We start from the raw sequence: 72,089 nt of genomic DNA, 5'->3' as shown, positions 1-72,089 counted from the left end.
ATGTGACTGGGAAACCCTCCGTGCCTTGACCTGAAAATCCATGGCAGTGTGACCAACAGGGGATGTGGGAAAGTTAGCGCAATGAATCCTGTTTGATATGGTTGGTCTGAACTTTACAATACAGGTACATTTTTCACCTGGTATTGTTGTTTATCTGTGAAAGGGCTCATCGTAATACTGCAATTAATCCCTTGAGTGCTGCATTGAGACTATATATCCCTTCCCTTTGTTGCCAGCTCTCTCTCTCTCCCACCACCCCTGAGGCCTGGGCCTAAACAAGTGTTGCGGTGCCGCCGCTCGCCACTGGTAACGCCAAGTGTTTATCGCACTGCGCAATGTGCAGGTGACAGTAATTATCAGCAGATGACAGTGGCAGTCCCCAATGTGGACCAGATGGCGATACAAGGCATCATGCGTGTTACAGCTGTGGGGGGGTGAGGACAAGGAGAGGGAGGGGGGGTAGAAGAGACCGAGATAAAGGCGAGAGGGAAGGAGAAAGTAAAAGACACGTTAGGGACAAAGAATGCTCCCTGTGTCGCGGCGTAAAACCACAAAATTGAAGCCTCATTTTGAAACAGCAAGAAGTCAAAAGGGACGAGAAACTAACAGGTGATGCTCGGAGAAGCGTGATTGAGATCCCACTGGTTGCTCTTGAGAGAGTTTGCTGTTGTAAATCTGGCAGCATCCTGTGCCCTATTGAGGACATGTGCCCCTACTCTGGGGGTAAATGCTTGCATATATACAATCGCATATACAAAGCACAGCAGTGACAGTCACGGCCACTCAGGCAGATATGTGATCAAAATCACACAAAGTGGCAATCGCTGTTTGAAGTCAATGGAGTGTGTATGCCAGCGTAAGGAACATTAACAGTTGCTGATATTATGCTGAAGTCACAGATAACAGGATGTTGATTTGCTTTGCTTTTCTGTGTGGAGTTTGTGTGTTTGCCTTTAGCTCTCAAGGGCTTCCTCTACAGCCAGGTTGACTCTACATTTCCATAAATATGAACTTGAGTGTTTGGTCTACGTTTGTTGGCCCTGTGACAGACAGGGTGTCCCATTGGGTTTCCACCTAATACACGCTGGGATGGATTTACTGGATATATTAATACAGTACAATTCCTTTATTTATTACAGATAAAGGAATTAAATGAAAGGTCACCTATCATGCAAACATGTTCATGTCCTTGCAACATTTATATGGGTCCCTGGTAAGAGACCCCCAAAGTATGAGAACAAAAAAATCCTTTTTACTCCACCTCTACCATTCTGAAAACAAATATTGTGAATGTACATGACACACACTGAAACTGCATGTATGCCATTGCCGTGCATGAAAGAGTACAGCGAATAAAACACGTGACACAGTGACTGTTCTTTCCATGGGATTAGGTGTCTTGTTAAAGGCCATTGGAAAAGCCCTATTAGTTCATCTCCCTCTTGGTTAATTAACATCTGCTGCTGACCTTTCCGATGGATAGGGGCAACTTTATCTTGAAAGTCAAGGTAATGTACCTATGTTACAAAGCAGATTGATGACTGAGAGAGGCTTTGGCTAACTTCTCTGACTCCATAAACCCAGGCAAGGGGCAGCGGAATACGCTAAAGCTATGGGTGGTGGTGTGATGTGCCCTTTGGAGATTCACAAGAAGATCAGGACATTGACAGGGTAGATATAAACTCATGGCTAGAAGAAGTTACTAGGATCGTTGAAGGTGTTCAGAGTCCGATCTGAGTAGGAGTAGATGATATTAGTTGAAATAGCTAACTTAATAAGCCTAACTTAGTTGGTTAGGCTTATTTTTGACCTCCCCATGAGAACTCATCTGGAATCTTCCCACTTTGAGAGGTTGGGTTGGTTGAAAGTTGTTGATCGGGTATCTCAGATTAAACTGTGTATGGTACATACGATTTTAAATGGGGATGTTCCCAAATATTTTAGAAACTATTTTAATCGTGTAAGTGAAGTTCACACACATGCCACTATGGGTAGCACCACTGATTTTGTACCACCCAGGGTGAGGACCAACATGGGAAAGGATTCCTTTTTTTATACGGGTGCTGCACTGTGGAACAGGTTACCGAGAGCACTCAAGGTGGTCGGGAGTTTGGGCAATTTTAAAAAGGCCCTAAAAAATGGCTTAGGCATAATTAGGCTTGCCTTAGTGGGGGTCATTGTTGTGTGTGTGATTTTTATGTATATTTTGTGTATGTTTTGTGTACAGGGACCACAATGGAAATAAGCCGTCGGGCTTTTTTGTGTCTATCCCTGGCTATTTTATGTATTTTAATGTGTGACAGAGTGCTGTTCATGTTTTTATATCAAAATGGTCAAATAAAATTTCATTCATTCATTCATTCATATCTGTTTTCAATGATGATTTTTATGAAGTCAACAGTAATCAATGCACACTTCTGCCATGAAGAAGAAGTCAGCACCGACAGGGGAGTAGAGGGTCCAATGGGTCAAGAGATGAGAGAGTCATTGCTTCCCTTTGCGGACAGTACAGTTGGTACAGTCAGCTGGAAGTCAGGGTGGCTCCAGGGTAGAGATCGATGGCTCAATCATAGTGGCATAGGGAGACAGCATGAGTGCACAAACAGAGCTGAACACATCGCTCAACTCGTAATAGACGCTGGATACAGAAGAAATGGCTGTGACCGTGACACATTTTAGTAAAGTCTAAGCATAATGATGGTACAACTTAACTTTATTTAACACAAGCTCTTATACAATATACACAGAATACAATTTAAACTACATTCATATTATTTTCCTCATATGAAAAGCTTCCCAAAAGTAAAGTTATACACCAAATTATTCATTCTTGCAAATATTTAGCACATTTCAATAATTTCACAGTGTAGGCCTTAGTATATAATGGTATTATCATCAAGGAAAATGGGCACATCATCGGAGAACACTGGTTGCACCCTTGGGTGCTCTTGGTCCTGTTGAATGGACTTGTACTTCTCTGCCATTATACGGCCATTATGATGCAGAGGAGCACTCATCAGACCTAATGAACACAGTAGATCATTAGATTACATATCCTCTTCCATGCTAAACAGTTAGAGACAGAAAGGTTGAGAGTGTACTGTCTGGAGAGGCTTAGTAGATTGTGTTGTAACCGTTTTAAGATTTTGCAGTTTTCCCAATCAAATGTAATGAACAACATTGTGGATTAGCTTTGTAAATTGTTTAAAGAAGCAGTCCACTGATTTTATACACTAAAAACCAGTTAACTTGCCACATCCTGTGTCTCAAACCAGGCATATAAACCTGGTGTGTACCACATGATCATTCTGGCTTTGCTGCTTGCAGTTTCAATCAAAACAAAATAACTGAATGTACATCATAAGATGTAATGCATTATGGGAAACGTAGGACAAACTGACATACGTACTGGCAATTAAATATCACCATTTCTAATTCTTTGCTGCACTGATTTTGACCATTTAATATTACATCTTTATTTCGCAAAAGTCCTTACTTTATTGAACTGCATTCATAAATAGCTAGATTAAATCTTAATTATTGTTTTGTAAACTTTAATACGTTTAAAGGTGAGATGTACCTTTTTAGCATTAGGCTTTATATGGCCAATGTTGTGGCTGCTTTTCTGATTGTGATCAGTGGAGAAATGTTGCTCACTTGCTATAGTGGAAATTATGTTTTTACTTCAAATGTACCTATTCATCATTTGATGTTTCTGTTATTTTGTCCAGCCCATACGTTGAAAAAGCATCACAGCTCTTTGCCCCCCCTCTCTCTCTCTCTGACCTGGAATAGCCCTCCCCTCCACACACTCACAATAAGAATAAACAGTGATGTATGAAGCACGTCGTGGCTCCATCATCCATACAAGTCGCTTTGAAAGCAGGACTCTGATCCCTATTCATTACGTCAAAGTGTGTAAGAGACGTTTCTATTACCACACCAGATGTCCAAATCAGCCATGTTGTTTCAGCGCTTACTGTGCCCAGCCTCCCCGGTCCCACCGTTTATTTACGTAGGGGAGCTCTGGCGGCCGGGGGGAGTCCTGGCTAATTGTGAGCAGCTGTAATATCACAGGGCCATCATTAAGAGGGCAACGGCTTTGCACACATATTCATAATCCAGCCTGAAATGGAATAGCAGCAAAGTCCGCCAAGCGCTACTGAATTACCAGATTGTTAGTGTGGCCTAATTTTTACACTTTGTTTATGAAAGACTAAACCGCTCAACATGATTAGCACCCACAACAGTGTGATATTTCTCCAGAGAGGTGGTCCTGGGCAGAGTAGGAGGGGAGGCCCAGACTTTACCATCAGAGGGATGCTCAAGCTACGGACTCTAGGGGTGTAGCAGAATGAGTAGTTGTGATGGAGCCTCCAACAGGTGGTTGGAAGCTCAACATCCAGAGCACTGCTGTGAAGCTTTAGTCAATTTAAATCTGATCATTTATCGTACAACAACATCATAAATAGAGCAGGACCAAAAACTTGTAACATTCAATTGATTAGATCGTTATATCAAACTAAATGGTCAAATGATTAGATATCCAGAGCTGGATATGAACTCTGCAGGAACGCAAACAACCTGAATAACCCCACCTTGGTTTACTCACTGGAATGTCCAGCTGTTTATAGAACAAATGTGAAAATAGAATGATGAAACATAGACAAATAATGTCACAATATCCTTCAATTTCATTTACTAATGCTGTTTACACGAACATTGGCAAGAGTGCTCCGGGTGCCCTTTTTGTCATATCTCCTTGTTGATATTTGAATTTGTCAGTGCATGTCGAGACTCCACAATGTTTTCATAATCTGGTTTTATTATAAGCAACACTGGTCAATGTTGAAAAATGAAGTCAAAAAGACAACAACGCGGCCACCGCGGCCATCCGCTCTGCAGACCGGACCCAAGTGGACCACACACAGTGTCTCAGCAAAGCTTTGCATAAAGGAGATATTAGAATACAAGCAAACTGCAAACAAGTCCCCTCCAGCCACTCAGCGTGCTTTCTGTGTGCGTGTTTCCATTTTTTATAAACAACGCCATCGTTGCAATAGCGTGATTGTAAATGCCTCTTTTAAATATGGGCCTTTTTGTATTGCATGTGGACAAAAACAAACTTTGGTCAGTAGAACATCAGGATACACATCCTGCATTTCAAAGTGTGTTTTGTGAATGCTGTATGTGTTTGTGTGTGAGTGAGTGAGTGAGTGAAGAAATAAGGGCAAAGTGAAGCAGAGACGTACAAAAAGGTTTCAATTTCACATAAATATTTTGAGAGACCAATTTAAGATGTATTTATTTTATCTGTAACTGATAAATACTGCCACAGCATGTGCCTACTCCGATGCCTTCACTTTGAATTCATGATAATTCAGTTTCTGGTATTGTTTCTTGTATATAATTAAGGCACAGCAAAATAACACCCCCATTCAGCGTTGTATTGAGGAATCACCTCACTTTTCCAGCCACACTTAAGATATCTGCCTCTTGTCTGTTTATGCTGAAGGCTTATGCACACTGACGAATAGGGTTATTTTAAGAGGGCCGTTCTCCATTTTCATGAGAGAGCATATGCAGATTATCATCTCTATCAGCTTCCTGATCTCAAATCAGCCCCCCTCATTACCGGAGCTTAGCAAAGAAGACATACCATCAATATTAGATGACAATGATGGGAAGAGGTGGAGGGCCACTCATAAGCTTATAGGCCCTACCTTCCACATGGCACATTGTTCCCGGCAGGGCCAATAGATCAACGCAACACGAGAAGGTGTGAGTCATGACATATGACCTGTACTATCATGGAAAAGTAGCAGGTACTTTAATCACCTACAATCCAAGCATTGAATGAAAGCATGATGGCATGTTTGGACTCAATGGTTATCTCTAAAGTAAGTAGCTTATAGCTGACAACATGTGACATGCAGAAACAGCATCGGGAGAAGGAAATTAGTATCATATCAACCCATTACTTGGAAAATAAGGGCTGCATTCATTTATTTGATTTGAATATAGATTTTGTATCATCTGTGTGGTTATTTGCCATGTACATTATCTGCTGTAGGTCAGAGCATAACTTCATTGCATAAGCAATAGCAGAACACCTTACTGTTTATTGGGAGGAAATCTGGGACTGATCTTCAGCATGACTTTGAAAAATAATTTGGCCATCTTCTCTTTTCCTTCCATCTGAGCAGCTATGCTTCTGACTGTTTGTGTATACTCTAAATGCCTCTACAAAGTGCTGGGTTCTCCAGAGGCAGATCAAGGTCAGGCCAGGAGTTGCAGGGGCAGTGGGACAGTACTGTGTGTTTGTCTGTGTGACAGTGTGTGTGTTGAGTCTGGGGCTGGGGGAGGTAGACGGTGAGAGGGGACGCCTCAGGACCCTGTGACGGCTCCGGTTGCCTGAGCCACGACCGCCAGGGTTGGTGGAGGCTAGCCGCAGATCGATGGTGGCGGAGCTTGGATCCCTGCGATATGGGGGGTGGCGATTGGATGCGGCGCGCTGGGACCGAATGACATAAGCTCCAGACGTCTAAGTGTCCCATTAGCAAGACAGCCGCCCATGTCCTGGTGCTTTCCTATCCCCCCCCTGCCCCCCCCCCCCCCACACACACACACACACACTCTTCGCCGATTCTAGCATCATATGGAAAACGGCTCAGGTGTTCCCCTCAATTGCTCGAGGACAAACTGCATCGCATCACAGAGGGCAGCAGCTGACACTCACACCGCTACAACTCCATGCATGTGGCACTTCTGATCCTCCATATGCAACCAAAGCAATTATATCTTTATGGCCTTCGTAAATCAATCGAGGATGCAGCAACAAAAAAAAAAAAATGCAGAGTGCAGTGCCTATGCCTGTTTACATACAGCTTGTGTGTATATTCGTATTTGTGCATTTTGCATTATGTTTACAGCTAGACAGAGCAAAGGGCACCCGGGCCACGTGTGCACTTTCTTTCCAGACTACACTACACTCGCACGACGACCCGCTGTGGTCAGATTGTTGCAGACGATTTCCTAAACACATAAGAAATGATGACAAAACAAGGAAGGCCACACACAGAGAGGCTGCTGCTGTGACACTCTGCCTGCTGGGTCCAAACACAGAGAGGCAGAGCCAAGCTGATAGGCCCCGCCATGTTTTATTACTCTTCCATCCACTCTGCAAATGAGCTTCATTTACATGTCCTCAAAATGAGCTTCAGGCCTGGGTCGTCCTGCCCACATGTGCCTAACCAAACTCTTCGGCATCCCCTGATTATAACACACTGCCCAAGATTGCGTCAATCAGGGGATTGGTAACTACTAATGTAACCTGTCAAAAACATAGAAATATGTCGGTCTGAATTCAGCTAGGATCTTTAGATGAGGAGCCTGTCAGGATGAGTCCAGATAGTAAGTTTAAAAGTGCAACAAGTGAAGAAAATGGAGTCAATAGTTGAGAAGATCTGTGTATGGATGTTTTGGAGCCATCTTATCTTAGTAGTACAATATGTTGGGTCTAAGGATCAGCCCCTTTGAGGAGGTCAAGATGATAATAAATCTGCTAACACTTTTTAACATCAAGTTGTATATGACTTAATATATCCCTTTCCTGTAAAAACCTCTCTTTTATTGCTTTTGCAAACGAATGGTGTAATACCAAAAAAGGCCAACCTAACCACTGAGTCCTAGGGTCCCCCACTGGGTTCTTTGTCACCTCCAAGTTTATATTAAGTACAGTGCAAATAGCAGACCACACATTCTATCTTTATACGTGCCCACAGATCAACCAGTACTTCTGCTACCCAGGGTTTCCGTGTCAGTTGTATTTGGTCATTTGATGAACAACTTTAGGCCTTGGAGAGGATAGGTTTTTCAGTGAACGTACACATACACACACACACCTGTTTGAGGATAACCACTGGGAGCTGGGATGTTGCTTTAAATATTTTTAATAAAAATCTAAATCAGGGCCGTGCAGACAGCTGAGGTTTTATTTTTGTTATGTTCTAAGGTACTGTGCACATTTGTACAACTCTGAGTTTATTTATTTGATGACCAAAACCTAATGACATGAAGTACACATCTGTCATGTGATCCCATCAGCTGACTGCTGATCAATCTTGATGATTGTTACTGGTATCTAGTAGCAGCACGTGTCATTCTCCTTTAACTTTATGCTTTTATGGTGGCCTGCTGGGGATTCATACAGCAACTGGTGAGATTTCAATAAAAAAAGGATATGGTGCTTATCTTGCAACATGAGAATGTCAGGGGGAAAATAATGCAAGCATGCAGTCAGGGACCTATTTGATTCGTTTTGTTAACAGAGATGTAAGTTAGACAAATTATGGAGTGCAGAATGAATCAGTACAGGAAATGCTCTCTTGGTAAGCCCTGCGTGTGGCCAAGAGAGACGGCCATAAACAAAGCTCCTCTTTGTGACTCCTCTTCACTCTCTAGTGCTTTCTCTCTCTTTCTCTCCCTCTCTAGTGGTCTCTCCATCTCCCCAGTTGGTCCGATTCTTAAGAAGTCAGACCAACTCGCATATCTTTAAAAGTCTCGATATGTTTAATGAACTCGATTAAAATCTCTTCTCCCATTTTTCTCACTGTGTGTCATCAAGTGGTTGCACTGAAGGGGGGGACCACGTGCACGGAGAAAAATGTGGAACATTTGAAGGGAACAAAAGAGAAAAATAAATACTGTCTGCATCTGAATTATGTAAATAATAAATATGCCACGGAGCATGAACTCCAAACCTCCGAGCAACTGCAAACACCAAAATAGTCTCAGGGAGCTCTGATCTTGGGAGCAGATGTTCAGGAAGTTGCTCTTTTAGTCTTTTGGAGGTCCGCGGATGACTGTGAAGACGAATGGTTTTTGGAAGGCTGCCATGAATATAGCTGGGCTCGAGCTTACTGTATGGAATTAGAGATGCATTAATGTTAGGGCAAGATGAGTTAGTTCTGTGTCAAACTCTCTGGAACAAAATCTAACTTACCAATTATTTTGTTATGCAGTTGACGGTTATGAAAACAGGGCCACTAAAAAACAGATTTTTCTTTTTTATTATTTTGAATATTTTATCAAAAAAAATCACAAAATCACAAATATACATATTTTTAAATGAAAATTAGAGGCATTTCTGAAGTTAACTTTCCAACATTTTTTGCGGTGAACATTAACCCAATGTTGAGGACATTCTATTCCCATTTGAATTATTTGCACACAAAAAACATATAAACAACGAAGGAAGTCCTAGGTTGATGTTGGCGCTCCTTTAAAATCCAGTCATGAGAGAGACAAGAGATTCTATTGCCTTGATTCTCATTCCACTGCTCTGGCCTAATGCATTCTCCCGCTCACTCACTGTAATTGCAATGCAGTGATGTCAGCATGACAGGTGAGACCGAACGCGAGACAGCGTTGAATAAGCTGCCGCCACAGTATCAAGAGCACAAAAACCTATCTGAGGCACTCTATGGGGTGTCAATTTAATCATGCTTAAACCAGGTATCACCTTCCGTCCATGATTCCACCATTGACAAAGAATCCTGCATACTGCGTTGCACTGAGCAGATCTACGGCCTCCTGCTTGATAAAGTATCTGTGACTGACACGCACGTATGCACACACACACACACACACACACACACACACACACACACACACACACACACACACACACACACACAGCAGACATCAGAGAGAATCCAGATTTATCATAACAGTAAAAGGAAGATTAAAATACTTCTATACAAAGTGAGTTACTGCTATGATCACAGAGGCAATCTACCACCTGTAAAGTCAAACTGAGTCATATCATTGACACACACACACATACACACCCTCCCACCCATCACTGGGCCCCCGGCCCCCATAGACAGTCTGCGGTGCAAACAAGAAATAATTCATACGGCTTCCCACACAGGAGTGGGTGTCCTGTATCAGCCTGTGCGCTCCACTGCCTGTCTGTTATCACCTGCAATTGAGGTAATCCACGGGACTATTATACTGCAGGTTATTGTACAGGAGAATATAGAGCTGCCTGCTGTAAGAGCACCACCTCCACCATAACAGCCCCCACCTCCCCACTTTGACACAGCTGAATCATACCTCTGAAAAACTGACACATTTCACACCAACAAACTCTAACATGTGTGCATGTAAGAGTTTACAACCAGCTGTGACAACCAGAAGACTGTTATATTTAAATATAACATAGCAGTGGTGGAAGACCGATAGCCACCTTTTGCTTGAGTACAAGCAGCATAACACAATACAAGTTACATTTACAAGTTAATTTGCAAGTACAATTATTTTGTAAAAAAAATGGAGGAGTGCAAGTTATACAAGTATTATGTACGCATCATTGTGTTGGTGGAGCTGGTTGGGGGGAAATAAATGTGTTGTGCAATCTACAACTACTTTATGTTTGTAAAATCTTCACAGTGGCTGTACAGAAAGCTGTCACAAATGAAATGCAGTAAAAAGTACAATATCTTAGAAATATAATTACTTCACACAAACATGTATGATTCATTATTTTAAATGAAGAGAAACATTTGAAATGTGTTCAATAGTAGTGATGAGATAGCAAGTTATCTTCTCTCCAGTTCCATTATTTATTGTAATTATTCTTATTTATGGACAGTTGCCATAACTGCAAGTGCATGAACATAAAGAAAAAGAAGGATACAAAGTCTTAGATAAAAAATAAATAGACTCATGCAGCAGTTTTTATTAATTGATTTGCTTTCTTCTTGGGTCAAAGTGTTTGATGGCATTGCACCGGGAATCCACTTTGAATCAAACATGTCTTCAGTGTGTATCCAATTTTCACCTGATAGTAATATAATATGTTCTGTGTCTGTAAACACACTTAAGACTGGAGAGAGAATAAAAAAATGGAAATGCTCTTACTCTGCAATAAAACAGCATTTGGAGGGGTGTTAATAATTCAACATACAAAGTTGCAAACTCACACAAAAAAAATCCATGCTCCCACAGCCCTCTCATGTTGCCACGGGGCCAGAGATTGCACTGCACGGGGAATTGTCAACATTCCCATGATGAGCCTGAAGGCCCCGCGGTCCGAGGAGGTGTCGAGATGAGGTGGGGACCAAAATTGATTGTAAACGCTGAATTATTCAACCCGGCCCCTCCGCCATTTGAGTGAGTTTCTTCGGTTACGTTGAGAAGAGCTTTCATAGCAAAACAGGAGAAGATTATCTTCCACAGGCCCCCGTGGAGGCCCTGAACGCCTCTCATTAACCAGACAAAGCATCTACAGCCCAGACACACAGATACAGACACGCCGACACACACACACACACACACACACACACACACACACACACACACACACACACGCACACAGAAATTCTGATACACAGACATGAAGACAAGCATGCAAAGTGCCGCGGACATTGATATCTCATAGCTGTACACATGCGCTGGCCAGCTTCCAATGCATGATTCAATTCAAAAAGCTTTATTGGCATGACTATTGTAGAAAAGCAGCATTGCTCACTGCACAGGATTAAAATACATAAATGAGCATGACTGCTTAATTATCCAATTTTTTTGGAGTTGTTTTCTGAGCATTACAAGTCTCTTTACGCTAATCCCTTGAAAAAAAAAAGCATACAAGTGTTGCTACTTTGATATGCTCCATTCATTCAAGTGTAACTGAGAAGCCCCTCCGCACACTTGAACGACAGATACATTTTCAAAGAACAAAAAGGAAAAAAAGAGCCAGCGAGAGATGCCAGCTAATCCTTGGCCTTAAGCTGTTGAAATATCCTGAAAAATATGTCCTTGTAGTGTACGCGTGTGCGTGTATTTACATATTTACAAGATTCCCGGAGCGCACTCTCTCTGGATCTTTATTAATAGAAAAGACATAAAAAGAGATATCATGAACCCAAGCCGTCAGTTCAAGGGCAACATTTGTTCTTCTTATTTAAATACCTTTCGAATCTGCCCTCAATCAAAGCACATGCTTCATTAGGAATAAAATGAGCATGGGGGCTCAATAAAAGTAATTAACTGTAAATGCTCGTGCTTTACAGTGTCGTGGACCTGTTAATACAATTCAGCCCTGACTCCAATTACAGAAAATCCCAATGACCTCATGGCCCATAATAAATCTATGTGATCACATTAAAACAGGGTAAGGGAGTGAGCGGGGCATTGAGGAAGGGCTGTAATGTACTCAGCAGGAGCCAGAAACAGAGGGGAGGGGATGCCAGAGATATGACTGTAGAACCACAGGAAACCCTATAGCTTTGCATTGCAGGCCCTTTGGCCCCAGCTATCATTAAATGACACACTGAAATTTTAATTCTCTGATCACATTAAGTGCTCGGGGAGGACAACAAACTCTGCGGTGCACATCTTGGCAGTGTCATCTCTTCGTAAAGGTCCTTAGGATGCGCGTTTCTTTTTTTCAGTGCTGGTGTCTTATGAAGGCTTATGTTACACCTTTGCATGAGATGATGTGTGTGTGTGTGTGTGTGTGTGTGTGTGTGTGTGTGTGTGTGTGTGTGTGTGTGTGTGTGTGTGTGTGTGTGTGTGTGTGTGTGTGTGTGTGACAGCTCGTTTCACCACCCGGACATCCTCACACTCTGTCCCGCACATCTCTTGGCGGCCTGAAATCAAACAGGTGGCATTTCACCACATGCATGGGAGATGCACGCTGGAGTGTATCACTTCACTGTACATCTGAGGACCATGGTTACATTTGTTCCTTTACATTGACCCCTCGGAACTACATTACATTTCGAAAAACATATGATACAGTTGCTATATTCATAAAGTAACACCAAACCCAAGGATTTAACTTTACCCTAATGTTCTTATGTTCTAATGTCCGTTCCTGCCGATTGGTGAATGATCAGGGGGCCTCATTGTTTTTCATAATTTGTTGTCTTTGGTTGTTGAATTTGATGTATATTTTAGCAGTGCTTTAGACAGACTTGTCACTAAAAGTAATCAATCATCCAACCCAAGACCTAATTGATATGTTTTCAGTTTTCAACCCCAACAGTTTTCCACAACAGGCAGCCAATTTCAGAAAAAAAAGCTCAGATAAATTCACTGTACAGCATCTGCCCAGAACCACATGGAGACAGACAAAGTTAGCAACTAGCTAAAAATAGCGGAGCATTTAGTTGCTACAAAGCCAGATATCTCCCTCAGGAGTTGGTGGACACCAAAATAGAGCTTAACGGAGCTTGAATATTCATAACAATAAAACTCGCTGTAGCCTTAAATTACATTAACGTTCCAAAGCTAAAATAGCTTCTTGAAACAGACAGAAATAATTGTTTTCTCATCGTTATAGGCCTGTACACATATACTGTATATACAAAACACACACACAGACACACATTTGCTGGGGGAAAAAAACAACATTAATATGCAAAAGTAAGAATCATGTTGGAGGCAGCCACATCAAATATAATACAATATATATGGCACCACTTAAACTGATCAAATCAAATTTCGAACAAGAAATCAAACACCCTCTTTTATTCACGCTCTAATATCCAATACACTGTATTACTAGTCCAGGTCATGCCGATACACAGCCACTGTGACCTCATCAGTAATTACAGGTCATGCATTATGGAAATTGGTTTTGTGTGCGTTTGACAGGGTCAATTTCCCATCAATATTTTTGATGTTTTAACCATTCAAGGTCTTGCTGTAAAGTCTCCATTATGCATATCATGAAAAGGAAGCTGAAGTCACTGCAACAAGCTAGTGTTAATAAAGACGGACGGTAATCTCCTTATTGTCCCCATATGCAGCTGACACCAAATGATGCTTGGCAACGGCTGCCAAATCAAACATAAGCAAAGTAGAGACCTTTTCCCCCCTCTGGCAACCCAATGAAAGCAAACCCTACTAAGGGGCCTGTAGTTTTGGATTCAGCATTTGTATTAAGAGTTTTTTCTTGGCCTAATTGATACTAGTTTTATCCTGTCTCAACCCCTCAGGGAAGCCAAAGGTGATATTTTCACAAGAGGATCATGTAAATAAAGGCTACGCAAGGAGAGGACCCCTACCAGCAGAGCATCATGGGAAGGGGGCTACAGGCAGAGCCCACACAAGTTGCTGATTATGACACAAAAAGCTTATACATGGACATTTTGCTTGTTCTGGATTTCCCTCTGACCCTTATGACTACAGTCTGCTTAGAGAAAGTATGTTTAACAAATGTGCCCTGTGGGTTTCTTAAAATAACATAGGCCTACTAACAACAGTGCCATGGCTTTTGAGGGGACGTAAATGATAACAATGGTTATAACTGGAAAACAGATACTGGTTTGGACTGATTCACAGGACAGTCCAGGAGTTGTGTTAGGCTGTACTTAGCTCAATGATAACTACAGCTCAATGCTAAGTATGCTAACAAGCTTGTTGTTGTACCATGGTCAGTGGGCCTATCTTAGTTTAGCGGGACAGCATGCTAACATTTGCTAATTAGCACTGAACTCAAAGCCTTCTGAATACAAATGATGACCTGATGCTAGCCCATAAGAACCCAGACACATTTCTACTTATAGGAAAAACAGGGGGGACCACATACACATTTCTGATGATTTCTAATTTTTTTTTTATTATCCAAACTTTTTCTTTGGACCCAAACATTAAAATGTGTTGTCATTCATTTTTGTTTAAATTTGTTCAAATGTACTTTGAATTTAGCAAAATAACATAGATTAATTCAAAATAAATTAAACACTAAAATTAATTGATTAGCTTATTATTACCATTGTTGTTATTGTTACAAATACGTCACTCCGGATTTCTATGACTATTTTGAGGCTAACGGCCCGATGTGACGTCACAGCGATACGTCATGCGATACGTCATGCGATACGTCACAGCGATATTTACCTAACTTGTTCTATATACATTTGTTTGTGAAATATGGTCAGACTAGGTGAAATGTAATACAGGACACCCTATTAAAGCATTAGAATTGTTAAATGGGTTTTAACTCACCTTTAGTCTTCTTCTTCTTCTTTTAATTTTCAGCAGCCGTATGCCTTTGCGGCACATTGCTGCCACCCACAGCACAAAAAAGTAAATAAACAAACAAACAAACAAAAAAATCTATATATATAGATATTATTTAAAACGTGATCAGTCCATCCTATTTCCATAGAAATAATCCAGGACAGTGTTTATAGTCCCAGGCTGATTCTCAATGGGATTTAGAAGGCTCTTTAGTGTAACCGGTGTAGTGCCCAGGCTTTCCACTGCTGCATACAGATGTTCCCTCTGTCGAGTGAGTCCAGTACATTCCATCAGGATATGTTTTAACTCACCTTTAGTAACAAAAAACAAGCTTTTAAAATGTGCTAATTTCTCCAATTGTGTCCACCTGTCACACTGCAATCTTTGGGAAGTCACTTCCGGTCACAGTCACATGGCTGTCACATGACAACCACACCAGGATGTTGAGTATATGCCACTAAGGGACTTAATGAGTAAAAATCTAGTATAAACCTGTATGAGGAACATTGTAGGACATTCAAAGTGTGTGTGACGTGGATGTCACCGTGGGTCCTGATGGGCTAGACAAGTGATGGATTTATCAAAGTTGGTTAAATATCACATCAAGTTAGATGTTGTGGACCAAAATACAGTTCAACATTGCCATCCAAGGAGCCATGCTGCTGTGAGTAAAATATGCATGTTCCAATATTTGGTTACCATAAATAATAATACAGCAACTGTGTAGCTTATAAAGAATAGCTCTTGTCAAAGTTACAACATAGTTTTTAAAGGTGGCTTTTTTTGTGCCTATACAGCTGGGCACAGACACTTTCTGAAACAGGTCTTTTGGTTGTTTTTGTAAAAGGTGACAGAAATCTGAAGCTAAAGCTTGCAGTGCTTTTGACCTCTCAGTGGTATTATCTGATTACACTGCTGGCAGCCAAACAATACTACAGCACAGAGGAGCCAGGACAGAAGCTAGACATACACTGTACACACATTCACTAAGCTCAGCTGGTGAATGCCTTTCTTCTCCAAGTGAAATGCAGCATGTGCACTGAAACACACTAACTGAAAATGAACATGAAAGTACTGTATAGTACTAAAGAAAAATACTAAACTAGGACTCATGAGGGGTGAAATGGAAACAACACAAAGTCAATCCAGATTTGTTTCTCAATGATGCAGAGGAGACCATTGTCAGGTAAACTAGAATGATGTCAGAATAACTACACTATGTACCAATAATGAATCCTTTCAAAAAGCTCCTATATTTTAATAATCAAAAAAATACTCATTTCAATCGGAATAACGGACTATATGAAATTGTGCTGACGGGAGCTTGGTCTGAATTTGTTGGTAAATGTACTAATATATTACATTGTTGGAAGATATGGGTGGGAGGGTTTGGGAGTTTCCGTCGGGGAGGGTCCAAAGAAAATATTAATATCGCAGGGGAGGGTCTTGCTTTTTTTCAAAACTTGACACATAAGGTTAAGCACAGCGCCAAACCCTCAATTCTTTTTCATCATACTTCATTTTGCTTGCTTGCTCTTAAAACTACAGTGGCCTCAGAGTGATTTCATTACCTAAATGATGCGTTGCACTGTGGTAAGATATATGAGGATATTTCAAGCAAAGCAAACTTAAATGATTGCCTTCCTTGAAATATTAATAGTTGTGTCTTATGGTTATTATTAACTGAAGGTTTAACCACATTGTAGGCTAGTGTCCCTCTACATGAACTGTCACAGCTCCGTAATAAAGAGATGACAAATCCCTGTATTTGTTTAGCATTTTAAGAATGGGCTAATCGTCATAAAGCTGGCAGCTGAATGGAGCTATGTGAGTTTTAATCTGACCACAATGACATGTTTGATTGGTCAGAGCTGGGGCGGGAGGGTGAGTGGGTGGTTGGTGTGTGTGTGTGTGGGTGGGGAGGGTATAGCCTTCTCCTGTGGCAGTGGAGAACAAACATAAATCTTCTTCAACAATCTATTTTCCATCATACTTATTCACAGGGGACATCTCAAAGTGGTCTTTACCCTTTCTGTCAATGGCTGCCCTCATCCATCAATTTCATAGAGAATTATACCCCCAGATCGATGTAGTTCACGACCGCTGAGCATTTGTCGAGGGGTGGTGGATGTGGAGGTGGGTGGGGGCTTCATGCACGGGATGTATGCGTCTTTGCATGTTCTCTAAGGGTCTTGATAGCTACTCTTGGTTGGCCACCCGCTCATGCCAAGATAATTTACACCATGCAGTGCATACAAAACAAGCAATGCAAAGAGGTCAAATAAACACAGAAAGACTCACAAATAAACGGAATGATTAATTCAATGAATTAATGGAGCCTTTCTCGTAAAAGAAAAAGAAACATCTAATTTTGCTCTGGTTCCATGCGTGCAGGAATTGAAATTGTTGTTGGATTAAAACATGTTGGTCGCCATTATTGCACTATGAGCAAATTAAAACACTATGCGTAATGCATCGCTGGAATTATGCACTCTCGCTACAACCCCACTCACCAGCAGGCAGAGGCCACATCAAAAGAGGCTTTTATTTTGGCAAATGGCATATTTGTTCTTCACATGAAACAAAAGATCAGAAAAAAACATAAAAGTATTTGAGTGCATAGCGTGGCTCCGCACAGCCTCTTAAACTTCCGTCATGTCCTTGTTATCTGCTGTTGTCGAAAGCTATTATTCAAAAAAATTAAAAAAGTTCAATTTAAGGAGAAGGGCACGCTAATAGTGGGTGTGGGGGACAAGGCCCCGTCTAGCCATTATGGCATATGTAGCAGTACCATTACACACCCTCTGACAAAGATATTCCGGCAGGCTAATGGAGCTATGAAGAGCTGTGGCACAATGCATAATTGCTCCTTCTGAAACATTGATGAATGAAATTAGGGGCTAGGTGGGATCAAATTCATAAATCAAATTACAGTACCTTTTGCTTATGCGTGCTTAAACAAGCGAAGGCTCTTTAGGACGTCGCTTTTTAAATTGCAGGAGGGCTAAAGTAAATGAAGTAGGCATAATTATGTGTATCTTCTCACTGCGGCATTGTCTTGGATGAATTTTTTACAAAGGCGACCATTAGCTACAAACTAATACCGGTTAAGCCTCAGCAAAACTGAATTATTAAATCTGTCGGCCAATATCCTATTACCGCCTACTTATGAATAGTTGATTTTATTTTGTATAATTGACAAGGCTTATCGTACAGTGAGGCTCCCCGGGGCAGCTTGGGTTTTTGAGATGCGGCGATATGTATAGGCCTGTGGTTACAAAAGGCCAGCTCGCGTCAGGTTCATTCAGGGAATCGGTTGGTTGGCTTGGTCACAGTGTGGAATCTTATACCACACTGTCATAACCACCTCATGCTGCGGTGGAATATCAGACAGCGTGAGGTGGCATGCCTATATACCTGCTGACAATGGCTAACTGCATGAAAGACTACTTTAGCATAATCTATGTATGAAAACTAAAAACAATGCATGCGTGAAGCAGAGCTTTCATTTTAAAATATCTCAGTTGTAATTTTATTCATTTGATGTACTGTAGATTCATGTATATTTGCTTATTTTATTTATTTACTTTAATTCCTTGTTTTGTTTTGTTTTTCTATTTACATCTTGAATATGATTATTGATTATTTATACAGTCAAACTTTTGACTTCAATTCAAAAATAAAGTTATTTTTTATTTTATGCATATTTCCGTTCAATCTTGTATCGTAGACTCTCAAATTAACTTTTGACAGGAAATATTTCTGATGAAATGATAATGATAAAATAAAGTAGGTACATTTGCGCAGATATAATCCTTTTTTCTCCCTCTCTTCCCCCTTAAAACATGCAAATCCCTTCCCCTATGCACACACTCACACATACACACACACTTAAGACATTAAGTCCTCAACCTGGGCCCGGGCTTGTGAGGGATATTGGCATGTACACGAGATTGATGAAAATGACTTCCAGAGCATTTATTTCTTCTAATACCACTGAAAGAAGAGTGTGCACTCAGGAGATATTTGATCTGAATTAGGGAAACTGATGAAGCAATTGATTAATTGGAATTTAAGCCATCAGTCACCGGAGCCATCAGCAGCATCATTTACATTCCAAACAATCAGCTGATGGCCCAATAGGACACTGAGTATTAATACGCAGGAGAGTCAATGCGAGTCACTGTCACACGCTGCCACCAGCCCTTATTGACAAGCACAATGACACTTTTAATCCCCACCTGATCAAATTGCATATATTTTGGGATTTCCTACACCAATTCAATATACCTTATGCATTTTTAATCTGGTAGGAGGAGCAGGGAGGTTTAAGCGATAAGAGATTTACCTTTTTCTGTCTTTAAGTTGAAACACACTGAATACACTATCTTTCATGCTTTTTTTCTTGTTTCCACATAGAGTAGTGACTGATATTGTTTGAGTTTTAAACTGGATGTTATATTAATGTTATGACATTATTGTTTACAGTTGTATATAAAGCAATTTATTGTCGATACAACTAATCTTATAAGGGTGGTTTTGTGATGAGTTGAAGGATGCCGTTTGAAAACCGGAACATGTATCTATGACTTTTATCTAACAGTTTCAACTCTTTTATACTATAAGTTAACAGTTGTGATTCAATACATTTCACTGTTTTCAACTTATCCGTTACTTTTAGGGAAAAAAGTGTTTAGCCGTTTACAAAGCTTGTAGCTTCAATAACAATTAAATTATAGTTAGCCGTGTATTACTTTTGGATATGTATTCCAGTGTTGGGAAAGTTCTTTTTCTACGTGAACTAGTTCAAAGTTCAGTTCACACCCTTTAAAATGAACTAGTTCAGTTCTTAGTTCATAATTCAAAATTCTGAACTAAGTTCACAGTTCAAAAATGAACTAGTTCATAGTTCTTTTTTTTCAATATGTTGCTACAGGCTATTATTTTTCTAAATAATTGCCACATTCCATATAGAACCACAGACAGCAATTATTTCAATAACATTCAGTCCACACTAGAAGCCAGCTGCAGCTTTTACCCCTACAGTATATTCTCAAAAACATGAGGAAAAAGTTGCTGTTTGATGGTCTTTTTAATGAGGAATTATTCAAACAAAAACTTGAGGTGCAAAAGTGGTTCCATTTTTATAATTTTCCAAACCTGGAAACAATTCACATGAAATTTCATTCAAAGAAAGCAATACTGAAAAATATACCAGGCAGGTTCTACTGTACAAACAAATTAGCCTACAACTTAAAATAGTAAAACCCTCAAGGAGACCATTCTAAACTGCAGTATAGGGCCTACTGTTAACAACAAAGTCCAGAAGATGTGTTGACATACTTATTAACACAAACACAATCTGAGGTAGGTAACAATCATACGAAGAAGAGGTAGAACCTGAGGCTAGGTCCATGGTCTGAGTCATGGGTCTGAGTAAGCGCTGCTGCATTCATTTTTTTTTTCCCCGTGGTGTTTCGCATTTTGATGACGCAGCGGCGGTGCGACGCTGTGGTGGCATGCGTTGCCAGATTGGGTGTTTTTCAGCTACATATTAAGGGCTGTTTACGACGTCTTTTAGCGGGGTTTTCTATGGAAATCTGGCACTCGATGAACGATTGAACGACTGTAAGAGCGCCGTTCACAAACGCCAGAATGAGCGCGTTCGCAAAAACTTTCATGACGCAGAAATACATACGTTCAGTTCACGTTTGCCCCCAATATGAACGAGTTCATGAACGATCGTTCATTGAACGCGTTCAGGCACAACACTGATTCCAACAATTTGTATATTACTTAAGCCTCTATCTAAAACTTGTTTAGCCAATTATTCAATTGAACAGTGAACACATTTTTTAAAACTACTTTGCGCTTGCTATCTAGCTTTCATACAATCTCAATCGCATTAATCAGTGTTCATTTGTATTTTTGTATCTGTTCTTGTTGTTCTGTACATTATGTCCACGTAGCGCCCAATAGAGCTGTTAAGCGGAAGTGGCAGAATTACGGGGCATGGGGCCTATCGGCTGAAAAAAAATGAATGGGTGTCTATGGAGAGTAATCTACTATTTTCTGGTCCCAGTCATTAAATGCCTTGGATTACATATATGTTTTGTATGGGTCTAAATGATCATTTTTCATGTGAAGAGTTTGACGGTATGTTGTATGATTATTCGTCTAACGGCTTTTGAAAAAATGTTACGAGAACAACTACAAGTCTTGTTGCCTCTGTGACGTCACCTCAACACATTCCCTCCACTTCTCGACTGACAGTGCTAATGCTAATGCTAATGGCTGGCGTGGACAACGCCAACAATCTCCCCACTCGAGAAATTGAAACTCTCCACATGTCCACTTGTGTAGTGGTTTTCGCCACACTGAAGACTTTTGTCTTGTCCTTGAAAGAAGGCAGTAAAGTGCATTATTGACACAGCCATGTTTCGGAGCTAAGCCGGTGCAAGTGGTGGTGACGTATATCATAAGCATCAAGAGCAGCGAAGAGCTGTAGTCCACAAAAGCGCTCTGCACAAAACCTGACCGTATCCAGCTTCTACTCGCTAAATTGTTCCATTCTTTGCACGAAAAAATACCATCTAAATCCATACAAAACATATGTGTAATCGAAGGCAGGGACCAGAAAATAATACATTTCTTTCCATTGACTACCGTTGTAATTTTTCGAGCCGATAGGCCCCATACCCCGGAAGTAAGGGACTTCCGCTTAACAGCTCTATAGCTGCTTAAATGTTTACCCTGGGGTATGTAAACCCCTGTTGGAAATCCCTGCTATAGGACTTGCATACTTGTACATTATCTTCATTAGTATATGAAACAAAACTTGAATAATGATATAAAAGTGTAAAGGTTATATATATACAAAAAAGCATTATACTGTACATGATGCATACTGAAATAGTCATTCCAAGTGCATGACTTACGCAAAAAAAAAAAAGCATAAGGAATGTTGATGTTAATTCAACTTTGGCTCCCAATTTTTACCTACGATGTCATCAGTTTGAGAACTTGAGACATTTTCCCCGCGAGCATTTGATGCATTGGCAGTGACATACAGGTGGTGGTTCATTTTGACATCCACCCTGACCAGTCCAAAATGTTCTCAATATAATATTATGATATACTGTAAATATGCACTTTGGAAACTGATTCCTCTCGGGGGTGGGTTTTCAACGACATATCTGACAATAGAACAACAAAGTCATGTAACAGGAAATCCACTTCATAAAAATAGTTATATAAAACAAATGAGTCAAATGGTTAGTGGTGATGCTTGCATGCGTAACCTTTAGCTTAGTTTACACAGGCTACAAATAGTTTTTTTGTTCTCATGTCCCTGGCACATATTTACAGACGCAAACATGAATTACATGCCGGGCTATATGATTCACAGAAGGCACCGATTTGTTCTTTCAAAGTGCCCATTACGGAGGCCTATCATTGCAACATCAAGCCCTCCTTCCCATTGACAGTGCTGACGTTTTCCCACTTGGCCTGAGCCCCCTACTGACAGCTACGCCATTAACGCTCCCTTCCTCCCTCCACCCCCCACACCCCTCTCTCGCTGCTCACAATGTTGGATTTTGCTGAAGAAGTTAGTCATTAGTCGAAACAGCAGAGTGTTGTAATGAAATCTGCCGGCCACATCGATAGTGTTTACTGTTGCCAGTTTGCTTTGCTCCATGCTTTTTTTTAAATGTATGTGTTTGGTGCGCAGCAGTACAGCATCACTGTAATGATGTTTGCCCCCCTGCTGACGTGTGAGGGCAAGTGACTCAACCAAATGTTATATCTGGCTGCACGTGAATCACATATCTGTTTATCATGTACCCCGCACAGTGAACATATTCAGAGTATTTATTATTTAGCACGACTAGACTTTGTACATGAACAACATCATTGTATTAATGCCGAACAAGCATGGGAAACATGTTGCCAGTAAAGTTAAGTTCGCTTTACTTGATACATTCTGTTATCTTTACTTGTATTTCTTATGTTAAAAAATAGTTGTAAATGTAGTTCATACAAAGACCATTCTAGCTTGCTCTACATTATTTTCTGATGCCAAAAGTTACCTCACATTTCTTAAAGTAGTTCAAGCAGGATATGTATTTATCACTGAGTTTAATCATTTACCAACACCTCATCAGATCCCACTGCTGGATAATTCTCAATAAAAGAACACTCCTGGCTGGTTAGCTGCATGGGTGGCTAACTGCTAAAAGTGCTCCGCTCCACATGGGTTATTTTGCCTCGACTTTTAGCCTTAATTAAGTAGCTAGGGTGCTAAGTCACATATAGTGCGGGAACCACAGGAGACAGGTTGCACTGCTACAGCAGCGGCAGCAGCAGGCCCACTCACTGCGATTGTTTCCTCAGACGGGTGTCAAAACACCCCCGGTCTGCCTCCCATCAAGTCCCCTGCGCAGAAATAGGAAGTGAGGCTCTGGAAGGAAAGATTAAAGTTTTCTGGAAGTACTGTTGGCAGCTGCACATGGCCTAAACATAAACTTTCTCCGGCCGCATGTGCAAAACTTTGCCGGAGCCATTTGTCATCTTCTAAAGTAATACATGTCCAAAAGGCTTGGAGTTTAGACAAGAACATGAGACTGGCCACCGCAATGTGGTCTGCTGGGGGTCCGCTGTGTTGATGCAGAGGGAAGAAATCTAAATCATACCAAACAAAAAAGGGAAAATGTTAACTTGAACGCATCTGCTACTGTAGGTGTCCTTGGTTTTCTGAAGCATTCCATCTCATCAATGGCTCTCACCCTTTACCTAGAAAGTCTCAAACATAAATTACAATGTTAAACTTTGAACACTACCTGAACATAATTTGATGCGTGTTATTGGAATTTGATGAAAAGCAGAAACAAAGCCCTCCAATTGCCATACTATGCTATCTGTCTCTATTTGTGGGCACTTTCAATTCAATGTTGAAGTGTATAACTGGAAACAAGTAAGCCGTGATTGATGTGCCTTGAGGGCAGTGCTGTACTGTGAGAGACATTTCAAATTTTGAAGATAGATGAACAAGTATTGCTAAGGCATGCAGTCCATGACTTAACCGCTAGTGAATACTTTGGAGCGTAAGTATTGGAAAATAGACGTATGCAAAATGACTATTAAATAAATCGTATGTACCACAAATCTTGGTGGTCCTTGCATGAGGCCCATAGTATATATGTGTGTATATATATATATATATATATATATATATATATATATATATACAGTATATATAGTGCCTATATGTGTAGAATTTCAATATACGTTTCTAAATTGCCTTTCATACCCACTTAAACCTCCCCTGCACACACAAACAGACACACACACACACAATCACACACATGTGAACATACACATACACACACCCCGACAATTCAAGCCCTTATGCCAGCTAGCCATCTGGTCAGAACATGATCATCATATGCAATCTGCCCACCCAGGCTGGCACTGATTCACCAGTCCAACACTCCAATTACCCTCATCATGCCAACAGTACGGCAGAAAAACCAAACAGCTCACACGCATACACACAATAGGGCCCACCTGTGCAGGGGTGGAGCAATTGCCAGATAGACTTGGAGGGGTCAATGCCTCATAGAATTTAAAATACCCAGCTCTGCAATTAAATGCATTTACAAACACAGCGCAACACTCGATTAGTCTTTTATATTCTGAAGAAGTAAACTCTGAATGTATGTTGCCAGGCTGGATTCATCTCTCTCCAGATCATCTGTCTACATAATCACAATGGATTGGGGCTATGAGGTCGTGACCCGTCATTGATCAATAGGCAAACATAGGATGCCCGGATGCACTGTGTGGTCGCTGATACAAACCTACGATGAAGAGAAAGAACATTCGTTTCAATCTATCCAAGTATCTCACAAAGCTTTTGCTGAAGTTTGCTGTGAAATTGAGAGCAGAAGTTGTTTTCTAAATGACGGATTGTGCCTCATCAGTGAAACCTGACCAGTGCTTCTGACTGTGGCCCCTATCAGCTGATAAGCCCACCGGCTCAACGCGGATCTATCTCTCAGCTCCGTCTGGCCTTTTTTTTTTTAATTTTTAATTTTCCCATTCCTAACCCATGCTAATTCGTGCCCCCTCCTCTGCTTGTATGATCCATGGAGCAGAGGCCTTGGCTGTGCAGAGTGCCAGGAAGGGTCACTGTTAATTATATCCATTTAATACCCACTTATGTCTGCAGCCGCGTCTTCCTCCCGGGGTCACGCAGACGTCGCCCTGCACTTTATCCAATAATCTCACAGAATATAGGCTCGGATATTCCAAAAGATCAATGTCATTAACGAGGGAGGCACCGAACGCATTTGATTATGGATGTAATTAGTACAGGCTTGAGGGGTCCTGCTCCTATACACAAAGAGGCAAAATCCATTTAGTATCAAAATTGCCTTTAAAAAATGGACACCACTCTGGGATCATTTTTGCAACTGATGACCGGCATAATGCAATTAGTATCACTAATGACCGGGAATTAGGGGCTCATACATATGATACTTATGTCTATTGCTTTGACGGATAGAAGAGAGCCTTAAGTGCGGCTGAAAGCAAGTTGTGTTTTCCGAGTTGCGGTTGAAAGGGTTCGGTTTACCGCATTGAACTACTTGAGCGCTCGTCCTTTTTCTGTGCCAATTTACCTGTGGAAAAAGAAAAAGGGCCGGTCCTATTGGTCCTAAGTGTCTCTGAGGACAAAGCGAAAGGTGACACTGTGGAAATGCCGCGTTAAGAGGATGAGCTTTTAATAATTCTGTCACAGGGCCGGAGAATATCAGAGCCGGGATCATTTTACAGGCCCAAGCTGAACTGAAACATCTTGGCCATCCCTCTCTCTCTCTCTCTCCAAGGAGAAGCCAGCCTCATTAAAACTCTGTCCCCCGCTGACTTTATCTCTGCGTCATCAGATCGCTCTCGCCTCTTCCAATTCTTTCTTTTTTTTGTCTTTTTGACACAACACACACACACACACACACACCTGGAGGCGTTGCTGTCCGTCAGCAATGCACAGTGTGTCAGGCAACTAGGTCAGCCCCATCTCCAGTGAACAATAACGAAAGTGGTATTAAACAATTTGGAAAACCTCCAAAATTCAGTTTGAGTTGCCCATCATGCACCGCCGAGCCCTTTAAAAAATACCTGCACTAGACAATCAAATTAAAGATTCAGGTTTCAGTCACAGTAAGCTTTATACAAGTGTTCTGCTAATGTAGGTAGAGTGGGCAACACACACACACACACATACCTCTTTACTGAGGACAATCTTGGCCTCCAGTGGAAACCTGTTGCGCTGGGATGTGAAAGGGAACAGACAAAATGACAGGACTTGAGCAAGAGTTTCTGTGGCTTGTATTGGATTGCATTGCCCTGAAACTCAAGCCCGTGTGGTAACAGGGTACAGCCACTTAAGATGGCGAGATAGCCACGATGATGGATGCTTTAATTTTTTATATAATATCAACGGGTTATACTTTGTATGTAGCAGGGAGAAAGGGTGGACAGAGTTGAAGTGTAAACAGTTCTATTAAATCGTTTAAAGTAAAATGAATACTACTTTTTTAAACTTAATTTTAATGCCATGGGCTAAGGTAACTAATAATCACTGCCACACTTGGTTCAAATGTCTGATCTTGTATAAATGTATAGACGCCAGCAGTGTACATGTGTACTTTTTATGTTAACAAAACCACCCATACTTCATCAAACAGCTCATAATGCTCAATTATAGTCTGTATACGTCTCGTAGATTAGAGGACCTGGGCAAATGATGGAAAAAAGGGAGGGGGGAGCCGGCTGCATAACGTCTGGCTGATTTCACTTTATAGTAGGCTACTAAACCGCCGTAAATGCACACATGCTAAAATCCCTCTCTGTTTTCCATCAAGCTGCTGTGTAGTGGCCATGTTAAATGTAGGTGGTAAGCTCATATATCTAATTATACAATAGCCAAACATTTTTTGTTAATGAAATGGAAGGAGTGTAATTGAAAACTTCAGCTTAATTATTGCTTGGTGAGTGGCTGGCTTTGGGAAAAACTGCACGTGTCGGAAGCGGTCTCAGCAGGGTTACCCATGACTTATGAATCCAGCCATTTCAAAAATCCTTACCGAGCACCATGTGCACGCGCACATGCAGACACCCTTACACATTGTTATCATTATTACCATTGTAAAATGGGCAGTCAAAAAACAAACACAGCAAGGAGATTATACAAAAATGCATGCTTTCTTTTTCACAATACAACTGTTAGTTTGCCTCACTCACTTACAAAGTCAGCACACATTTCCATTGTTGCCTTTGAAATCTGTCTTGAAGCTCAACCTAGTATTTTTTTTTCTTCCTCTATATGCACAGAGTGTAATGGATTTAAAAAGGTAAGGATATGGGTAACTTGGGACATCACCTCATAGGTCCTTGCGCAGAGAAACCAGAGCAGCCGAGACACATAGAGCCAGGTCAGAGCGGCTTTGGCAGCCACGCTAACAATGTTTGTCACAACTGCCCTCTTTCCATCCCAAGCTCAAATGAGAGAAGTCGGAGAAAATATGGGATTACCCTGAGTTATTTATGACGCCGAAACCCGAGAGGGCCCCTTTATGAAATCATCTCTGTTGATTGGGTGTTCCTCCGCCGTGCGGCATCTGATATGATTTCCGATGGTTTAACATCAAAGTCACTTGTGTAAAGTATGAGTAGTTTTGCACACATTCAATCAAAACACAGATCTTTATCGGCATCATGCTGATTGACATGAGCGGACTGTTGTGAAACAGATACCGCGGCTGTCATAGTCATTATGGATTTTTCAGTTTAAAGATATAGCTAGGGCTGGAAAGCATGAGGCCTTTATACGCTGAAATGTTCTCAAGCCAACAAAAGAGCAGTGGATTCAGAAACCTGGCTCAAACTGACATGGGGGAAAGGAGAACCCTTTGAACTCTTACCTTTAAAAAATATCTTTAAAATGAATCTGAAATCAGATTGTATATGATAAAACCATATTGGTATTATTATATTACACTATATTTGCCTACATTTACAAGATCGGACAAAACAGATGACGTTAACTTTCATAGCTGTATATAGCAATATAGCAGTTCTACATACAGTTCTTAAAAAAACAGCATCACAAACCTACACCATGGCAGAGAACTACACACGGACGGATACAATCAATGGCAGCCCATAGTTAATGCACTTTCTGACCTTTAGAAAATGTACACTGCTTAACCAGATTCTGTGTATTTAATAATTCAGTTAGAGAGTCACAGAGCTTAAAAGAAAGGCATCTCTCTCCCCGCTCCTCCCCCCCCCCCCCCAATATACTCAGGGATATCTTTTTATCCAGAGACAACGGTTGACAGTATATTGCTGTGTGGCCAACAGCAGAACAGAAAAAGAAAACTCATTACATAGACATTTATTTGTGTGGGGTTTTAATTGAAAAGACAGAATGAATCTTTGGCAATGGGACTAATGGGAAAATCTATGCAGAAGACTAAACTCCCAAATGAGAGTCCTGGACATTTGAGGTCATTACTGTGGATATTATGGTCAGTAAAGTGAATGTACATGCACATGGATATTCTCTTTAAGGACAGCATGTGGAAGAAGACCAGGCCGATACTACAGAAGCATGATCTGCCATTGAGATCTTCTGAATGGGAGATCATCGTTGCATTATTGATGCGTCTAAGTTTTGAGTTTCAGCTTCCAGAGGAAATGATAAAGGTGTAATGCAATGGTCCAACTGTGATCACGGACAGCTTATGTCCAACATACTCCATTGCAGGCTACTGAGGTGGGCAGCCTGCCACTATACCATACCTCTCTTTATCAGCGTCTGTGTACTTATTAAGGTTATGGTGGGGAATAGTCATTACATGTTCTGTGCTTAATAGCCACAATCATTTCCAGGTTGTCCACCTGTCGCATGTGGGAAGGAGATAAGTTATTTCCCTGAAGACTTATCTGAGTAATCTTTTTTTTGTGCAGGAACAATTGGTTCTCTGGTCCAGTATGTGGAAAAAAAACATTTGGAGTAAAATATCATCAGCACCTCAGAAGGACATATCTATTTAGCATTCAGTATGTTAAGAAATAAGGGTAATGAAGTGAGAACATTGTGGTATTCTTAAAAAAAAAAACAGATTATACTCCTGCCAAGTTTGTGTAACCTTTTAACATTTGGTGACCTCTGTTAGGTAACAGGTAACGGATAACATCTATGTTCCACTGTTTCAGATCGTCAGCATATAGCCTTCGTCCACTTGTTCCAGTCATTCGATTTACCTTTATTTCATTTTAAGAACTCATTCACTTAAAATCTACAGAAAATAAATAATTGTATTTTCAAAGTGGCTATTACAAAAATGTTGCTTGCAATTACCTGGCATGCTTTACGCTAATGTGTTAGCATGTATCTCTAACAAACCAGGCATTGTAACTAACTGGCCTTAGTTGTTGAAGTGAAAATCTTTGAATGCACAGTGTACGTATATGAAATGAAGAGAATGTGCAATGGCAAAGAGGAAAAGGGGAGAACAATCTGCCTCCTTAGCAAACTTGATTGTTATTGCACAGTGCTTACGGTGTTTTCTGGGGGCCTGCACATGTAATCAATAGCCCCAGGCAATTTTAAGCGTGATCAGTTTGGATGGATTATTGCTTGGCAGGAAGGCTTTTACATTGATCCTCTCATCATGTCAATCACTGACAGTGACAACTCTGAACTCTTCAAATTCCATTCATCAGCAAGTGCTGTATTCACAATCTGACTGCAGCAAAAAACACTATAAGTCAAGAGGGAGCTAAGGCTGGCCATCTTCTATTTTAATTCACACTGTAATGCATTTCAAGGCTCAATGCAATATCGTCATCATCCGTCCTTCAGTAGAGTTGTCTATTTCTTTAAGCAGCCACACAAATTTTCCAGGAAAATGAGACTAAAGAAGGTGTGTGAACACTGAAAATGGTCAGTCGTAAATATCAAATACATACGACCTGTAACGGCACTGTAAAATAAAAATGTGAAGTTGATCTGTAAAGTCAACAAGTGGTGATGTAATCTATAAAAAGGGGGAAACCTGAGATCAGCATTACATTGAGTTGTTCAAATAACGACTTGCATGTATGGTTCCACATGTAAGCGTTTGCAGTAGAAAAGGAACAAGAGCACCACTCTGCCATATTTGTCAAGTGCTACTGCTGGAGTGGGTTTCGCGAGCCTTTATTCTTTCCTGCAGCTACTAGCGGGGCTGAAATCTCATCTAATGAAGAGCAGATAGCAGAGACTGGTTCAAATCAGTGTTGGGAAACTGGTGCTGGCTGGTGAAACACAGAGGGAGTTGTAATATCCTCAATTTCCCCCAGCTGGAGCGGCCTAGAAGCCTGTAACTGATAGTGTCCGCATGCATATTTTACACTACAGCCCAGGTGTAGAGTTTCCGCGCTTGCAAAGAGCTGAACAGATTTGACAACGTTACACTGTCTGTAGGACTTGTAGTAAAAATAACATAAATAGACTGAAACTGCAAGTAGTTTATGGACAAAACCTGGCATGTTTACATAGTACATGGAAGACAGCATATTTAATTTGTTCTCTGTATTCCAGTGGAACCCTGTGTCTTTAAGCCCAAAACTATGTCCTGTGCAACTGAGAATACGTATGGCAAGGGACAAAGGTACTTCATATCCACTTACAATGAACACTTTCTGCATGCTTTTTTCATTTTCTTCCTGGCTACATGCTCAATGTAATTGGTTGGGCCGAGAAACAATTGCCAAAAAAAAGCAGGCCATGTCATTTGAAGCTTTTCTAAAATGTGAAGCTTTCTCAACCGTTGAAAGTGATCTACTGCCAAAGAGCAGGTTTTTTTTCTTTTTGTGTGAGGGACCTTCAGTAGTGCACCTTGCAGTCACTTTCCATTTATCTTATGTGGAAGAAAAGTTACTGGAAATGTTGAACAAACCCCTACACTGCACGTGTATACGAACACTGCCTAAATCAAGTCTACTGCGGAAGAAAAAAAACTCGAAAGAGTGGATCATCATGCACATAACAACACTGCAATTACTGGCAACTCTATAGGCCCATGCACCAATAACACAGTTATACCAGCCGATTAAAGCCCAAATTAGTCAATATTTATCATTGCATAACTCAATTGCAAAACTCCATTTTCTCATAATGGCCTCTGATAATGAGGAAGCTCTCCGCGGCCACGTGACCCAAGTGGAGCCTAATCATTGGACTGTTACAGTAAGTCATGGCAGTTTATTGGCATGGAATTCCATAATGGCGCGGATCAATAGCAGCCCAGGAGGCTTTCCTCTCAGCCGGATTTGACACATTTGAATAAGTGCCGCTGAGGGGGGAGCAGGCTTGTGTGGAGAGGAGTCGATTCCTCAGCCAGCAAACGGCATGTTAACCAGAGGGATATTCATCTGCCGTGGAATAATCCCAAGACGAAACATGCAATGTGCAAAAACAGGTGCAAAACCCAATAAGAGCCCTCACAACTCTACTGCTCCAGACCAGGCTTGGTCATCAAAAGCCATGAAAACAGTTTGAACCAATCCTGTCCATACACGTTCCGAGAAATAAAAGATACAATCAGGCTCGTGCCCTTCTCACCCCCATCCCTCCCTCCCTCCCTCCTCATCCTCCCCTTGGTGAGATCTCTGTGTTGGGAATAGAATAATATAAGGCTTGAGGGAGCAGGTTGTGAGATAAAAAGGCCACATCACAATGATGATCTCTTATCGATCGGCAACCTTGGGCACACAAGAGGAGGTCCGGCATTTGTCACGTCGAGAGCCCGACCCAATAGCTGATCCACGCCACTCTCTGATGAATTGGCCCCTTGTTTTGGCCCAAGTTTGTTTAATTGATGACGCTTTCCCTTTCAGGTGGACCACCACCACTACATCCAACGCATGCATTGATTTACCAAAACAGCACCCCCACCCCCCACCCCCTACCCCCACCATTCCCTTTCCCCCAAGCGTATCTTTCCCGCTTTCTTTAAGCACCTATAAGTGCAGAAGATAAACCCCATCGACACCTTGAATAGATCTCCACAACATGGCATACGGGTGTCCTTCAACCTGCTTCTTTTGACCAGCCAGTTAGTACTTTCAGATGGACGGATATACAGTGCCTCTTTGTTAGCACAGAGGCCTGCTAGGTGTATCAACTTAAAAGTATTATGAGAAGTGAGCAAAAGTCAAGGGGGATTTCTCCGCTCACATTCCTCGAAGAAGAGATGGAGCCGTTAGCTGAAAGGGTGTACTAAAATACACACATTGACAGACACATGCACACACACACAAAGGTGCACAGAACAGTTTCATTTTCATCTCAGACGTACATTAACGTCAAAACTGTCAAGCCTCCGATGCCAAGTTAGACCTCTGGTTTTGTGACTGAAATTAATAGTGATGTCTTTCCCCCTAACATTCTGAATCCTTCTCCATCTCTAAGCCCTCTGTGGTGACTTTCTCTGTGAAATGTAGGTTACAATAACCACTGACTACTATTGAAAGCATGCAGAAGAGTATATTAAAAATCAGTTGGATTTGAACTAGTACAACCACAGGCATTGTCTTTGGTGAGTAATACCCAAAACCGTTGATCTCCCACTGTACCAAACTGTTAATGTTTCAAAAATGCTCCCCGCGGGGGTTAAAGGCCACCACGCTTCAGCAACTCTCAACAATCCATACAGGAAAGAATTTGAATTTGTAAACCACACAATCCTATTCCTTCCAGGGGCTCTGGAGTACGTAACTTTGTCATCTTGAAAGCCTGCATGAAAACTAACACTTGCCGCGGCAGCCAAGCAACCAGTCAAGCGCTATAGGTAGGCAGCTTTTGGCCATCAAAGGGAAATTCCAGCCTAATGGGGGTTTCAGAGTTTCCAGTGTATCCCTCGACCATCCGCGGAGAACACTGATTACCTGAGGAGCGTTATCACACAAAGGCACACACACACACACACTAAGGCACACACACAAGCGCACACACACACACACAAGCACACACACACACACACACACACACAAGCACACACACACACACACACACACACACACACACACACACACACACACACACACACACACACACACACACACACATAAAGGCACACACAAGCACAAGCACACAAAGGCACCAGCACACACACCTTTCACACTCTCTTAACTTTGGAGTTTGTACTTCAGGTGGATGCACATGCTTTAAGACAGGCAAATAAAAAAAGTAAGTGTGTGAGTGAGTTTGATGGTGGAATAAGCGTTAAAGGCTGAGTTTGCGGCATCATTACAGGACTTTGATTTTAAACAAACATAAAGGATAGCTGGCGAAGCACCGCAGCAAACTATGGATTGACTCAAGAGCTGAGGCATGGAAGTAAAAAAAAAAAAAAAAAAAAGAAGAAGAAGAAAAAAACAACAAGCGAAGCACCCAACAAAGGCAGAGAAATTGTGCAAAAAGGCACACTTTTGGATTTAAAGCACCTATCTCAGATCCCAGAGCCTTGAGAATGGGATTGGATTACTGTCGGTTAGATTTACTCCCGTGGCTCTTCGCCACTACATCATCGTAGGGCCCCCTGCCTCTGGATCAATGGGGATATTTACTGCGCCTGTTTCAGGGAGACTTTCACAGTAGGCAGGGCATTAAACAAACAGCCGACAGCCCCCCGTCCCAATGATGGCCTGTCTGTTCACACTGTGCCATGCCCCAAATGTCACACATATTCACTTCAAACAGGTAGCGCACAAACAAGAGAGTGAAGTGCAGATAAAACAGGCCAAGCAATTTGCTTGCAATGCGCTGAACAAAGAGGAAGGCTGCCACATATCAGGAAAATAAAAATGGAAAGGCATGTTATGTTTGCGTTCAGACACGTATCCTTGTAACCAAATCAAATGTTACGTTTCCATAGTCTTCTGATATGGACACACCTGCAATGGTTCCTTGTCTGTGTGTTCCCTGTTATTTCATAATCATTCTATGACAAGAAAAGGCACTTGTTATGTATTGCATAATGGGAAACTCAATCTGCGGAAGTCTTCTTATGGAAATAACATTCCAACAGTCTCATATTTTTGACCTAATCTAACCCCATGTTGAGCTGAAAAGGCATCATAATTGAAATCACTTTAGGTAAAACAGCCAGAGTATTTTATATTAACAGCCCATTGCCTATTGAGTTATATTATAAATTTGAGAAGAATTGCCATTATGAGTGGCAAACAACAGTCTTTACATGCTGTCTGCAAAGTCATCTGCTTAATGCGAGCGCATGAGTGGAAGAATGAGCGGAATGTATTTGGCTCTCCACTCAAATATGAGCCAATAAAGTGCCCTCATAAAGAAAAACAGTCAGTATGAAATTTTCTTCATTACTTGACAATTCCACTGACTAAGCCTGCGCAATCAGCTGACAGTGCAATGTCAAAACAATGGGCTTAGGAAACGGCAGCACGCATTACCGAATCAGCCCGGAAGAGCTCCCGAGGGCAGACTTAACTCCGGTTCATCAACATGAAAAGTAATATGTGTGTGAAAGTCAATAGGAAAAAATAACACAAAAACAAACACTTATGGCTCAGTGGTGAAAGCTGATGTAAGCTGGACAAGCCAATCATCACTTGGGCTGCAGTGGATAATATGCTGGTTTGCCAACTCGCCCTCTCACGAACGTATGCTGTACTGTACATTGTTGCATTGGTAATGAGTGCACACATTTTCTAACATATATTTTGAGAATTTGCTACATATGATTTTGCTTAGTTTTCCAGAGCTCAGGCTATATTGAAATAGCTGAACTTATCAGCTGTTCAGAAATACCAGGTAAAAAGCGTGTAGGCATTTATTCAAATTGACAGGATTCTTGGACGCAGAGGGACTGTTGAAAACTGATTGTCAGATGTGTTGACTTGGAGTGACTTCAACTATTTCATTTCTGCCTTTGAGAATGATTTATTGCCATGTTCTAAAGACTGACATGAAAATGAGTTTCTAAATTATGGTAATCTTACTTTTACATAGGGAGGAATTCAGGATCAAGGCTATATAGTCAAGTGAATCACATCTGCCAGTCCATTAGCCAGAGATAAGCATTGGAAAAAAAAAACTCCTTTGTTCTCAGTGATTAAAGTTAACATTAACTTTCATCTTGCACCTGATGTGGCTGCACGTTGTTCACAGCAGGGATTTTTTATTTATTTTTTTTTCAGTCTCTGAGAATATTTTGTGTATTTTATGTTTGAGAAAGTGAGAACATGGGTATTTGTGTGGTAGTATGTGTGTGTGTGTGTGTGTGTGTGTGTGTGTGTGTGTGTGTGTGTGTGTGTGTGTGTGTGTGGGGGTGTGTGTTTGCACACATGTGGACCATGTGTCAAGTATACTGCACGCCGGGTAGGGGGCTGAACGCTGCGGAGGCGGCCACCATCGCTTAACTGTTCTCATACACTCACGTACACACACACACACACACACACACACACACACACACACACACACACACGCATATCACACGCTCACACAGCCACACAGGAAGGCATCTTAGTTATGAAGTGAAATGCCTTGGCACACAAACAAAGATTAACTCACACATAAATATGCTGTTTTCTAATCTATTATTCCATTACACAACTGTGTTGTTTGATCATGGATCATTTAGTTTATGAGAACAGGTAAGCATTAATTCTTGCCATGTGCTAAATATGTATGTTACCAAAAATATGTAATATTAGGATTTCTGTTTTAGGTTTTTGTGATTTTTGTAGATCAAATAAACAAAATCCATTAAAGCTTTTACCTGGACTAACGTCTGTGTATTCCACGGAGAAGAAAACTCACATGGATTTTTGTAATCATGCGTTAAAAGTACTTTTGTGTGTGACTAATTATTAATATATTAGTATGGTTCTTATGATTGATTGCGATTATAGAAAAATGCATTTAAAAGATGTAAGGGAAGGCCAACATAAGTTGCAATTTTCTACTTGTGATCTACTGTATATCGAAAAAAAAACAAAAAAAACATAATAATTAAAAAAATAACTTAAAGGCCAGTAGACAAACTGTATATAAGGGCAAACATATTTGCCGAAAATAATATGACCATAATTATGGGGCATCAAGAAAGTGAAACCAATTGATTTGAAACTGCTCATTTCTTGCTAATTTAATCAGATGTCAAATAAAAAAGTTGTTGTATAAATAATTTTGACTATGTTCTTAAAAAAAATAGTTAATTCTACTTATCGCATCCCTCTGTTTTATATTATTATTAATTTGACCAATAATACCATTATTATCACATTATCACTTTCATTTGTATTTCTTTTTCAAAATCAAGGTCCAAACAAAAAAAAACAATTGTTTGTTTTCTTCAGCTACAAAATATTGAGAAATAGTATGCATAAATGATTAATTAAATATTAAAAATATGTAAGTTACAATAACAGACACCTTGCCAATGATTTGATCACATGTATCTGATGTTTCAATTTTAATTTATGGAAATAAAAGGGTGACCGAGAATGGGAAGACATGATGCAGATAAGAAAATCATTCAAAAACACACCTGTTCTCTTTTTTTTTATTCAAGAAGGTTTTTGATTGAGTGATGAGTTTGCACTCTGACAAGTAGCACAGATGCAATTACAGAGAACCGACTCTGCAAATTGTAGGAGTGGTACGCTGAAAACAATGAAAACAGCATGTGATAGATAGCTCAGTCAAAAGGTTAACGGTAACTCACAGACAAAACGTCTTGGTTTTTAAAAAGTGCATTCACAAACATGACAAATACTCTCAACTCATGATGTCTATTTTTATGTGATACAAAATATGCATACCTGTTTTAGATTTGTCTGTATTTCTATACATAGATATTTCTTCAAAAGGATCACTTCTTTTTTCTTTTTACAAAGGTTAAAAGCAGGGTCGTGGTCATAGCAGCTTCGGATATCTCTAGCCTCTTTATCGTGTAACGAGGATACACGTAGTCTCAACAGATATCCAAATAAAACCTACAATTTTTCTCTGTTGTTCAACTCAAATGACATATTGTCTTCATTGAAAGAGATATTCATCAGTGAAGCCTGCAGTTTAGAAAAAAATGGATCAATAAAATGCTTGGGCCATTAAATATATTTGTGTATACCCGCTTTTTTTGTCAATATCATAAATACTAAAGACACAGGACAATATTATAAGACAATGCTGGGAGACTAAATGTAAAGATTAAAATAGTTCAAACATTATTTTTTTCAAGTTTTCTAGTTCATGAGAAAAAAACAATATCAGGCGAGCACAGAAACATTATACTTCAGTCTTTTCTTCAGTCCATCCGTGGCCCTTTTTATAATTAAAAGAGCAATCAAAGACAAATTCAGACAAAGGCCAGACCATCTTTAAACAAACATCTGTTCCTTTCAGTTTAGTCCTGTACAGACAAGATGCTTGCCCATCATCAATGAGGCAGGATCCTGGTTTTCAAAGGAATTCGTAAAAGCAGTCAAACGTACTGATAAAAACCAATAAGTACCATGCAAATCTTGCAAGACGACATATTCTCAAACAAGAGACAAAGTATTCTTCGTATAGGCGAAATATCAAGTGTGGAGGGAATGGGTGAAAGGCAAAAACCTCTAATCAATACTAAATACTATATTTCCAAAACCAAACAAAAAAAATATTTAATCTGTACATAATATAGTACGCATGAGTTCAGACTGGATCAGCAGTGTCTCTCCTTGTCGTTAGACTCTTAAGTCTTTGCCACCACGCCTACCATGGAATTATACAGAAAAGAGTTTTTAGTTGATCCCAATCTCTTTGTTCTCCTCCATAAATCTGGAGAAGGGTCGATTGGCCAGGACATCCATACCGGCCTTCCCCATACCCGTCATGGAAGGGCTGCTGCCGGTGTGAACACGGTCCATTCCTCCCGGCATGGCTCCCAATGAAGTGAGTCCTGTGCCACCGAGGCTAACGGGCAGCTGGTTGATGCCTCCGTTCTGGATGACAGAGATCTCATTGTTTTTCATGGCCAGCCCGTTGGTGATGGCGGCCGCATACTGGTTCCAGAAGCCCGGGTCCACGTTCATGGCCCGAGCCGCCAGATCCTTCTGGAACATCTCGCTGAACTTCATTGCATCTCCGCCCAGCAGGGCCATGGGATTCTCCACGGACAGCCGTCGACCCCTTCGCGCCGGAGCGTTGTTCCACATGTGTGTTCCCATGTGGACCTAAAATTAGCACATGACAATAAAAAGAAACATCATGAGTACATTTCAAGGCAAGTCACAATTCCTAGATCCAAGAGAAATACTACACAAAAAACAAACATTTTGAGATGGGAATGGAATGTAGAAGGCATTCAATAAACAAACAAGCTTGCATTTTTAAATGATTTTGTGGTACATTTGAATTATCAAAGTGCATTTGGAGACTGCTTGGAAACTGATATAAAATAAATGGATATCACAAAACAGTTCAACCCCTGCAAAATAACTTCTTACCAGAAGCTACATTTTTTAAATTCCAAGACCCTTAAGTTGTGCATAAGTAATGTATATATCTACTGTAGAGTTGACTGACTTCAAGAATGTGATGATGAATTAACCCGGAAACACAAGGAAAACTGTTAACAATAGAGAGGACATACAGTGCTCCAACGGTTATAAAAGTTTAACACTTTACATGCTTTGCAAATTTTGCAACCAGAATCCCCCCCATTTATGTTAAATTATAATTGATCCCATATTGAACTGTCTCTTACCTTAAGATTGCCCTTTGTGGTGAAAGCCCTTCCACAAATATTGCAGGCGAAAGGCTTTTCCCCAGTGTGTGTGCGCTCATGGATTTGCAGAGCACTGGCTGAGGAGAAATTCTTCCCACAGTTGTGGCAGTTGTGCTGCTTTGGAGTGCGTCGTGGAGGCGGGGGAGCCAACATGGGGTTGATGCTGGAGCTCATGGAGGTCTGGGGCGCTGCAGCAGGAACCTGGATGCCTACAGGCAGATGAGGGTTGTCGCTCAGAGACATTGACTTTCCATGTCCATTCATTTCCATTTTGATCATGTTTGATGCAGTGCTGGCCAAATTGGGAGTGCTCAGCCCTGGAAAAAGAAGAGGTTAAATTAATTACAATGCTGAAACAAGAAAACTGCACAGGGTTGCAACCCGGGAAATCCATATGGCTGCAAACTATTGAATGTGTCAGACTTAAAAAATACAAGTTACACTTCCCTGCTGAAGCCTTACTGCATAAATTAGGCAAACAAGACAATTAATTTTTTCAGTCATTAAATGTTTGAATGATAGTTTCAACTAAATTTGCTCTCCCTATAAATATAGCATATATGATATGTCATGTATCTCATACATATCACTATAAAACTATAATCAGTAGATACATTTTTTTGGAAAGCAAAATAAATCTATGTTGATATTTAATTCCCTTTATATAATGCATTTAAATTGAGTTGATTTTGCACATACACACCTCGATCTCTATTGAGAAACAGCATGTTAAAGTGGCTCTCCTCCTTGATGTAGTTCCTGCCAGGTTGAGTGGCAGTCAGGTCGAGGGCCCCGGTACCTTCAGTTGAAGAAAACGGAGATGGGGTCTCTGATTGTTCCGATTTCACTATTGCCAAGCCAGCTGTATTGTTCTCCTGGCCCTCCTCTGCTAGCATGGCACTGCCGTGGTTATTATTGTTGAGTGTAGCTGGGGACTTGGATCGCTGGCTCTCAGAATGACTGTGAGCTGGGGACAAATGCTGCATTGAACCGGAGGACTCAGACAAAGCAGGGCTCCCCAAGCTTTGACATTCGGCGTCCCCCATTGCAGACAGAGAATCAGTGGCAAAGCAATCTGCCTCTCCTCCAAAGCTGCCTCCATTCTGCATGAGCTTTTGCCCAAATGAACGGGACATGTTTACAGTGGAGTCAATCATCTTCATCTGGTTCTCCATTGCAGCAATGCTGGAGATGATGGAAGTTGGTGGGGAGCTCCCAGGTGAATACGGTTTAGATAGGTCCACTTCTCCCTCTCTTAATTCTGCTTCCTCTTCCATAGCCTGCTCCATTTCATCCAGAAGGTCGTCATCGTAATTACTCATCGCATCTAAGCTCTTCTCGTCAAAGGAGAGGTCAGTGTCCATATCCTGTAGGCTTTCAGGGACCAGGGTGTTGGGGATCTGCCCTCCCATGTGCATTCGGATGTGCTGCTGCAGGACAACGGCATTGGTGAACTTCTTCTGACATATGGGACAGGAGTGCTGGACCCGAAGTGGAGGTTTGGATCTATGGACACCAAAGTGTGTTTTCAGGTTTCCCTTGGTGGTGAATGCCCGCCCACATATTTTGCATTTGAAAGGCCTCTCACCAGTGTGGATACGGTAGTGCATCTTGAGGGCACTCTGGCAACTCAGAACACGATGACAGATGACGCACTGGTTTGGATCGGTCATCTTCTTGTCAATATTCTCAACAAGCTGCTGCAATTTTGATGTCTCTGAGGTTTGCATAGAGTCTAATAGGCCCCCGAACGGAAACTTGGCCTTAAACTGGTCTGAGAGCATGGGGAGGATAGGATGGGACACAGGGTTTGAAACCGAGCTGTGGCTTGTGATGGGTTCAGTGACTTGGCCACTGCTGGACGATGAGGTGGAGGTGATGGTAGAGGAGAGGACCACTTGAGTCACCGTTGTTGTGGTGGTTGTGGAGTCTACTGGTCTGGCAGAGCAACTTGGGGGCAGGAGAACACCTTCTGGTTTTAAGAGAGGAGGTGCGTCACTACCAAGGCTGGGTTTGGGGGAGGGTGAAGTAGTGGTCATGCCAGAGTCAGTGATGATATTAGGGGACAAAGATGCACACTCGCTTGATGGTGGAGAGGGCCTCTGGGGGGACATGTTGAGCGGAGTGAGGCTTAAAGATTCGCCAAAACCTCCCATCATACCTGGCAGCGTGGGAGGCAGCTGGAGCCCAACTGAGGTGGGAACCGTGGAGAGGATAGGTTTGCTGTCTAGCCATGTGGTTACAGGTTTTTCTGGGGGAAAAGACATTCCATATGGGATACCAGAGCTTGTGGGCACGTTGTCCAGGTACTCTGGCACAGGGTAGGGGTTCATCTGAACATGCGGGTATTTCTCTTTGTGCCTCTGGAAGTGGACTTTCAGATTTCCCTTGGTGGAGAAACGGTTGCCGCATATGTTGCATTTGAAGGGCCTCTCTCCAGTGTGGGAGCGCAGGTGGATCTGCAAGGCGCTGTCACTGCCAAACACCTTGGCACAGAACCGACACTTATGCTTGAAGAAGGGGTCCTCCGAACTGGGCTTAGTGTCAAACACAGACACATTTGGGGGCTTCCCTTTGCGGTGCTTCATCAGAGCAGCGAGGGGGTCAAGCGCGTTGGCTGTGGCTGCTATGCTGGCCAGCGGGTTTGGGAAGATAACACTGCTGGGTGAGTTGTGAGGTATCAGCGGTAGATTGGAGGCAGAGCTCATGAGGCTGCTGTGGCTGAGTGAGGGAGGGGTGGTGGAGTTCCTGGCAAGAGCTGAGATGCTGCTCATCCCATCACCTCCTGTTACACTACTACTAGTGCTAATGTTGTGGTGTGTGACTGAGGATGAGCAGGAGGGAAGTAGAGATGAGAATCCAGTACCACTGGGTGGGGGGAACACAGAGTTGTTTGAGGATGTGTTTGGGATTGAAGAGTTGGACTGCTGACTGCCGTTTTGGGGTGTTTGAGAGACAGGCCCTTCTATTGCTGAGGTCATGGGTGTAGGGCCTTGACCATTGATAGTTGCTGGCAACCTCACAGGCAGCTGATGGACAGGTGGAACGATGAAGTTGTGTAGTTGAAGCTGACTTGGGACAGGAGGAACACAGGAGGATACAGGTCCCTGGTTTCCAGCGGCATTGCTGTGATGGTGGTTGAGAGCATGCTGTGAAGTAGGCTGTCTGTGCATCAGAGCTACCTGACTGCGGATTTGCTCTATTAGCTGGAGCTGGTGTATCTGCTGCTGCTGGAGGGCCATCAGCTGGTCCAGGATCATGGGAATAGCCATGGTGGAAACCCCACTAGCCGCTGCTGCTGCCCTTACGCTTTGTGAAAACTGGGCAACCGCAACCCGGGTGCCATGCAGGGTCTCCAAGGTAACATTGGTGCTTGGCATGGCATAGTTTGTAACAGTGGAGTGGACGACATCGTTGAGCTGAGGTAGGGAGCCGTCAAGCTCAGGAGACATCACATCTTGCTCTTCAGGATCCATAGTTTTTTCAGGAGAAAGCTCTAGCTCCATCTGTTCGTCCTCCTTTTCTAGGACATTGACCCCATTTAGGATAGCTGTCTCTGAGATGTCATCCCCCTCACCACCAACACTATGGCTGCCCTCCCTAGGGTCCTCGCTGTCAGCCTGCTCACTAGGGCAGCTGGGGACAGGGGAGGGCTCAGTGGGGTATTCTTGGGAGGGGTCAGGTGTGTCCTCATTTTCGTTCACTATGAGCACCAGTGGGCTTTTGGTGCAGTTCTTTAAATGTTCACAGAACTCTGACCACTTGAAGAACTCAGCGCAACACTTCTCACATACATGCGTCTCTTCACTGCCGCTGCGACTCTCATTCCCGCTGTCTGCATCCTCCAGCACAACACCTAGGGCTAAAGGGAGGGGGAGGGGGAAGGAGGAGGGGAGAGCAAAAAAAAGAAGAATTAATGAATAAATAATCAATAAAGAATCCACACATCTTTTGCAGTGCACTACTGCAAAGATTTAACCTTTGATTTTTTTTCTCTCTTTTAACATAACCAAAATCAATATTATTATTTTTTTTACTCTGAACAAATTGCCCTAGTTCACCAATTCTCAAGACCCAGGTTTGTGCATTCACACGCTCTCCATAGAACCAGCTAATAATTTTCTTTGTGCAATCCATCAAATTATGAGGGCCTATCAATTGTGGATACTGCCGCTTAATGAAATTCCATAGAACCTATTGATTTCCAATATGTCATACAATGCACAGCTGCCTCATCTGTTGGGTACAAATCAGGACTTTGATGGCCCTATTAGGATTCCCCTCTGCTATCAAGCCAAGTCATGTCCACCTGAATTTCAAATGCCTCAGCCTTTTCATTTAGCATTGCAAATGCAATATGTTCAACCTGAATCTGAGCAAGTTACCCTATACTTGCATGCTTGTGTTATAACACTAGATAAACAGTTGTATCAAAAGCAAGCGAGTAAGCGATGCCTTATGCATTTCCTGAACTTTTCCCTGTAAAATTGGACCATGTTAACTGTGTGCAACCAAAATATATGTATCTAAAATTTCAACTGTGGCCAACTTTAAACGTGTTTTTTTGGTAATGTTCTAAAATTCAAAACATTCCCCTTCACTTAAAAAAACAATCCCAGTGGTAATTTTACTCTTTCTCCCTCTTCCTCTGTCTTTCTGCTTCTATTTCTCTCCTTCTGCCATGCTCTTTGAAACAAGGCTCAATAAATTACATGCTAGTGCCATGGCAGCGAAGTCTGATTAGTTACATATGTTTAATCACAGTTGTAGGAAGCCACTTCCTCTTCCATATACAACCATCAACCGTCAAATAGGCCGACGCAAGCTCTGAACGTCAACCTTACTCCAATAACACCTGATCGAAACCATGTAAAAATGGCCTCACTTTTAATGTTTACTTTTATTGTTAAAGCATAGTTACTGTTTATGTGTGTGTATGTCTTTCTGGTGGCCTCATAAATATTTCCCTTTCATTATTAGTAGGAGGTGTGCTAAATCACAGCTACAACATCCTGCATGTACGTTATGTCAAAGTCTCCACTTCAGTTTACACTCAAAGACCCTTCCTATATATCTCTTGATATAATTATTAATCTACAAATTAACTAATTGTTTATGTACTGTAAACTATTGGAAACATGTCAGGAACCTTTTATATGCATTTTAGCAAATAAAAGTGATTTATTACAGTAAAATATTGTTAGTGTAAAAAGGCTGCTATAATAAGAGGGTTACATCGATAGCTCTTAGATGTGTTAATGACTGTATGTGATGATATATATAAACACACACACACACACACACACACACACACGCACACAAATCCCTGAATAAAACAAGTGTTGATTATATTCATGTTAATTTGCTTCGATTAATCTTAGAAGTGAAACTTATCTAATAGGCTTAACCAGCCTGAGCTGTGCAACATTACCTCTAGAAAAGATAATCCACATTACATGCTGCACATGTTTATTCAAGTTGTTATTACCATGCTTTGTAAGTGAGTAATCATGAGATTCATACAGTGCTTACATTCATTTCAAAGGTTAAAATGGAGCAAGTCACGAAGCATTTGAGCCAATTACAGTGACTCATTAGTAAAGAAATTCATCACTCCTCCTGTAATTTCTGTCCGGGAGGGGTTAGGGGTGAACTATCAAGGTCTGGTGTCTGTAACTTAATTAATTGTCAACAGAAAGGCTTTAGACAGGCTCTGTGTTCTGATCCTCACTGGTGGCAGGGCTGCCAAAACAAGATATTATTTTACTTAATCATGTACTGTATGTTGCAAGGTTAATTTGAATATAAAACATGTAAAAAAAATATAAAATCATGCATTTTCATTTGGGGTTATATATATATAACCCCAAATGAAAATGCATATATATATATATATATATATATATATATATATATATATATATATATATATATATATATATATATATATATATATAGGCTATATATATATATATATATATATTGTATTTGCCACTATTAATGTCACACTCCGCTGATTGTCCCGTCACAAGTCAGAACATTTAGTATAAGAATTATGTTTAAACAAACACACTAAAAACATTTTTCCCAATATAAGCATCACAAGATTTGTATTGCACAAATAAATAACAAAAATCGACAAGAGAAAAGGAGCAGGCAAATGGAAACGTCAGCGACACGTGACAGCCGGGAAAAAAAATCTCCTTAGCCCAGCAGCGGACAGCAGAGCTCATTTCCATAATTGAGGGTTGAGAGGTCAACACAAATGAGTAGGCTTTGTGTTGAGCTGATTAGTTATTAGAATGGTATTACTGTCAATCTCTTTTATTCATCCACACAATTACAAGTGGGGGCCTTTGTATGCCTCTGACCTCACACACACACACAGAAACCGGTATGTTTTGTCACACACAGACGATAAGCATAAACAAATTGAGTATATATGTATAAAGATACACCCCTTTTAATGCCACACATATACACACACACACACACACACACACACACACACACACACACACACACACACACACACACACAGGTTTGTTTTTGTTGTCACGGGAGAATACCTAACTAGAGTGTGTACACTGTAAAATCTAACACTGTACTTAATTAAAAAAATTAAGTGGACCTTACTCAGTTTTTATCAAACTGTTAGGAATACTAGTGTTTATTAAGTAAGTTCTGCTCTCGGGATGAAAAAGCGGACTTACTTAATGTAATCGAGCTGGTCTGCATTAGAAAAACTAAGTTGTTGGAACTGCGCCTATTTTTTCAAACATTCAGACATGCGCAGATCGGTCCTCACGTACTTGGCCGTGCTACCTGACCTCCTACCATTACTCTGGAACATGTTTGACCACGAGCTGGTGCAGCTGGACCTTGCTTTGGAGGCGTTGGTTATTTTCATCGGCATTTCCGTGATTCTTGTGCTCTGCACACTGATGTGGTAAGTAAATATTTTATCCCTGTGCAAACCGTGTTGCTATCTTGTTGTAATAATGCACGAGGTTTACGTTAGCCAACTGCTAGTCGTGGAGCTAGTTAGCTTACTTTCAACTGTTGCCGATGGCCAACCATGTGGTTAAATCCTTTAGCATCATGGCCGGAGCTCAACTCAACTTTGAAAACGTAATTTAGATGAACAACATGTGCCAGAAAATTCTAAAGAAACTTAATATTAATGCAGAAGATGGAGTGTTTCCCCCAGCATTTTCATTATTTAATTTTTTTTCATCAGCATGCTAGTGCGTGCAGATGATGCAGGTCCTTTATCACGTGCGTCGGAATAGCTTAAGATGATTAAAACATAGGCCTACGTTAGAATGGTTATAGTTATTATTATTATTTATGTGATTTATATGATTTTGTGTCCTAAGTAGGCCTACCAGCTTTTTACATTTGTCTGTAGAAAACTAATATAGCAAATTGCTGCGACACAATTACTTAAAGCATTCAATTTTGTGACTTGAGATAGATTCTCATTGATTTTTTTTTATAGCTGAATAGTCTTCGTTGTTTTCAAAATATGCGCTTTATTGAAGCAGCGCGATCCGCCTTAACTTCAGCGCAACCTCAGCCATGGCAGCGTCAGTCTCCCACCCCCTCTCCCCCCCAAAGTAAAGTCAGTCCCCGCTCCGCTCCACTGAGTCACCGTTAGCTCGAAGGTCCTTTCTATCAAAGCTCGGAAAGTGAAGCTCATCTCCTATCCCTCTAAAAGCTAACAGTCGCTGTCGCCATCAGCTTTCAATAATAAATTCAATAGATCATTAAATACTTAATCTGCAAATAATTCGCCTTTTTTAGTTCATACAATGTGTATGTAACTGAGATTTCAGGATTATTTTTTTTTGGGCATATAGATTACTTGTCAATTACTAGATTATGATGTGTTCTGCTATGCCTATTGTACATGTTTTTCTACTTTCTGATTGTTCAATGTCTTTAATTTAAAGGAATGTTGTCAACATTTTACTTATTCTCATGTTATAGGTGTGAAAATAACGTAGGATATTATGGTTGAGCATTTAATAAGAGTTTAGCTTTTAGCTTCCATATTTCATTACTGGGCACTGTGTGGTTAAGGCCTGTCATATCTTTCAACTGCACTTGAAACAACATTTGAGGTGTAGTGATAGTGTGTACTTTTGAATAGCTGCCTAAAATGTTTGTGTTCTTCTTAACTACCTCCTATTCAGGCTCAAACAGAGGGTGACCACTCCCTAAATTGATCTCAGCAGTTAAAGGTATGTCAGCTAATTTACAATTATTTCAATGCTCATTTCAGCTCAGTCACCTCACTGGATAGAGCGAATGTCTTATTAACTTTAACGTATTTCACATGTAGTGTTGTTTTAAAGGTGGAGTCAGCAATTCTGGAGAAATATTTTTGTCAAAAGCAGTGAATATCTCCTCATCATCCTCTACCTCTCTGTACTGTATGTACTTAAAAAGTGTTCATACATACACAGCCTAGACTCTGTAAATGGGTGTAGTGCAAATTAAGGTGTGCTAGTCTGAGCAATGTGTTTATATACCCACGGTTTTTCCTGGCACAAAATAGCGTGGTGTTGGCTGAACACATTTTTGTAGGTCATTTTAGTAACATTTTAAACTCATGGCAACCATAATTTCAGATAATTTAAGATAATCAATTAGGTTAGAACTTAGAACAACTCAAGAATGGAAAAATGCATGCTTTCAGTAAGTACAGCATACTTTATTTAAGTGTGTTCTGGGGGCTCTTGAGACAAAATATACAAAAAATAAAAATATACTTTACATAAATTGACAAAAATGTGAATTGTTTGAAACGGTTTTTACAGTTTGTAACACTGAAACGTTACATATGTTAAGAGAACAAGTACACAGTAAAATGATGGAATCTAATACAATGTTCTCCCTTTTTCTTAGGTTAAGTCTTCAAAATGGACCAAAGATTACTTCTGAGAGTTGTCATAAATGAAGAGGATATAAGGAAGTTGACTTTGAATGAAAGACCAGAATCCATTGAAGAGTTAAAAGTCCTACTGAAAGATACGTTATCACTACAGTATGACTTTAATCTTCAGTATGAGGATCAAGACTTCAATGCTTTCTGCAATTTCAGTGAAATGGCTGATCTGCCTCAGAGAGCTACGCTGAAAATCATCCCCCTTGTGACTCTCCATTTGTCCTCTCTAACTTCACCCACCACAACATCTGACACGGATTGTAGCACAGCTGACACAGAAATATTGTCTCCTGCTGGATCACCATCGCTCCGAAAACAACAGTGGCCAGAGTTTTTTGACATTCCTAATTTTTCTGCTGATGTTCAGCCAAGACTTAGACAAGCAGATCTTGCATTCATGCAAGATGGAACACATTTGATTCCATCATGGGATATGAGACACGATATACTCGAAAAACTGGCAGAGACCGTGTATGGCTATAAGGCCTACCCAGAAGATAGTGACTTCAGTTGCGTTGCAATGGCACTCATTAGCAAGCATCCCTCTCTGACTGAGCCTGGTTCACAGCCAGGATGGCATGGCTGGAAGAACAGACTCAAACATAAAATGGGCAACTTTCGTACAAAGCTTCGAAGAGCTGGATGTGAGGATGTAGCAATAAATGGGGGTAAAAGAAGCAAAAGCAACCCAGACGGAGAATCTTCAAGCAAGGGTATAAAACGGCCAAAAAGAGGTGAAACAAACTATCTGCCTAATTTACCTGAAGGACATGACGAAACAAGCCTGGAAAATACCAGAAAGGTTCTCATGGAGGAAATGAAGAAAGTTCGGCCAAATGGCACACTCATCTCACAAATGATGGACCAAACATTCCCACTACGAAGACGAGAGATAATAAAAAAGGAGCCTGCTGTAGAGGACATGGTTGAACGATGGCCAGCCCTTTTCACGGAAAGACAGGTAAGCTACTTTGTCCTGAATAGAGCTTGCAAGAATGAGCTTCCTTTAAGGCTCCATTTTACTTTGCCATAGATTCAAACTAAGCAAAATATGCCAGACTAAAAATTTAACAAATTCCAGATGGGAAGCCAGGAATGTCGAGACATTAAGGCACATTCTTTACAAGTTTAAAAACATCAATCATGCATACTGGATTTTTTCAATATAATCAGTATTTTGTGTTGTTTGAAAAGCAATATGTATGGAAGAGGATGAGGAGCAGATAAGGTGCTGCGGGAAAAAGTTTTTTTCTTATACAAAAAACTCTGATTCTCTGAGAAGAAATTAAAACATTTTCAACATTAAAATCCGAATCTCTAAGAAAAAAAATCTGAATATCCGACTTAAATGTAAAACAAACAAAAAAAAACGTTTCTGCAGAAACATCTTTGGTTTTTTTCAAAGTGGCCTTAATTCTCTTCCGTATGTATGCAATTATTTGATTTGTCTGAAAATTTAATTTTATTTTAGCAAGCTAGAAGTTGACCATGTTGTTATATGTTGTTATCTATCTTGGTTGCTAGTTTGCACAACTGTTAGGAATCAAATCTATGTCTACTCAATGTGCTGATTCTCTCCCTTCGCCTCGCTCTGCTTTTTGCAGGTGTTTGCTGAGTTTAACAGAATAGCCAGCAAGAATCTTGAGGGAGAATTCTTTGAGGCTCTCGACCAGCACACTCCACGTTTCATTGAACTTTTCAAGAAAAAAAAAGGAACTGCTGGACAAAAACTGACAGAGTTGATGCAGCACATCAACTGTGTGGTAAGTAATTTAATGGTGCAATTTAATTTAATTTTCATTTCAAAAGCCTGTCCAAAAACTAGAGCCCCTTCCCCCCAAAATTGTTTCTTAACTAATCTTTTTCTGTTTCTGTATCATTAGGCACCAAACGTGACTGCACTGCGCTCTGTTGTCCTCAAAGGCATTCCTATTTTAGTCGGCGACGACTCGAGTGAATTCTACAAGACAAGTTTGGTAAGCACTTGCCTTGTACATTATACACAGAGAGATTTGTGCTCAAATTCTTCCACAATACATCTGATAGGATTGTTAAAACCCTGTAATTAAGATTTAAAGTTGCCACTCAATACAATACAATTCGAATATTAGGTTCTGTACATATGTACATATTCTGTTTTTTTTTGTTATTCAATAGCTTAGTTTATTTATATCACACTTATTTCTTTGGGGACAGTGTTACAATGTGAAAATGTATGCTCATTAGAAGAGCAAATCCAATGGTTAGAAAAACATAACTTGCTACTCTAACATGGAACATGTTTATCTATGCAGGAATCTGTGAGTGATGCGGCCCTAGAATCCGTCACAGTTGGCGTGCTGACTGTTCTCAGTGAAGATGGTCCTCAGCCGGGTTCAAGCTCAATGCAACTCCAGCCCATCTCCACTGCCATCGTACTTGAAGGAGGTATTGTCATGGACAATATTAGAGACTTGCCTCAGGCAGTTTGTGTATTATTTGGCCTTACATACGCTTTGCATTTGGATTACCCCAAATGTATGGCAAACACACTCAGATTCATTCAAACTGTAATGCTTGGATTGGGAAAGAAAACCCTCCCACCAAAACTGCAAAGTCTGAAAAACAGTCTACTGAGTTAGACCAGGGAAGAGTCATTAGCTACCAGATAGCACTTTGCAAAAGTTGCAATAATTATTGTTGAGAAATATGTTTTGATACTTTTATGAAACTGTACTCACTTATTTGCTGTCTTAGCTATTGTTACAACCTTTAAAAATTTACCTCAAAATGCTCTTGCAGTTGATGACAATAGAGCACTCTTGTGACCGAAAGTGTTTATTTGAAGTGTTTGAAAAGAAAAAGTAGGCAGGGACAATGTCTCGAGAAACGATCAAGCAGAGGTTTGCATTGTTCACATATATGCTTTGAGTTTTTTAATTTCAAATAAGTACTTACCGTGGATGTTTTCGGAATCACTGTTAGGTTTTGATCTGAAATACACTATTTCTAAATGTGAGAATTGCATCAGGTTGAATTTTCTTTAGGTTCACAGAGGTTAACACTTACTTAATAGAAGCCTGTAATAACAGGTGTAAAAAGTTGATTTTATTTTGTCTAAAACAATTTTGGACCACTACATACAGCATATAAATGTAATATGCTGAAGGGTCATTTTCAAGCACAAGTTTTTGTTACAGCATTTGTTTTATTCTTGAATGGATAACCCAAAATTTATGGCATATACACGGAAATTCATTCAAACTGTAATGCTTGGATTGGGAAATAAAACCCTCCCACCAAAACTGCAAAGTCTGAAAAAGTCTACTGAGTTAGACCAGTGAAGAGTCATTAGCTACCAGATAATTATTGTACTGTTTATTTTTGAGAAATGTGTTAGATATTGTTGTGAAACTGTACTCACTTATTTGCTGTGCCAGCTATTGATACAACCTTCGATTCACATTTAAAATGTTCCCTTTTTAAATGGTCTTGCAGTTAATGACAATAGAGCGCACATAGAAGTACTTACCGTGAGGTTTTTGGAGCACTGTTTGTTTTGATCTGAAATACACTATTTAAAACGTGTTTAAAATTTGAGAATTGCATCAAATTGCATATTCTTTAGGTTCACAGAAGTTGACACTTACTTATATATTGCACCATATCAGGTGCAATATATGAACACGTAAAAAAAAATATTTTATTTTGTCAAAATGTTACTACTACATACAGAAATGTAATGTAAAGTGTAATCTCAAAGCACAAGGTTTTGGTTGAGCATTTGTTTTGAACTTCAATGTAAAAAATAAATCTGGTCATGGAACAGAATTAACCAAATGAGTGTTCTCAATGTATTGTTTTTTGAGATAGAATTCTTGCATTTCAAAGAAATTTGTTTGATTAATTAAGGTTCCTTGAAAATGTATTAAGTTCAATTTAAAGTGTCAAGTTGTGCTAAGTTATTGATATAAGTGAGGTTAAATAAATAGGAATAAGTTAACGCAATATGAAAATACTAAGTTAACACAAAGCATTGCATTTAAGTAACATGAACTGAAAAATGTAATGAGTTGGCTTTACTTTAAAAAAGTATGGAAACTTATTGCCTCACAAACATTAAGTAAAGTAAACATAACTTAATTATTCTGAGTTATAAATAACTTGATTATTCTGAGTTATAAATAACTTAATTATTCTGAGTTATAAATAACTTAATTATTCTGAGTTATTTATAACTCGGAATAATCAAGTTATTTATAACTCAGAATTATTAAGTTATGTTTACTTTACTTACTTTTTGTGAGGCAATAAGTTTCCATACTTTTTTTAAGTAAAGGTAACTTGTTAAATTTTACAGTGTATAGTTGAGTTGCAGAGGCCTGTTAAGAGTTATATTTGTCTTCCCTAAACATGAACAGATTGCTATTTTTCCTACTTGAAATAACATTTTGTGAATTTAATTTAACAATTTATTATTTTATTTAAAAATGTCATTCCCACTCTGCATTTTGGGTTTTTGGGCAAATTCATTGCACATGTAAGATGCGCACGATGCCGCCTTAAAACAATTAATGAAGCAAGGCAGGGATTAAGATGTGGAGTTATGCTGTGTTTTGTGTCAGTTTGAACATCACTAAAATGACTCACTATTACAATACGGGCAACACTGTTGCAACTTCATTACTTTGAAGCCGCCGTTGAAAATAGTATTATACTGTACATTCTCATGATCTCTAAAATACATTCCGTTTGCCTTCACATCACCCTGAAACAGTGGGGTGCATCCGCATTTTGCAGCTGTGCGAAGGCGACATTTTGTGGTTGTTGTGTTTGCAAGACAGTGCGAAAGTGTGTGTGTGTGTGTGCGTGTGCGTGTGTGTATGTAGGGGGGGGTATTGATTTTTCTATAGCATGAGAAAGGAAAGGCTGAAAAAAAATCCATCCCGTTTTTCATTCCTTTAAGAGTCTTCCTTTACTTAGATGCAAATATTAAGCTGAACAAAGTCAATAGGGGGATTGTAGACATTGAATCCGTGTGTCCACTATCTCACTCAGCAATCTCTGGCATGCTAACTGAGACCGCTAATCTGACATATTATATCAGATGAGGTATTCATGCTTTCCACTCATTCTGTGAAAGCCACAGAGCCGAGCATTGAGCGAAACGCGTTGAGCAACTGCAAATTGTCCCATTTTTGACAATTTCCAGATTCACTTAATGAATACACACACATATAATCCTACTGGTAACATTTACTCTGTGTTAACGTTAAGTCTATTTTATCTTATTTAAAATAGAGGTGTTTTAAAATATATTCTTTTTAAACAGCATTTAAACCATAGTCAAGCTGTGTAATGTTCCGTTTCATTATGACAGGCAGCCAACAGCAGCAGTCTCCCTGAAAGGTGTCTGCCTTTACAGCATAACTAGAACTGTCCCTCCTTCTGCCCCTTTAAAATGCAAATACCACTGTAGGTCCTGCCCAAGTTGGGAGGGGAGGGTGAAAAAAAATAGAAAGAAAAGGAAGAGACCTGCTGGGTTGGAACAATGTTGGAATTATTGTGGCAATTACATTTTTCAATTGTATTCTTTGATCACTCCTCCCCCGATCTGCTCTGTACGGAATTGATTATTTAAGTCATGAGTTTTTTTTTAAATATATATTTAAATTGATTAGACATGCAACTGTTTAGACGTCAGTCTAATTGATGTGTTGTGTGCATGTTGCTGCATTTTAATATCGCCATTTATCTGTCAACGTCGGATTATTCACTGACACAGAAGAATGAATGTCTGATTATGCACTTTTATGAAGAGTTAGTTTCCATTTTTAAATTACTTGAAAAATGTGTTCTTATTCCACAAATTGTATCCATCAGTTTTGAATATATTTTTCAAACCAACACATATTTCCAGAAAATATATTTTTTTTGCAATTGCACCGCTCCCGGGCAGTATTGTGTCTGTAGCAATGAACACATAACGCATCACCCCGAATAATTCCGTACAACCTCAAACTGGCAGAGGCTTGAGTGTCCCCAGCACAGCTCTGTCTGTGTGTGTGTGTGTGTGTGTGTGTGCGCGCTCTCACACGTGTGCGTGTGTCATCGGCCTGGTCAGCCCTGCTGCAGAGTGGTACAGTCATATCTGCACTAACAGAGAGGCCTTTGTCATTGGCTGCAGATGTGCGGCAGCCAAAACATTAACGATTTGTTTGTGTAAGCATTTGCAATACAGTATTCGATGACGGCACTGTGTCCAGATCACTGTCTCTCCCCCCGACAAGATGGCCCTCTGTCTGCGAGTGTGGATTTATGTATGAAAGACCTCGAGATGAGGAGGAGGCTTTAGGATGTAATGGGTGCTCATCCTCAGAAGGCCAAATACATATTTCATAGAGTCTGCCTTTTTCACAAGGAGATCAGTGCTTCAGCTCTTTAAACACTATATGTCTGGACTCCAGTTTTCAAATAAGAAAACTATTTCACCCTGTACACCCAAACAAGCTAAGTATTATGATTAAACAACCGACACTTTCTCAGTAGTCAAACGGTTGTGGCCAAAACCCCGAAAACACAACTCAACAAAAACGTACAGAAAGAAAATCTTACAATAACATACTAAACATTCACCTTTTCAGTTAATGGCTTGTGCTCTTTCTCTTTCAAAATCTTCTGTTTTGTCTATTGTGAAAAAGAGGAGTTCTATTCTTTCTTGCCTAGTCCTTCCTCTCCATCAGGATCATACTTGTTCCTGTGGTGTGTGTGTGTGTGTGTGTGTGTGTGTGTGTGTGTGTGTGTGTGTGTGTGTATGTGCGCGCAAGTGTGTTTTTAGCGCAGAGTAGTAATTAAGACGCAGCCATATTTGAGTGCCTTCTTGAAGACATCTTTGGCACAACTATGTGGGTGGTCCAGAGGCCTGCAACCAATGGTGAGAGGGGATTAAAACAAAAGCCAAACAAAGCCCCACTGCAGGGGAACCACGTTGCCACTGTCAGCAGGGATTTCCTTACTATAGGGCTATCATGTATATATTGTTTCTACCTCATAACCAAGTACATTCCTGCCTCAAACACTACATTGTAAGGAGAGAGGAAAAAAGTTCAACTCGAACATTATGACTGTGTTTGAGAATTCAAGAAACATGCAAGTATGTCTATGAATAGATCGTAATAACAAAAATAAAAGTTTTATTTGTAGTGAAAGCCTACCAACATGGCCTTCTTGAGACTTCTCCTGAGATGTCAGAAATGTCATTTGTACAACCGATAATATAAGATCGATTAAATTATTTTGGTTGAAAACAATCTCGTACATATGTGTCAATAGTTGCGGGAAATGTACTTTTCGAGTTGGCAAAAGTGTGGTTACATGCAATATGTACGACAACGCCTCCCACACATTCCACATGCACACACGCCTTCAAAGACACAGGAGGCAGACAGAGGAAGCGGTGGTGAGAATGAAAAAAGGGCCCGTCACTGTTCACACTTTCTAGGACACGGGTAAGCTGTGCTGCCAAGGTCAACGGCACACATGTCCTAATTGTACAAGGAGCTTGACGTCTAGCGGCAGGACCTGGCTGGTCGGGTCTAGACAAAGGTTAAGTCAGCAAGCTTTATAAAAGCACTCCTAAGCAGACCCCCCCCCCCACACACACCCCTCGTCCTCCACTCTGCATACTCTCTCTCACACACACACACACACACACACACACACACACACACTCACACAAACACAGGCACATGCACACACACTCACACACACAACCTCCCCATGCCCCCGGGAGGCAAGTGTCCGGAAGGCCTGAGGGGGAGATGATATACCAGACAAGGGTTTGTTGGCACTTGATTTAGATTTTTTTCATCTTTTTTCAGGGATGCAGCACATTAAACTGCTGCAGTGAACAGCAGAGCGAGAACAACTCTCTCTCTCTCACACACACACACACATACACACACACACACACACACACACACACACACACACACACACACACACACACACACAAATCTACAAAAATATATCATTTGAAAAAAAAAAGATCCCACAAGGTGAATTCTATACCTTAGCTCCCTAGACTTCTGCTTATTTTCTTTGCGCATGGATATTTTCACGAAATGCACTACAGACAGGGAGTGTGTCCTTGAGCACAATTTGCACACCACTCGAAACGCTTGACTTTTCTCTTCGCCACATGGCCCAACACGTATGGATTTGGAGTCTAAATCAAATGGCGACTGACGGACAATTGGAACTTTTGTATTCCTTGGACATTATATGCAATGATTTGTCAAGCAGCAGGGATCGATAGTGTCGTCACGAGCTGTGGCACGGCAACAGGCAGCGGGGGGAATCTGATCATGCTGCAATGATACACTGACAGTCTGACTGTGTGTAACTCGTCTGTAACGTGGCTTTGGATGAGACACATGGTCTTATTAGGTTTATTTAAGTGTGTATGGGCTCAATGTGCCCCGCCAAAAAGGCTTGCAATTGTTTCACTGCAATGTCTGTCCCGAAAAAACAAGCCAGCCAGTATAATGCTCCAGTGAGGATGGGCAAGAAACATTCCACGGCCATAAGCACAATGCTGTAGACGCTATAGGTTACCCACAACAGTGTGTGTGTGTGTGTGTGTGTGTGTGTGTGTGTGTGTGTGTGTGTTCATTTAAAGATACACATGTAGGAAGGTGGATTTTTAAAATGGAGAACAGAATAAGAGTTAATTGATTTGTTCTTCTTCTAATCCTTCACTTATGTCCTCTCTTGGTCGATCCACCTCTTTTTTTGTTTCACTTTGCAATTTTTTTTAATTTTTTTTTAAATAAACAGTAATCCAATCTAGTAGAAATCTAGATGCAACCGATTTGACGACAAGAAAAAGTAAGTCGACTTTTCATTCCATGGTCCTACAGGATAGCAACCTGATGGACGTATTGTACTGTGTCTCTGGCCAACATCTTAAAAAGGTTTAACCAAGCTGTTCAAATGTTCAAATGTAAATGGCCATTAAAGTACATCATTCCACAGAGTAAACCAGACAAAAGAGCCAGGAGTCATCAGTGTGATGTGTCCCCTCACACCAACATTTCCCCATGCAAAGAGAGCTGCTCCCCAGAGATTACATCATGCAATTCTATTGTAAAGAAGCCCTGCAAAGTGTGTGTGGTGTGTGTGTGTGTGTGTGTGTGTGTGTGTGTGTGTGTGTGTGTGTGTGTGTGTGTGTGTGTGTGTGTGTGTGTGACTGGGTGTGTGAGTGTTGGCCAACATGAGCCTATAGTGAGGTATAAATAATGGCAGTGATTTGTAAGGAGCACCCAGCTTTAAGGATGCCCGAAAGAGAAATACATCTCAAACAGTGAACACCATGAAAAGATTATTTTTTTTTTAAACACAAAGGCCATTGTAGGGGCTGTGTGTTTGAGCTGTATACAATTACAAAATGAAGTGATTGTATTTCTCATAGATAAAACATTGTGTAGTAATAAATGTATAGCAAAATGCCTTTATGAATTACAGCACTATTTATACAACATTCTAAAACAACAATTGGAATTTCAAAGAAAAAACCAAAGGCAATAAGAATTGTGCACTGCAAAGTAATAATAACACTATTGCTACAGTTGTCACGTTGTTCCTATAATTCCTACAGCATTACGCCTGTGTTGAGATGAGACTTTAGCTCCATAATGGTTGTTTCATTGCGCAAAAAAAGGCTGAGCGCAGAATAAACCGTGATTGAGCCTCTCTTTATTTCCACATGGCGAGAACGAGCTCTGTCAACCGATCGTGTCGACATTGTGAGCAAAAGGGAACAAATCAAGTGTGCTAAATTTATGTGAGGGGGGTAAACACAAACATTTCCATGACAAAACATGGGCTTCGACCTGCAACAAAAATCCGCCTTTTTGTTGCTCCTCGGACAGCCAGACAGGCGCCGAGGGACAACCTACACTAAATGCAAAATAAAGAAATTAAAAAAATAAAATTAGAATTTTATTATTTTATTATATTTTACATATAAGGTTAAAAATGCATCAAATATATGATCCACTTGTAAAGCCAAGGAATAAATGTTTTTTTACAACCCTAAGAGAGTATGTCAAATATTCTTTCAACTTCACAAACCGTGTGTATATTAGTGCGCGCGCATGCACACACACACACACACAGTCAACTGGATACGATTTCAAAGACGGATTTAATAAAACGCCTCCGATATTATACATTATTAAAACAATTATATTCGGAGACAGCTCTATCATAAAAGGCCCCCAGCACACAAAACAAATGATTAACGTTTAAATGTATTTAAATGACTAAACAGGCCTATACATTAGTTCCATTAATCTCAAAAGTCATGTTTCAGGCAGCAGCCGATAGTGTGATGCAGCCTGTGTGTGATGCAGGTTAAAACTGATGTTTTGGAATTAAACAAACAACTTCTTCCACGAGAACCGCACACTTCCAGAAATACGTTCGACTTAAAAATATGTATCATAATGTATTTATTATCTAGCATTGCATCTCTTTTTGAAAAAAATTAAATAATAATCTTGTCTAAAACCCAACAATAATCCAAATAAATCCAACTCCTTGTTTTTACACTATTTAAGTTTAAAACTTAAAATAAATGAGTTGGAAAAAAGTACAAGTATAAAGTGCCGAAACAGCGAGAGTGCTAGAGCAGGGTTGGGAAGTTGTCTGTTTGAAAAGTAGACCTGGATTGGAAATAAAGAGAGCTCAGCTGATTAATATCCACTCACCGTGCTCGGAAACCACCCCGGCTAGTGCGGGATCCTCGTCCGACTTGAGGTGCTGCGGCTTGGCTTGCTTGCGTCGGGACATGCCGCTGCTGTTGCCGGTGGTGCTGTCAATGATGATGATGCCTCTGCTCCTTCTGCTATTGCTTTTGCGCTCCGCGATGCCTCTGCGTTTGGCAGATACATCAGCGAAGAGCGGAATGAATCAACACTCACACACAAAAAGTTCGCAAACAGACTGGCGAGGTGGGGAGAGAGAGAGTGAGTCGAAGAAGAAGAACAAGAAAAAAATATCTCTGAAATTAGCCGGTGTCGCTGCTGCTGCTGCTGCCGTTGCCGCCGCTGTTGCTGTGGTGCGTCGGATTGCGCATGTCGGTATAATAATTATGATAGTGAATAATGCCTCGCGATTAATGGCACATCGCGTGAAGGTGGGGAGGATTGGCTGGAGTCCAGCGGACGCGCATTGGATATGGTAATGAGGGACGGACTAAAGCAATTAGCCGCCTCGCTCTCAGACTTTATCCAGTCTCTTTTTTCTCTTCTTTTTTTTTGTTTTACTATCCAGCCTTCCCCCTCTCAACAACACAACACAACACAAGCCAACGCACCAAAAATCTCTTGTTATGCCCGGCTCGCTCACAGGGGGGGTCTTCTTCAACAACACCCCCCACCCCTCTCTCTCTCTCCTCCTTCCTTCCTTCCACGGGAGCGCACTCACTCACTCACAAGTGCCGAGGATTCACCGCCGTCTCCAAGTATCTCTCATCTTCATCACTCCCTTCTTGACCCGTGTGATCCCCCGCGTTTTACCTCACGACTTCAGAAGGAGCGTCTCCTCATAAAGTCTGTCTCTGGAGCGTACGTGGCTCTGCTTCTTGCACTTTCTCTCTCTCGGTAACTTTCTATGTGAGTGTGTGCGTTTTAGGCTGAACAACGCACCTCCTTCTGACTTGGACTCAATTGAAGCGATGTTCACAGTCTCTGAGACGTTTCAAAGTTTTCTCTTCATGGACATCTTTCCGGTAAAGTAGCCGCGTATATATGTTTGACTTGGTACACGGACGTGGTCGGGACAGAGTACAATTCTTGACAATAGCAATATATTGTTACCAGGGTGCCTATTTTTTTTCTAATGGCGCAGCTCCGCTCTCCAAACTTTTGACGCGCGTCTTACGAGAAAAAAACAAAGCGCTTAGCAACAGAGTCCTCCTCTCAGTTGCAAAACCGATGTCAATTTGATCAAAAGCTTATTTGTCCCGCAAAAGACAAGTCGCTACAATGTCTTTGATCGCCAAGTCCTCCTCGTCCTCCTACTTGTCCTCTCGCCGTGTTAAAGCTCCATCGCATCGGTGCGTTCTGCTCCAAAAAGTGGCTTTTTTTCTGGATGTTTGGTGGCCAAACACTCAAATGTGTCCAAATTAACGCACCAGTCACATGTCACCCCCTTTTGATCAGACTTGCGGGCTCAAACTTTGAAGTTATCTTCTGGCAGCTGCATGCACTATAGCGCTGTCGCTCTCTCCCTCTCGGCACTGGGCATGGCTTCGTGTGTTGCCGTGTGTGTGGGGGGACTGTGTGTGTGTGTGTGTGTGTGTGTGTGTGTGTGTGAGTTAACCCCCAAGCAGAGAGGTTCAGCCCATTGCTTTCAGCCACCACTAGGATGTACCACCACGTTACTGTTGTTCAATGGATCGTCCGTCCTCCCCGACTCCAGTGTGAACACCCACAGATATGACCTCCCATCATCATATAATATCTCACGGCTCTTACCAGTAAAGGAAGGGGGCTGTCATATTAATCTTGCAGAGTATTTTTTTTAATGATAGCGGTGATTTTGTTGTTCCATGGTAGGCTTTCAATCACAGCCCCGTATCTTTACGTTTACTCTATTTCTTATTTGTTATCAATGTTTTACGCACGGTGCCAACCACTGGAAATGTATTTTGTCCATTGCTGACATTAATTACATTAAACTGTTTTACTGTTAAAAACAATAAACAAATAGGCAGATTTAATATATAGATATACGTAAGATAAAGATTGTATGAAATTTCAAAGCCATAATATAAAGATTGTAGCTATTATATGTTATGTTTTTTTAAAAATAGTGTTTCCCCCCCCTCTCGCTTATTGCACCTTCCGAATTAAAAGGTTTACAGATTAACGGTGCTGTGCATTGACGTCAGCTCACCGTGGTGCTGAACAAACACGTTGTGACCCTTTGCTTGGTAAATTTGCATGACAATCTCCAGATGCATTGGGGTTACGTTAATGGCAAAAGGGGTTGGAAGGATTAGGATGTGCGAGGCCGAGTGTGAAGGAATAAATACGAAAATAAACGTTCATATTTTTTATTGATACATGATGTGTGTATATATTTTTTTGTTTGTATCACAGACGTCTTCATATGTCGTTGTCTCATCACATTACATACTTGTAGGTTGTAGTATTATTAGTTATTAAAACAAATATGGGAAATATTAGCCCATGCTGTCTAGGCGTATTATTCCAACGTATAACACATGTGGAGATCTTAGTAAATTATGATATAATTTTCCTGTAACTGTGGATCCTGAGCTTTTTTTTCTGTTGACAGTCAGCCCCCCCAACCCCTCCTCTCTCCCCCAGCCCCCTCCATCTCCCTCGCGTCTGTTTGACTTGACTATTCCCCTGTGTCCACCTCATATGAGAGACAAATCTGTTGACAACAAGGTCGTCCTTTGAACAAACTTTCCTTTTTTTTCTGCTCCTTCTTCTCCCTTTCCTTCTCCTCTTTCCATCATCCCCCCTATGGAAGTTATGTCCAAAAGGCTGTTATTATCTGGTATTAATAGATGCAGCCCGCAGGAAGACAAAATCAGCTATTGATAATTGCAAGGAGCTATACGGCAGCTACTGTATCGATCGGCGTGTCCTCCACTCCCCCTGCTACCGCGAGATAAGGAGACACACTCTTTAGAGCTATATAATTTCTTTTGACCTATCTGCTTGCTACAGACTTATGATGAATAGCCGGAGTGGCTGAAGTCCTTTATCACCAAAGTTACCCCCTTGATATAATATTGATTCTTTATAACTAGCTCGCCACACAAAAATCAAACTGTCCACTTGGCCATCATCATCATCAATATCATCACAAAGGCGGAGGGGCGAGGATCCCATGCGCCTCCAAAAAGGCAAGCCTTTTTACAATCGGCTATGTAGTGTAGTGTAGGCCTAAGCTTTATTTTGCTGATGATGAAAGGAGAGTAGAAACGAGGCAAGGCGCCATTTAAAACGGTGTGCCATTTAATCCGGTATCTACACGCGCGCGCACACACACACACACACACACACACACACAGAGGGAGGGAGGAAGATCCAATGTGATCAGGATTGCCGAACACAGCTTGGACTCCAGGGAAAGTATAGTCCATTTGATGTCACATGCTTGATTGACAGGTTTCCTGTCTTGATTTTAGGACACATCACTGCACGTGTAACTCCATGACAATCCCATACTTTTCTATGGATCGTCTAAGTAACTATTCAAATTAATTTAGAAAAAAAATAACTAAAAGCTATTTAACACCAGATACATATCAGTTTAATTGACTGCAGTTTAAAAAAATTAAATAAAAAAAAGTGAAAATGCACGTTAGTTTTATGAAATAGGCAGCTGATACCGGATGCGCCTCAGAGGTATTTTTGAACCATTTAAAGGCTGTTTTTTCGCTGCATAGCCAGAGAGCCCCATAGCGGCTATTACAACCAACGGGGGCCACTCTACCTATTCACCGACAGAGAGAGAGGGGAGAGAGCGCTGCTGCTGGTGGAGGAGAAGGAGAGGGTGGGGGTAGTGTGGGGGCCCGAGGGATGGAGGGAGGAAGGAGGAGGGAGAGGAGAGGAGAGGAGGAAAAAACGTGTAATCACCCAAACAACCATTTTTACCCATTTCACCCCCTCTGGATCTGTGTCGCAAGGTAAGGGAAAAAAGGGCTTCTACTTGGCTTCTCACACCGGCCCTCTCTCTGTCTGCATCGTAAAACTGCACCGGCTCCACTTGTGTGAGAACTTCCTCTCCTTTTCATTTGCTCTCTCTCTCTCTCTCTCTCTCTCACTCTGCAGCCTGCCGCGAGGTTATCTGTCTCTCACTGCGGATACCATGTAGGCAGGCCGGGACCGTGAAGGGGACACGCCAAGAGGTAAATTACGCATTTGAATTATTTCCTTTTTTGTCGCTGATGTGCGTCATTGTGAAATAAGATGAGTGTGTGTCAGCTGTAAATGTATCCATTTGATATATTTACGAGCACCTAAGGTAACGTGATATTTTGATCAGGTTGCAAAGCGTGTGATGAGACCGGCGAAGTAGCGCCGTACCTTGCGTCAGTGTGTCCAATCAGACGTCTTTGCGCCGCCGCAACTGGTGCCAACACGCATTTACAGACACACACACACACACACACACACACACACACACACACCGCGGGCTACTGTAACAGCCTATGGCATACCGCGGAGGCTCCTACATGCACCAATCAGAGACGAGATGTAACTTTTTTGTCTTCTATTGGATGATCGTAATGACAGTATCCTATATCCTCGAAGTCACACAACATACATGCCTAAATATTCCTGCTATAGTTTAACTCATTACTGCTTTTATGGTGAGTTTATTAATATGATATGATGCTATATCTCTCACGACTTAACACACAAATACTGTGTGGCAATACCTTTTACATTTAGAAAAATAAATAAAAGGTATTCGTATTCAAAAAATCCTTTAGAGCTCGAGTTGGGATTATTATGCTACAACATTAATTCATTATTAAGTATTGGATGTTTTAAGCATCACCTCATAGTTATGTAATATTCCTATACGTACCTTGTGTCTGTGGTACTTGATTGGGAGTTTGAAAAGATAATCTCTATTTTCTCTTCTGTGCTAATCAATCATTGTAACATTCCTATAATAAGTTATGTATTACTGTATTTAACTGTGCTTTATTACATATGATTATTTTAAGATTTATAATAGGATCATCGTTATCATTGAAGATGTTGTGGCATGTGTTGTTGAAGTCTCTTCACACAGTGTAGCCTATATATAAATGATCAAATATAGATACATTCACTTTTATATGAATGTATATACAATTGGGGAGTATTTATCATAATACTCCTGTAGTTCTGTTTACGTTCAGTATATTGATAACATTTTATTTTAAGAAAGCATTATTTCATTACCTAAATTCCAAAAATGAGTTGTTTTTATGAAGCTCACAGTGGAGTGGGTTTTCTTCTCCGTGGTCTTATATTTAAGGTCTTCTCTGTGTTAGTGTTGTTGAAACTATTCAGGAGATTGCCACTCTGTGACTGTGTTGTATCATTAGACACGTTAGCGAAACTATAGCACCTGCTGCATGTGTGAATGACATGATATCAGAGTGTTTTTCCCTTTTGTGACATGTTTCCTAGCTTTGCATCAATTATATGTAAAACACATACACACACACACACACACACACACACACACACACACACACACACACACACACACACACACACACACACACACACACACACACACACACACACAATTTGATACATAATTGTGAACATCATGCATAAGTAATGACTATTGTAGCCGGGGTTCTACTAAGTGGCAACTGGCTGTGATCCTGCACGGAAAGTGGAGTGTTTTACTCTGACATTTTGTCAGAGATTAGGAGGCGTTTGAATCTGTGCGATCTGTGAAATGTTTTTTTTTACAGCAGACGGCAGTGAACCCAACCATACATTTTTCAGTTATCATATCATGACCTGCTTTATCTGGCTCTAAACCAGGCACGCCGAGATAGAAAGGGACAGTCGCAGCCTACCTGAGATGAGTAAAATTTGATCTGACTGCTCCAATCAGGCCTAATTGAAATGAATTGAATCAACCCATTTTCTTCTGCTACTGTAATTGAATTAGTAGCCGGGCTGTAATTGGACATCGAGTTGGCACTCGAGAGGAGATGACAAAATGCTCATTGCTGCCACCAAAGGACTATGTGTCAAATTCAGTGTGAAAGGCAGCGCACCAAATAGTGTGTGACACATTGACAAGGGGCTGGTGCTTCACTAGAAGAGTCTATACAAACAAAACACCCTCCGATTATCTGCCACACTCAAACACTGCCTCCTCGTATGGATGCAAACATATGGAGATCTGCCTGTATGTCAAGCAAACCTGATATAAAGTAATTGTAGAAATAAGCACTTTTACGGCATTCAGTCAATTTAAATTTACACTCCAATTATTGCTTTTTTTAGTCAAGAATACTGTTTTTCCCAGAAAGAAAAAAAAATACTGACATTTTAATGGTGTAAGAAACTGTTAAATAACAAAATAAAATCCCCCCGTAATCCATTGTAGAAAATCTCTGAGTGTCATTTAAAAATATAAACATAATAAACTGATACAAACATTTTAAACAATTTAAGGCAAATCAAATCAAATTATGTCGGCTCATATGTCATATTTAACAAAACCCTGACATAATATTGGCCTAACCCTCCTAGTAGCGATATGTATATACGAACATTTCTAACATTTTAATGTTTGAATTGCAGGCCCTGCATCCAATATATCACATATCATCTTGGCCCACACACAGTAACGGAAGAGGTTTTTACTGCTGCAAGGCCTTGGTCATCCGTGGCTCTAACGCCATTTCCATGAACAATGAGCAGAAAGGGGCTAAAGTTGCACTGATGACACTTAATCTCATTGGAATTCCTTGTCAGGTCTGACCTTGGGAAGATATTAGCCACTCGACAAGTGACTGTGTGTGTATGTGTGTGTGTGTGTGTCTGTGTGTGAGGGGAGAGGTGCCTATGTGTCTCTGTCTGCCGTTATATGATTGCAGGTGTGCGTGTGTGTGTGTGTGTGTGTGTGTGTACATGAAATGTCTTAGGAGTAAACGTGAAATTGTGCTTTAGTTCGGATGGTGGATGAATGTTGATTCCTTCTGTCACTGTAACGATGGGTCAGAGAACCTGTATTTGTATGGATGTATATCACTCCTGGTGTGTGTGTGTGTGTGTGCGTGTGTGTGTGTGTGTGTGTGTGTGTGTGTGTGTGTGTGTGTGTGTGTGTGTGTGTGTGTGTGTGTGTGTGTGTGTGTGTGTGTGTGTGCGTGTGTGTGCGTGTGTGTGCCAGACCAGTGGGCTGCAGGGATCTCTGGCCTAGTGATATGTGTGCCACATTGTCTGTTCAATAGGGGCCTTTGCATTTTTAAACAGCATCAGTTACTTCGTACTGTCTTTGTTTTGGCACCATTTGCCTTGCTCAATCCTGGTAAGTGCATATCTACACTGCCGGTAATGTGTGTGTACATCTACCTTTATGTGTGTGTGTGTGTGTGTGTGTGTGTTTGTGTGTGTGTGTGTGTTAGGAATACGTCCATAGATGGATTGTGTACGTTGCATCATGATTCAAAGATAGTGAAACGGTCAGTAGCTACCGTTGCATGTCCTCTGTAGTGACTAGATTGCCATTAGAGGTGTGAGTGGTGTGCGAGCAGGGGGGGGGGGGGGGCGGGCATAAGTGCGTGCCCGTTTGAGCATGTGTGTGTGTGTGTTCTTGAAGCCACCTCATATGAGAGACAAGACAGCAAAACAGTAAGGTTCAACATATGCAACAAATGCTAAGGTTAGAATTAAACTTGTACCTTTAGTCAGGTATAAAGCTGATATGGTGTAAACATGTTGTTTCACCCCTAAATGAAACAAAAGAGGCACATTCTGACTGTTGTTGAGGAATCTGTGAAACAAATTGGAAGAAATTGAATAATAATACCAAACAAAATATATTCATTCGATAAGAAATGTATTGAACCAAAATTATTTGAAACAAACGCAAAAATAATAAAAATTTCAGAGAAATATGGAACTCGGAGGAATATAACTGATATATTAGACATTTTTTAAATTTAAACTTTATTAATACTCCAGAGATCATATCCAACGACGTTGGGTCAAAAGAAATGCAAAGCATAAAACAACAACACAATATATAATACCTGCCAACGCTCCAAATAGAAATGTGTGTATTTATGTGTGAAAGATAAGTGACGTTACTGTTAGAACAATATTTTAAACAAAGCTTTTTTTGAATGAAGAAGGCCATTTTTGAACGTTTGCTTAATAAAGCTGTACACAGATTTGACACTCTTCCATTTACAGTGTGCTGGATGCACCGGAATCTGTATTCAAAAATTCCGCTTTTTCTCCCTCCTTTTTCTATCTCCGTCTCCAGGGAGAAATATTTGCATGGCGAACCCTTCTCTATATAGTTTCTATGCACTTTCCTCTTTGTCCCTTACGCCGACTTTATTTATGGCAACCCGCTAATGAGCTACACGGTCTTTTGTAGTGAGAGAGACAGCGTGTGGAAACATTTAGATTTTTCGTCCTCAAGTACACAGGCGAGATCCCGCCAAATTAAAAGGCACAAAGTGAAATGAAATCACGGAGCGAACCCTATAACACCTGATCAAATACAAGGTTACCCATGCTAGTGTTTTGTGTTTTGGCCGTGTTAATGCCCTGTGTTGCTATCAGTCTGCCGTGTGTGTTTGGAGGACTGCCAGCCAGTGGAGGAGGAGGAAGAGCACCTATTTTGCGGAGAGGTAATTGCTACACAGTAGCCTTCTGATTGCCAGGATCTTTCACCGGGGAACAGCCCCGGCTCCCTTTTCACTTTGCAACCGACAGCCCTGATTACAAATCATCTTATTGATTTGATGAGCGCAAGATGTTTGCTAATAACTGTTCTCATACCATCTGTTAATCTTTGTTGTGATTAAAGAGGTAATCCCAATAGCCATTATTCCCAATGACAAGAGCGTGGGGGGAACGTTCTCTTACACAAGCTTTGGCCTCTCTCACAGGGCCATGCAGGGCTGAAAAAAGGGGGAAAGAGGTGGGGGTTCTAGTGGAGGGGGGGGGGGGGTGCAGCACCAAGGATATCAGTGATCTCCGACTGCAATTGAGAAATCTGCTCCACCTTCCACACAACAAACACGATACAAAAGAAAGAAAAGAATTACGCCACCCCGCTAGAAATCCATTACCCCGTATAATCACACAAAATGATTTTTTCTTTAAATATGATAATAAATCACAGGCCGGATCGATAGCCTGCGGACCAACTGCTATGCCCTGATAACGTATCAATCAATATTTAGTATTTAGATTTTAATTAATACCTCGGCGTGCAGGGGCGTCTCGAAGCCCTGTTAACACTGAGAGAAATATAATCCCTGATAAAAAATGGACCAAAGTGAAAGAAAGTGATAAAGGCGAACGCGGTTAGCGCCCCGTTAGCATTCAGGTTGTTGCTCATATCGGTCATTGATCAGTCAATCGCTTGGTTGTGATTAAGGAGCCCTTCAAAATCAAGCTTTTGTGTGTGTTTGTGTGTGGGCAATCATGCATCGGGGGAGGCAGGGATATGTGTGTGTTTACATGGCTATCGATCATGCTTTGTATAGGGATGAGGTGCAATCTGGGTATACAGGAAGATCACACACTTAACATTATATATGTGGAAATATTATAGCAACAAAGATCATATAACCAATTGCAATGGGTTTTTGATTTGTATTGTCTTAGGTTTATTTGAACACCATTTATTGCACAGGCTATTTGTCTTAACCCTGCATGTAATATTCCTTATCTCTATACCCTGGCTACATGTTCCTGCATGAGTTTATGGCTGCTCCTCTGACCAACACTGCAGCATATAGTAAAGACTTGCAATTAATTGCCCGTTGCCCAACTCTGACAGAAACACTTAGGCAAATAGTTTCAGAGTGATTCAATCAAGTCATTGCATCTCCGATATGCACGCAATGGCTCCCGTGTAATCTTTTTCCGAGGGTTTTAAGTGTTAAACTGCAGGCTGCCAACTGTTTTTCAATTGGATTGACTCTCGTGGCACTTGTAATTGGAATCCCTTTTTTGCTTTATAAAGAGATTAAAATAGATAAATATAGAAACAGAGCGGTCAGGGTTTGACTCTGTGGCTAACACAAGATTAATACGACAACTAGATAAACAAGGATTCTGTGTTAATCCTCTGTTGAACTATAGTGCATTTGACTTCTAATCTGTTGACTTGCATCTTTCCAGGGCTCCTGTCCTGCTTAAATGGACTACTGCAGTCATCGGAAAAAATCAAGAATATTAAGTTTTTGAGTGCCAGAGAACACAAAATATCAAATATATAAGTAATAATACAAGTAGGGTCATGCAGTCAGACAGCTCCAGGCAAAAGTTTGACCACTATGTTAGTGTGCACTGTAGGCTAAGTAACAATACGGAGTCGAGCTACAGTACTTATTGTTTCCCTTTTTTTCCCGCTATTTGCACTTCCCATAAAACCTCAAAATAGTTCATATTTAATATTACAATGCATCATACACACTATGTGAAGAGGAGAATGGAAGGGGACTATGCAGGCCTGTGACTGAAGGCCACAGTGGCTGTCCCCCTGTCCCTGGAAAGCCAAAAGTGTGATGTGAGCTAAGGGGACATGTGCATATGCTGGATTTAAGTCTCTCAAGGCTGTCTGCTGTCATACCCAGGTCAACAGGATGTTAGGCCCATAGCAAGTGCTGGCTCGGGGTGGCTGGTTGTTTCTCTTTGAGCTGATCCCCGACTCACACATACATCCACTTTTCCGATTGCCGCGTACAGGAAGCCATACACACACACACACACACACACACACACACAGAGTGAAGGTCAGCTGAGGTAGCTCGGGTGTCAGTTGGCAGTTGCGGTGAGTGTTTGGCGTTTTGCCGCACATAAAAGCCTCAGTAGATTGTTTTGGTGACCTATATCTTAATTAGATTTAATCACATTATCCAAATGAAAATAGTTGAATGTGGTGATTAGGCCTACTCAGTGTATAAGATGTAGGCTAGTTACAGGTGGAATCAGCGATTCTGGAGAGCGCCTGTTGACAAAATCACTTTTTGTCAAAATCAGTGAATATCTCCTCACAATTTGCTACATGTCTGCACTGTTTGTGTGCTGAAATATATTGTATATTGTATCATATTGTATCATATATCATATTGTATGAAATGTAAAGCCCACTGAGACAAATGTGTTTTGTGATTTTGGGCTATACAAATAAAACTGATTTGATTTGAAATCATTTCCAGTGTAAATACACAGCCTATACTCTGTAAACTGGTACGTAAACAAAGGGTGGCCACCGTAGCTAGCAACATGCCCATTAACAGAGTTCAGGCTGTATTGACACTGGATTATTTTTCAGCATACACAATACGGGCAAGAAGCAGATGAAGAGGATATATTTTCAGATTTTGACTAAAAGGACATCTTATAAACAAACATTCTCCAAAATTGCTGACTCCACCATTAATGCTCCAGCCACTTAAAACCAGGCAAGACAGGTGGAATAATGTTAAAGATGTCAGTAAATTGCAGCGGAAATCCTCTGAAATCCCTCAACTAGCATCATAATCTTGATATAAAAAGAAGATGGTGCTGAGACAAGGAGTGGAACATTTTCCCAGTCGGTGCAGCGCAGCCATCAAATTGCACTTATCAGTGTTGAGCTGGCATGTCAGCTTAGCTCTGTGGTAAAGCTCACACACACATACCATGAGTCTTGACTGGATTGGCCAATCCCCATTAATCCCTTCTTACCGTCAGGTGGACGAGGTGCCAAAGGGGCTCTGTGCAGGCGGGCTGGCACATAGTGTGTGTGTGTGTTTTCGCAGAGTGAGTCAGCTGCCACCGGAATTACTGTAATTGAATTAGAGAGTGTGTGCTCCTGACAGCGTCGTTGAAGGCATGTGTTGTAGTCCATCATCTGTCATAATCTTTCAACTTGTCTCCTGGGTAACGTGTGAGAGCGTTGTAACATTCACAAATCACCAACTGTATAATTCAATTACGGCCTTTATTTGACGACATCTATACTATTTATATTAACATGATTAATATAGGCTAAACAAATGGGGATTTAAATAGTGTGCTACGGGGGCAGCTTGTGAGGAAAACTCTGCTGTATTGCTTTATACCAAAAAAAGAAAGCAGGCAATGGTAGATGGTGGAACAAGTGGTTAAACAGAATACAAACAAACAACTAACATTTTAATTCATTTCAGGGAGGGGGAGGGCGGAAAGGCAGCAACACACATTTTCTTGAGAAGCAGCAGGATTCATGGTCTTAATTTTGAGGAGAACTAGCATTAGCAATGCCAGTGGTGTGAGAGTGAGGCTACCGGTTGTCTTGGCTACCAGGTTGTAATTTACCTCAATTAGGCCATGGTATACTTGAAGCTGTGCTAATGAACATTTTAGTATTAACAATGGAAAGATCACTATGTGTAATGTGAATGGAACTCACAAAGTAACCGTCCATATAATTTATCCCCTGACTCTGCAGTTCTCCACGGTTCAACAGGGCTTTAGCTCGTTTTTAGCTTATTTTAGCTAATTGTTTGGGGGTTTATTTGGCCCACAACTTTTACTGTTTGGCCGAGTCTTTCTTGATACCAACCTTGTTCCAAAGGCAGTTGTTTTCAAGAAAAAAGGCCAGGGAAACATGTTGTGAAGTAGCCTACCTGCCGCAGTAGATGACAGACGGACAACGTAAGCAGCTAGCTCGTCAATTTCCTCAGGAATTGGTGGAGACCAGAACAGAGTCAAAATAAAAGACAATAATAACATTTATACATGTTATTATTGTCTTGTTTTGCTATAGTTTGCTAACACTATCACACTGTAAGCTATATACCGGATAATATGTAAGGGTTGTGCTTCTCACAAATAGCCAAGAATTTAATTAAATTAGGTTTAAAAATCACCCCTTCTTTTGTCATTGTTGAAAAATAAATATAGTGTAACATAAAATATTTTCCATGTCAGTAGCGTAAGCATTCACTCTTGATAATTCAGTCTGACGAGGTGTCAATTGCTCACTTAACTAGCGGGACAGTTGTCAAACTCCCATATTGTTTCACTTGCTTCAGTAATATTATAATTAATTAATGAATTAATAACAGTGGTATTTTACCAGGAACTATGAAAACTGGGAGCAATTGAACTATTACATTGTTACATTCATTGGTTATTTAGTTTTTCATCAATGTTATACAGATGAAAAATATAAACACAATTAAAAAAGCATGGACGGATTGAAATGAAGTTGAAAGATTGAATAAAGACAGTGGGGTGGAGGAGGATGACGGACAGTTGTGGAGACAGGGGTTGTTAGTTTACGTGGGCTGTGGGCTGAGTCGACTGGAATATTTTGATCACTTTAATTTACTATATATCCAAGCGTTTGCTTCTCTCCCCCCCTGTCCAGCACTTTTTATCAAGCCCCTGTGAGCCCCGTATTGATTTTTTTTTATTTTCTTGCCCAGGATAAGAAGACAGAGAGTTAGGGGTTAGCTCTGGTGAATG

At 40.8% G+C, this 72,089-nt stretch overlaps 1 protein-coding gene across 1 annotated transcript; it reads right to left on the bottom strand.

The window, feature by feature from the left end:
* Nucleotides 1-36,678: 36,678 nt before the first annotated feature.
* Nucleotides 36,679-59,749, bottom strand: sall3a (spalt-like transcription factor 3a). Its single transcript, XM_080039849.1, has 4 exons — nt 58,605-59,749; nt 39,604-42,762; nt 38,880-39,217; nt 36,679-38,346 (listed from the first exon to the last, which is right to left on the bottom strand). Exons 1-4 carry the CDS (start codon nt 58,684-58,686, stop codon nt 37,915-37,917), a joined length of 4,011 nt encoding a protein of 1,336 aa, XP_079895975.1. The 5' UTR covers nt 58,687-59,749; the 3' UTR covers nt 36,679-37,914.
* Between the last annotated feature and the right edge of the window lie 12,340 nt (nt 59,750-72,089).

The sequence above is a fragment of the Ammodytes marinus genome (assembly GCF_949987685.1).
Source record: "Ammodytes marinus genome assembly, chromosome: 13".
Taxonomy (NCBI): domain Eukaryota; kingdom Metazoa; phylum Chordata; class Actinopteri; order Uranoscopiformes; family Ammodytidae; genus Ammodytes; species Ammodytes marinus.
Note: the sequence above shows the minus strand (reverse complement) of the source record. Positions and strands in the feature narration are given on the sequence as shown.

Bases quoted from the DNA above. Each gene is read 5' to 3' on its own strand.
- sall3a (XM_080039849.1), bottom strand. From the start codon at position 58,686: ATGTCCCGACGCAAGCAAGCCAAGCCGCAGCACCTCAAGTCGGACGAG. The intron at 42,763-58,604 runs GTGAGTGGATAT...CCCTCCCTTTAG, and splicing joins CGGGGTGGTTTCCGAGCACG to CCCTAGGTGTTGTGCTGGAG. The intron at 39,218-39,603 runs GTGTGTATGTGC...TTCTTTTTCCAG, and splicing joins GTTTCTCAATAGAGATCGAG to GGCTGAGCACTCCCAATTTG.